The sequence below is a fragment of the Rutidosis leptorrhynchoides genome, chromosome 3 (genome assembly GCF_046630445.1).
Source record: "Rutidosis leptorrhynchoides isolate AG116_Rl617_1_P2 chromosome 3, CSIRO_AGI_Rlap_v1, whole genome shotgun sequence".
In the NCBI taxonomy this organism is placed as follows: Eukaryota; Viridiplantae; Streptophyta; class Magnoliopsida; order Asterales; family Asteraceae; genus Rutidosis; species Rutidosis leptorrhynchoides.
Genome location: NC_092335.1, coordinates 369,523,749 through 369,595,837, shown reverse-complemented (window position 1 = coordinate 369,595,837; position 72,089 = coordinate 369,523,749). Strand labels below are relative to the sequence as shown.

Here is a 72,089-nt window from a genome sequence, read left to right as displayed (position 1 = left end):
GTGCTAGAACAACACCGTTTATCGAAAATATATTTCATCTGTGGACGGTAGCGAACCGTCCGAGATGTGGGTTTGTCAAACCCATATGGCCATACAACATAAGTTCATGCCTACACTTACACACTGCAAGAGTAACTAATGATAATCGAATTGAGGATTTTGTTCTAAACTCGTATGTAGAATGTTTGTTTTCCTCTACTTGTGTTCACTTAGTTAAAAAGAAATGTTTATGTTTTCTCATCCCAAATGTAAGTTCAAAAGAGTAAAAGTGGGACTATGATCTCACCTTGAGTGCAAGAGTTAATAAAGTACTTCAACAAGTAAACGCGTGCAAAGACAAAGCTAGTGTTGACCTAAACATATAGGTTATATCAATAACGGTAAACACAAACGGTCAAAGATGTTCAATTAGTCCTATGGCTCGATACGACTCGATTATATATAGCATGTGAATCACATTGTCAAGTTTCATGCAAGATACAAGTAAAGAATCATGTTAGAAAGATTGCATAATCATTTGGTTAAGTTTGACAAAAAGTCAAACTTGGGTCGGGTCAAAGTCAACGAAAAAGTCAACACGTTCGGGTCGGGTCCCGAACTATTTTTATGTGCTAATTATTCATATATAAGCATGTTAGAACAAGTTGCATGTGAATTGGAGGTCCATAGCATGCCAAACATTTCACGTGAAATGAACAAGTGGGACAGAACCTGGACCAGGCAAATGCCGCGCCGCGGCCCAGGTTGTCGCGCCGTGCCAACAGGCGTGGCCTGGTACTTGGTCTTTTTCACTTGTTTAAGACTTAGCCAAAATTCAAACAAACGCAAAACACAAACCGTAAACACTTAAAATGCGTATCTTATATCGTTGGAAAGCTTTTTTGACAAGGAACACAACTAAATATGTTTCATCAAACAAAAACATCATTTGCAATAACCAATTTCTCGTCATGTGATCATTAATAGTCCATCTTCAAAGTTTCAAATTTACAAAATGCATTTTAAGTTTCGGGAATCCAATTCGCACATATGATATGCCGTTTTGAAGGTAATGAATCATACATTACAACCATACGCTTACAATTAAAATTTCATGGCATTCAAGCATCAAAAAGTCCATCTCAAGAACTATCAAACCCAAATCAAGAATCACAAAATCATTAATCATGTTTTTGAAGTTTTACAAATCAACCTACACATCAAAATGAAGCTAGTGATACTAGTAACACAATTAAAACATGAACTTAAACAATTTAACAACATTAACTCATCCAAAATCAAAGATTAAGCAAACCCATTTTCAAGTTCATGCTAGTTACTCCAAAACAACAATTCGAGCATACAAATCATATATTCATGTTAGACTTGAGTCATAGACACTAATTAACACTTTTATAATTCAAAAACATCAAGAACACAAAATCTAGTGATTTTAGAAAGTTACCTAAATGAGATGAAATTGGTATCAAGTTGTAGAGGATGAATAGAGGATTCCAAATATGTAATTTGTTTTGATGTTAGCCTCCAAAATCAAATTTAGAAGATGAATTAAGGATTGGGAAGTTGAGAGAAAATTGTGAAAGTGTTGAAGAAAAAGGAAAATGAAATGGAAAATGAAAGAAAGAGATGGGTGTTGACCACTTTGACCTAGTCAAAGGTTTGGTTTTTTGGCAAGTCTAGTCCCTCTAGTTTATAAGCGGGTGCGTGAATTAGCCGAACGAATATTTTGAATTACACGGGAGTGCTGGAGACGTTATAATCCCATAACGAAAATATTAAGGATGTTAGTTAACGGAGGATACGAATCCAGATACGGAGGACATTATTAAAATAAAAAGACGGGCGTTAAAATAATTTAACGGAAAAATGCGGGATGTTACATAATTTTCCTTTAGCTTCCCAGAAATTCCGTATGATTTATCACAATATACTTCTGTTGGCCAGACACAAGTATATTATCCTAAATCATACCTTCATTCTGAGTTGCTCGAAATGGAAAAATTTTACTTGTCTCATTCACTAACTTAGGTCCAATCAATCTCCTCAATAAGCATCGGTAATTAATTTTAACTACTTTATAATTAATCAATTACACCATCTGTCCAATCACAGTTATTTAAACATTGTCCATCAAATGTTTAACTATAATCTACCAACATCATTACACATCCAACAAGCATAGGAAATATCGGGTCAATAAAGTCCACTATCGGCATATCATTCATACTCGTGTCACTATCTAACAAATTTCTGTCGTCTAAAAATCCATTGCATAAAGATACCCGCACATCTCTATCCAAGTCACGGTTTTAAATCCCAAAAAGTCAACCTAAGGGTAACCATTACCCCACAAAGCACACAAAGGTCGCAACCAAATATACCACAACATAACCCAACGAAATAAACTTTACACTACGAACAAGATTTATCAATCTAAAACACACATATATGTATATTTACACAATCATACACATATATACAACTAAACAGTACGAGGATTTTGAAGCATACCTGTATTCACAGCATATTCAACATCTGCATCTACAACCATCTGATAAGCTCTTGCTGTTGTCGTAGGTGGATTCTTTCTTTTCTGCCCAACTGGAGAACCAGAAGATCCACCTACTGATCCCGACTGCGCTCTTAGCCCCGTCCCAGAACCTGATCCTCTTACATACGGACACTGAGCTGACCTATGCCATCTTCAACATACATCCTCTTGAAACGAACACATCCGAATCTCGTATCCCACGATACCACATCTCAAACATCTTTTGGTTGAATCTGAACAAGGACGACGATGAGATGATCTACAACTATAACACCAAGAATTCTGACTTGATGCTGACCCACTCTGTTCTGACCCACTCTTCTGTTTCAACTTAACAGACTTCTTTGACCTAAAGTCCGAATGACTCATTAAATGATCTTGCTATGGCATCTCATAACCTACTAATCTATTCCTTGCTGCTCTGACATCATCCTCTACCATCTTGGCCATAACAAATGCTTGCGATAACGTTGTCACCATCCTAACCATCGTTCTGTACTCTGGTAAAATTATATTAACAAAGTGTTGAATTCTGGACTGCTCATCTGGAACCCACTGTTGAACAAACCTTAATTTATCCATATACTGCTCAATCACCTCATCTATCATCATCTGAGGTGTCATTTTCATTGCCATAAATTCTATCTTAATTTGATTGAGGTCATAAGACGAACAATACTGCTCACAAACTTTACTATAAAAATGTTCCCAAGTAATCATGTTCACTTGCTCTTTTGGTATACTAGAAATAACCGTATCCCACCAAACCATTGCCCTATTCTTCAGCATACGACTAGCATAAATAACCTGCAATTCCGGTTCACACTGACAAGCCTCAAAAACTCTTTCTATCTCTCTTAACCAGTTAAGAGTCACTGTTGGGTTAGAACTTCCTGAATACTCTGGTGGATTGCAATTCAGGAACTGTTTGAATGTACATTTCTTTGGTTGTTGAAACATCGGCATCTGATACGAACCCCACATCTGATTTGGGAACTGTTGATTAAACTGAGGTGGCATCTGATACTGTTGAGGAAACTGATACTGAGGTGGTAACCATTGCGGTTGTTAAAAAGCACTTCCAGTTTGCTGATACATATTTGACTGCACCGGATACCCACTAAACATCTGATTCGGTACACTTCCACTTGGATTCACTATTACCTGACTTTGTTCTAATTCCCTTATTCGATCATGTGCTTCCTTTAACCGACTTTCCAAATCTAGAATTTGTTCCTGCGGATCCTCTTCTGACACATATCCATCTTCATCTGGGGCTCTGAATGTTCCGGGGGCTGACGGACCAGTTGCATTTCCTGTATTATCTACCATGTCTGCACTACCACAACATCTCACACCAACGCTTAGTGGAAAACATGTTAATACCTATCAACTAATGCACGTAATCCCTACATTCACTTAACCCGTCCCCTCAGATATGTTTGACACAACAGAAGGTTTGGGAACATGACATTCAACACAATGTACATGCAGCCAAACCTATGCTCTGATACCAAGTTTTAACACCCTAATTTTTTTTATTTTTTATTTTTAAATCACAGCGAAAGTCTTAATTCACATAAATACCCTTAGTTAATAACAAACATGATTATCACAAATCATTAGCTAGTTACTTATTACAAACCACCGGTGTTACGTTAAACAACTAGTTACATATTTATAAAAGTTAAGACATCAGAGTTCGTCTTGTCAAACATATCATCAACCCGACTCCCGTCCCTACCAGCACTAAGATTCAAAACCTGCAAGGGAGGAGGTGGGGGGGGGGGGGGGGGGGGGTTAGCACGAGGCTAAGTGAATGGAATCATCTAACAGATCTAGCATACAGTACCAACTTGTACAATTATAGCAACTACAACAATCAATAACAGGCAACCGACAACTAACAACTAACAACTATCAACTGACAACTATCAACTGAAAACTATGCTCCAACTAGAGACTCAGCGGCTTGTATGAGCACACGACCACTAGCTGATCAGTCTAGCATCTACCAAAAGTCATTCAGCACTATACTCAACAAACAGTAGCCAACTGGACACAACCACAACAAGGTTGACCTCTCTGAGCTGAACCTAACAGTAATAGGTTCCAACAGACAACTACAATTTGTGCACACAACTGTTAAGCAACTATCACTACGAACAATTGTCCCTACGACTAGCATGGCAACTCTACAGTGATCATTATTACAACATATCTAATAAGCATGGCAACTAAAACAGTATAACATAGTAGCACAACTTGCTACTCTATACTACACCCGAAAATAATCCCACTCACCGATTACCAGCAATAGAAGGCACTCAGAATTCTAATCTTACTGAGCCTTATCTTCATCCTTATCACCTGAGAATAGACATAACACAGTCAGTAATCATGTCTTGATAACAACCCGACAACAAGACAACAAGACAACAAGACAACAACACAATAATATTAAAACCAACACTTAATCACTTTACAACTGGTCTGTCAACTGTATGAGTAACACCATCACACGCACATTTGAGAACACTCAACCGTGCGGTTGACAACTCACTCGTACGTTTGGTGTATGACCAAACATCCAACAATGACTCATCTGATCCGTACGGTTCACTACACGAGTGACCAATGACTCGTACGAGTTACATCTCAACCGTACGTATCATCACAATCAAAACATAAGTTCCCATCACCACTTACTCACATGGTTCACCACACGGTTGACTACCTCAACCGTACGAGTGAAGGCTCACTCGTGCGAGTGATGAAGAACAGTAGCAGCAACTATTTATATGGGTTTCAACCCAAAAGCACAATATCAAACATCAATACATACACTAAATCAACACTTACAAACATGTAATCACAATATGATAAGTCTACATCATAATTTCAACCCATAACGACACTCAAAAGCGTGCAAAACAAGGCATACACACAAAAATCCCTTTTTATGATCAAAATAAATTTTGATCCAGCTTTTTAAAAGTTTACCATTTTAAAGTAATCTTCAATATGATTCCAACGATATTTGATTCATCAAAAACGGAGCTACGGTTTGAAATTTATGACCAAAACAAGTTTCCACAAATCTGACCCTGTGCTCACACGTGTGACTGAGGCCTCACTCGTGCGAGTGAGTCCTCACATGCGTGGTTGACCCTCAAAAGTGTGGTCACTCGTACGAGTAACCTATCAAAAGTGTGGGTGCTGATGAACACCTGCAGCTCGCTGTTTTCGCATTTTTTGACCCCAAAACATGATTTTTGCTCAATCTGATCATGAAACCACTTCAAAAACATCATATAACAACTATAGAACATATATCTAACATCAATTAAACAAAACAAACAAATTTCATGAAGATTCAATCATCAAAACTCACTTTTTATTCAAGAACACAAAAATCCAATTCTTAAGAAATCAAACAATGATTCAATCTTACAAACCTGGATAGATGATCACTAAGAAGTAATAATTCAATCTTTAAAGCTTCTTGATCCAATTCCACACTTGAATTAGATTAGGGTTTGAGAGTGATAAATTTTAGGTACGGGAGCAATTTGGAGAGTTCTAGAGAAAATGAACTCACTAGACTGATACATACACATAAATGGGTTGTAAACCCATACCCCACAATACACGAGTATTTATCAGTTATCTGATATCTTTTGTACTTCGTTAGGAGGCTCTAACGGAGTCCAAATTCAACAAACAAACATGTTCTGTGACCCTTGTCACAAACTGGTCTCAACTAAACAACCAAATAATTATAAACATGTAATTATTAAAATCACTAATTTCACCATACCCAAGGGTACAATGGTCATTTTATCTAGGCTCAAAACGCGGGTGTTACAAATCTACCCTCCTTAAAAGAGATTCCGTCCTCGGAATTGGGTCAACTATGGTCAACAAACCAAAAATTGTTACTCGAACCGCCAAAACACACGGTTAACTTTATCGATCTTATCCCCGATACCGAAAATATCCACCACAATTGCATAGGGAAATGAGATTCTTGACGTCAATACACTCCCGATACAAAATAACTTGTCACAATCTTCATCGATCACCGTCCGTTAATCCACTTAAGCCCACAACTTACATGATCAAGTCAAATAATCAGAGTCAAATTCATGTTTCTTTGCCATTCCGTATCATAAATTTCACGATCTGTCATCCAATTCACCTCTTTATACAGTCCACTTTTCCAAATTATCCAAAGCTTAGGCAATAGAATTAGTCATCATGCTAAAGTCTATACCTATGTCCACAAAATTGTCTTGTAAGTCAACAGAACTTCACAGGTTATTCGTCTCATATCCAGTCACATCACAATCCAATATAGCACAGGCCGCCTAATTTTCCTCCAGCTTCCCAGAAATTCCGTATGATTTATCACAATATACTTCTGTTGGCCAGTCACAAACATATTATCCTAAATCATACCTTCATTCTGAGTTGCTCGAAATGGAAAAATTTTACTTGTCTCATTCACTAACTTAGGTCCAATCAATCTCCTCAATAAGCATCGGTAATTAATTTTAACTACTTTATAATTAATCAATTACACCATCTGTCCAATCACAGTTGTTTAAACAATGTCCATGAAATGTTTAACTATAATCTACCAACATCATTATACATCCAAAAAGCATAGAAAATATCGGGTCAATATAGTCCACTATCGGCATATCATTCATACTCGTGTCACTATCTAACAAATTTCTGTCATCTAAAAATCCATTGCATAAAGTTACCTGCATATCTCTATCCAAGTCACGGTTTTCAATCCCAAAAAGTCAACCTAAGGGTCACCCTTACCCCACAAAACACACAAAGGTCGCAACCAAACATACCACAACATAACCCAACGAAATAAACTTTACACTACGAACAAGATTTATCAATCTAAAACACACATATATGTATATATACACAATCATACACATATATATAACTAAACAGTACAAAGATTTTGAAGCATACCTGTATTCACATCATATTCAACATCTGCATCTGCAACCATCTGATAAGCTCTTGATGTTGCCGTAGGTGGATTCTTTCTTTTCTGCCCAACTGGAGGACCAGAAGATCCACCTACTGATCCCCACTGTGCTCCTGGCCCCGCCCCAGAACCTGATCCTCTTACATACAGACACTGAGCTTACTTATGCCCCACTTGATGACATCTCCAACATACATCCTCTTGAAACGAACACATCTGAATCTCGTATCCCACGATACCACATCTTAAACATCTTTTGGTTGAATCTGAACAAGGACCACTATGAGATGATCTGCAACTATAACACCAAGATTTCTGACTTGATGCTGACCCACTCTATTCTGACCCACTCTTTTGTTTCAACTTAACAGACTTCTTTGACCTAGAGTCCGAATGACTCATCACCTAATCTTGCTGTGGCATCTCATAACCTACTATTCTATTCCTTACTGCTCTGACGTCATCCTCTACCATCTTGGCCATAACAAGCGCTTGCGATAACATCGTCGGCATCCTAACCATCGTTCTGTACTCTGGTAAAATTATATTAATAAAGTGTTGAATTCTGGACTGCTCATCTGGAACCCACTGTTGAACAAATCTTAATTTATCCATATACTGCTCAATCACCTCATCTATCATCATTTGAGGTGTCATTTTCATTGCCAGAAATTCTGTCTTAATTCGATTGAGGTCATAAGACGAACAATACTGCTCACAAACTTTACTATAAAAATGTTCCCAAGTAATCATGTTCACTTTCTCTTTTGGTATACTAGAAATAACCGTATCCCACCAAACCATTACCCTATTCTTCAGCATACGACTAGCATAAATAACCTACAATTCCGGTTCGCACTGACAAGCCTCAAAAACTCTTTCTATCTCTCTTAACCAGTTAAGAGTCACTGTTGGGTTAGAACTTCCTGAATACTCTGGTGGATTGCAATTCAGGAACTGTTTGAATGTACATTTCTTTGGTTGTTGAAACATCGGCGTCTGATACGAACCCCACATCTGATTTGGGAACTGTTGATTAAACTGAGGTGGCATCTGATACTGTTGAGGAAACTGATAATGAGGTGGTAACCATTGCGGTTGTTGGAAAGCACTTCCAGTTTGCTGATACATATTTGACTGCACCGGATACCCACTAAACATTTGATTCGGTACACTTCCACTTGGATTCACTATTACCTGACTTTGTTCTAATTCCCTTATTTGATCATGTGCTTCCTTTAACCGACTTTCTAAATCTAGAATTTGTTCCTGCGGATCCTCTTCTGACACATATCCATCTTCATCTGGGGCTCTGAATGTTCCGGGGGCTGACGGACCAGTTGCGTTTCCTGTATTATTTGCCATGTCTACACTACCACAACATCTCACACCAACGTTTATTGGAAAACAGGTTAATACCTATCAATTAACGCATGTAATCCCTACATTCACTTAACCCGTCCCCTCAGATATGTTTGACACAACACAAGGTTTGGGAACATGACATTCAACACAATGTACATGTGGCCAAACCAATGCTCTGATACCAAGTTTTAACACCCTAATTTTTTTTATTTTTTTTAAATCACAGTGGAAGTCTTAATTCACATAAATACCCTTAGTTAATTACAAACATGATTATCACAAATCATTAGCTAGTTACTTATTACAAACCACCGGTGTTACGTTAAACAACTAGTTACATATTTATAAAAGTTAAGACATCAGAGTTCGTCTTGTCAAACATATCGTCAACCTGACTCCCGTCCCTACCAGCACTAAGATCCAAAACCTGCAAGAGAGGAGGTGAGGGGGGTTAGCACGAGGCTAAGTGAATGGAATCATTTAACATATCTACCATACAGTACCAACTTGTACAACTACAGCAACTACAACAATCAATAACAGGCAACCGACAACTAACAACTAACAACTATCAACTGACAACTATCAACTAGCAACTATGCTCCAACTAGAGACTCGGCGGGTTGTACGAGCACACGACCACTAGCTGATCAGTCTAGCATCTACCGAACGTCCTTACTACTGAATCCCCAGTATAGTAAATCCACACGCAGGTGATGCGTCATTCATCACTATACTCAACAAACAGTAGCCAACTGGACCCAACCACAACAAGGTTGACCTCTTTGAGCTGAACCTAACAACAATAGGTTCCAACAGGCAACTACAATTTGTGCACACAACTGTTAAGCAACTATCACTACGAACAACTGTCCCTACGACTAGCATGGCAACTCTACAGTGATCATTATTACAACATATCTACTAAGCATAGCAACTAAAACAATATAACATAGTAGCACAACTTGCTACTCTATACTACACCCGGAGATAATCCCACTCACCGATTACCAGCAACAGAAGGCACTCAGAATTCTAATCTTATTGAGCCTTCTCTTCGTCCTTATCACCTGAGAATAGACATAGCACAGTCAGTAATCATGTCTTGATAACAACCTAACAACAAGACAATAACACAACAATACTAAAACCAACACTTCATCACTTTACAACTGGTCTGTCAACCGTACGAGTAACACCATCACACGCACGTTTGAGAACACTTAACCATGCGGTTGACAACTCACTCGTATGTTTGGTCTATGACCAAACATCCAACAATGACTCATCTGATCCGTACGGTTCACTGCACGAGTGACCAGTGACTCGTACAAGTCACATCTCAATCATACGTATCATCATAATCAAAACATAAGTTCCCATCACCACTCACTCGCACGGTTCACCACACGGTTGACTACCTCAACCGTATGAGTGAAGGCTCACTCGTGCGAGTGATGAAGAACAGTAGCAGCAACTATTTATATGGGTTTCAACCCAAAAGCACAACATCAAACATCAATACATACACTAAATCAACACCTACAAACATTTAATCACTATATGATAAGTCTACATCATAATTTCAACCCATAACGACACTCAAAAGCGTGCAAAACAAGGCATACACCCAAAAATCCCTTTTTATGATCAAAATAAAGTTTGATACAGCTTCTTAAAAGTTTTCCATTGGAAATTAATCTTCAATACGATTCCAACGATACTTGATTCATCAAAAACGGAGCTGCGGTTTGAAAGTTATGACCAAAACAAGTTTCCACAAATCTGACCCTGTGCTCACACGTGTGACTGAGGCCTCACTCGTGCGAGTGAGTCCTCACATGCGTGGTTGACCCTCAAAAGTGTGGTCACTTGTATGAGTCATCGGTCAAAAGTGTGGGTGCTGATGAACACCTACAGCTCGCTGTTTTCGCGTTTTTTGACCCCAAAACATGATTTTTGCTCAATCTGATCATGAAACCACTTCAAAAACATCATATAACAACTATAGAACATATATCTAACATTAATTAAGCATAACAAACACATTTCATGAAGATTCAAGTATCAAAACTCACTTTTTATTCAAGAACACAAAAACCCAATTCTTAAGAAATCAAACAATGATTCAATCTTACAAACCTGGATAGATGATCACTAAGAAGTAACAATTCAATCCTTAAAGCTTCTTGATTCAATTCCACACTTGAATTAGATTAGGGTTTGAGAGTGATAAATGTTAGGTACGGGTGCAATTTGGAGAGTTCTAGGGAAAATGAACTCACTAGACTGATACATACACATAAATGGGTTGTAAACCCATACCCCACAATGTAGAGACCCGTCCTAATCCATCCGGACGAAGTTCGTATCGATTATAAATGATTCACAATAGTTGATTACATCGCGAGGTACTTGACCTCTATATGATACATTTTACAAACATTGCATTCATTTTTGAAAAGACAATATTTCATTACATCGAAAGTTGATGGCATGCATACCATTTCATAATATATCTAACTATAATTGACTTAATATTAATCTTAATGAACTCAACGACTCGAATGCAACGTCTGTTGAAATATGTCATGAATGACTTCAAGTAATATCCCTAAAATGAGCAAATGCACAGCGGAAGATTTCTTTCGTACCTGAGAATAAACATGCTTTAAAGTGTCAACCAAAAGGTTGGTGAGTTCATTAGTTTAACATAAATAATCATTTCCATCATTTTAATAGACCACAAGATTTTCATTTCTCATAAATATACGTCCCATGCATAGAGACAAAATATCATTCATATGGATTGAACACCTGGTAACCGACATTCACAATATGCATATTAGAATATCCCCATCATTCCGGGATCCTCCTTCGGACATGATATAAATTTTAAAGTACTAAAGCATTCGGTACTTTGAATGGGGCTTGTTGGTCCCGATAGATCTATCTTTAGGATTCGCGTCAATTAGGGTGTCTGTTCCCTAATTCTTAGATTACCAGACTTAATAAAAAGGGGCATATTCAATTTTGATAATTCAACCATAGAATGTAGTTTTACGTACTTGTGTCTATTTTGTAAAACATTTATAAATGTTGCGCATGTATTCTCAGCCCAAAAATATAAAGGGTAAAAAGGCAAATGAAACTCACCTAATGTATTTTGTAGTAAAAATACATATGACTATATTGAACAATGCAGGGTTGCCCTCGGATTCACGAACCTATATCATTTGTATATATATTAATACACGTAATCGAATAAATTTATATCTATTATTATTAATGATATAATTTTTATATTAATAAATTATATGTTAACTTATATATTTAAATAAATAAGAATTTTAATATAGTTAAGTTTTATATTATATATCTTTTTATCTAAGAAATCTTTTATTTACATAATATAGTTATAGTAATACTAGAATAGTATAATGATAAAAATAATAATTTTCTTAATAATAATATTGATAGTATTAATAACAGTTTTCATAAAAAATATATATATTCAAAGCAATGATACTTTTTAGTAATGATTATATTAATTTTTAATAATAACAGTACTCGTTAATGATAATCATTTTAATGAAAGTGATACTATTAATAATAATATTTACGTCAATATTAATACTAATAATTATAAAAAGTGATACTAATACTAATATTATACTTATATTCTTTAGCATCAAAACATATCAATTACTATCTTTTTCATAATAACACAAGTATGTATAATACTTAATAATCATGATACTAGTAATGATAATAATAATATTAATAAATATATTAATAATAATAATATGAATAATAATGTTAATTTTAATAATTAAATAGAAAAAATGATAAGAATGATAGTGTTACTAGAGATTTCAATAACTATATAATAATACTTTTAATATTTATGATAAAGATAACAACAATGATAATTAATGATAATATATAAACAATAACAATAATCTTAGTTATAATACTTGTTCTAATATTAATAGTAATAACAATTAGAATAATAATAATAATGATAACAATAATATTAATAATAATGATAATAATAATAATCCAATTAAGAAAAATTGAAAACTACCTCCAATAAAAAGCAATGCCACAGCCGGGTCTCGAACCCGAGACCTCTCGCTACCCAACACCACCTCTTATCCAATGCTCCAGTTATGTTTTTCTTATTTATACCCAGTATATGTTTTATTTAACCCATGATTTTCGTGATCCATCTTCTTCCTCATGTATTCACACGATCCAACCAACAACCAAACTCAACTAGCCAATTCGTGATTTTACATAGGACTTGTAACAATCAAAAATAAATAAAATGGGTTCTTAAATATGTAAAAAAATAAAAATAAAAGAACACAAGTTGCTGCTGTGCTGCGTTCGTGAATAAAGAAAAAAAAATTTCAATTTGATTTCGAGAACGTTTTATCCCAAACTTACAACACGAAATAGATTGTAATCAACTCCTAAAAGCTATTAGAATCGTTAATTACACTTGAAACATCATAACAAACTCGAATTTCTTGATAATCAAATCGGTTGACTTTTTACTCAAGAACTTTGACTCATAAATTCGAGCTCGATATGACGAATTGGTACCTGAGATTTTGGAGAAAGTGTGAACGAACAATTCCTAAGGTAACTGCATTTAAGGATTTGGATAATTTGTTCGATTTGAATTTTTGGCAAAAAAATGGAAACACAGAGGGACCTTCGGTTTCTAAAAAAAAATTATATTTTTCTGCTAAGAGATAAAAAGGATTTATAATTGATATGTGATAATGATAGCGATACATTCAATAATTCTCCCATAGTAGAAGCTGATAGATCAATATATACAGAGAGGTATGTCGACAGAAGGATGAACCAGGTACAAAAAAAATATTATAAAAAAAATAGAAAGGAGAAGGAATCTCTAACTGCTTTTGGATTTTATCAATGGATTACGTTCGATTGAGGAACATAAACAAAAATTTAAACAGTTTGAAAAAGATTGCAAAAGATTTGGATTCTTTAAATCACGCGTATGATGACTCTATTATAAATAATTTTTTTTTATTATATTTATATTAATACTAATACAAATACAAATAATAATAATAATAATACAAGTAATAAATCACAATATTAAGAATTTTAATGGAATAAATAATAATAAGGTTATTATTGAATATAACTATAATAATACTACTTTTAATATTATAAATTATAATAATACAAATTTATGACAATATAATAGAAGTAATAATATTATTACCAATGTCAATTACTATAAAATGTATAATAATATTATTAAAAACAATAGTACTAATTATAATAACACTATATTAATTTATATATACCCACTTTCATATCTATATATTATCTATGGATAATAATAATATATCTAACTCTGATTTTTAATAATAAAAACATTAATATTATTAATGGTATTAATAATATTATTAATTATAATAATATTAATTTTATTGATAATAATAGTATTAACAATAACAATACAACCACTTACACTTATCAAATTCCATATATATATATATATATATATATATATATATATATATATATATATATATATATATATATATATATATATATATATATATATATACTTATGATAATATTAATGATACAAATATTAATATCAATATTAATGTTGATAATAATATTAATGATAGTAATGATCATAATTTTAGTATAACATTATACTTTAACTTATAAATACATATAATACACTACCTTATATTTCATATTTATATATATATATATATATATATATATATATATATATATATATATATATATATATATATATATACACATACATATTTATTACAAATCAATTGTTCGTGAATCGTCGAGAATAGTCAAAGGTCAAATGCATTCATAAAAAAAATAATTCCAACATTTTGAGACTTGACTTGATAGACTTTGCTTATCGTGTCGGGATCATTAAAAGATTAGGTTTAAATTTGATCGGAAATTTCCGGGTCGTCACACACAACACACGGGTATTTATCAATTATCTGATATCTTTCGTACTTCGTTAGGAGACCCTAACGGAGTCCAGATTCAACAAACGAACATGTTCTGTGACCCTTGTCACAAACTAATCTCAACTAAACAACCAAATAATTATAAACATATAATTATTGAAATTACTAATTACACCATACCCAAGGGTACAATGGTCATTTCATCTAGGCCCAAAACGCGGGTGTTACAAAAACAGCCTCCCATTCTCCACCCTGTTCCACACCAAACAACTGCACAAAACCCCCACTGCAGCCGCTAGTTTTCCTGCTTTCCTGCTGCCTTTTTCGAGCCACAACAGACTGCTAATTGTAGCTGTTAATCGACCACCAACAGCCCTTGTTTCCTTCTGCTTTCAACATCAAAACAGCCCCACAAAGTGATCTTGTTGCTGCTTGTTCCTGATGTTATTGTGCAACGAAAACAGTCCCAAAAACCCTTGGTTTGGATCATTTTTTTACTGCTGTAAAATCAGTTCTGTTTTGTGTCTCCATCACCACCTTGTTCTTGATCTTTATCCTATTAAGGTATCCGTAATCCCTAGTCAATTATACTATTAAATTGGTTTAGTTAATATAATTATTGGTGTTTATGAAGCATGAATAATTATGGTGGTAAAAGTAAAAAGATTCAGGTTAAAAGTTTATAAGTTAAATATTATGAATTATGAATATTAAGTATGAATGATGATCATGAAACTAGATAAATAAATAGCTAAAAGTATTATGAATAAGATGTATGAATAATTAGGATGATGTGAATTAGTTATGTATGTTGAATATGATTAATTATTATGATAAAAGATTATGTTGTATGATTAATCATGAAGTATTATGTTAATGGTAGAAGTTTATGTTTAGTAAATAAATAAGTTATGATTATGATTAAAGGGATTGGTTAGTGATATATGAAAGAGGATTAGTAAATAATAACGATAATAATACACGTGCATGCATGAATGCATGCGTACGTATGTACATGTATATATTGTAAATATATTCGTGTGTATATACGTGTATATATATACATGCGTGTATATGTATGTGTATATGTGTATGTATATGTACGTGTGTGTGTGTGTATGTATGAGCATGTGTATATGTATCGTGTATATATTATAGATAACTATTAAAGTTGATAACTAGTTGTATGTATATATATGTACCACCTTTACACTTATGTATATGTAACACATATATGATAACTACATATAATATAGATATAAACATATACATATAATACAATAATAAGATATATATATATATATATATATATATATATATATATATATATATTATAGTTATGAACTTGTATGTGATAAAGAGTATATGTATATGTAACATGTAAGTATAAGTATATATATATATATATATATATATATATATATATATATATATATATATATATATATATATATATATATATATATATATATATATGTGTGTGTGTGTGTGTTACAACCCGACTTCATTAATCCAAAAACACCCTAAATTTTTTTTCTGGGACAGTACATCTGGACGGCGTCCAAGATTCTGGACGGCGTCGAGTAACAAAGGCTTGGACGGCGTCCAACCTTTTGGGACGGCGTCCCAATGAACTACCAAGTTCTGATCTCGGGTATCAATTTACACGAGCAGAAATCCCGGTTCCCGATACTTTTAAACGAAAACCTTTTCACAACATATTATAATAAGTAAAACTAAAGGATCTCCATCATCAAAACAAGTTTTACAACACAGGGCCCAAAATGTCCCGTTTTTACGAATTTCGTTCAAAATACAAGTTTCGACCATAAGAGTTTAATTTCCAAACGACACCTAGAGCATGGTGTTTGGGGTTAAGCTACCCAAATCTTGGCCGAACTTCCAAAAGCTAACCCAAAAGCATCCCCTATCAAAATAAGCAGGAGACCACTAATCCAACCGAATACCTTTGCCTTAGTCCGCGCTGGAGCCTAAAAAGGTAAACAACGAGAGGGTAAGCTAAAGCTTAGTGAGTGCAATAGTTATACATATACATATATAATATACCTACTTGTATACACTTACACACACACACACACACCGCATATTCGATAGTATTAACAATTAGCATACAAACTCCAAGTATAAGCTAATCACCTTCAATTACCACGACTAGCATGAATCAATATCATATACTCCATGACAATATAATATGCTACTTTACAAAGTCAACATAAACATAAACAACTATATGGTTAACCATTTTCGCGCCATGGTGCTACCGGCTCTGTGGTTCACACCATACGCAATGCTATGATGCTACCTGCTCCGTGGTTCACGTCACTACGCATTTGAGTCATACTCTTTTATAGTGCTACCGGCTCCGTGGTTCATACTTCGGTGCTACCGGCTCCGTGGTTCACACCTAATTTTATAGTGCTACCGGCTCTATGGTTCACACTTCGATGCTACCGGCTCCGTGGTTCACCTCTCATTTTATAGTACTACCGGCTCTGTGATTCACACTTTACGACTCATGCTATAGTGCTACCGGCTCCGTGGTTCACACTACAACACACGTACCATGATGCTACCGGCGCCGTTGTTCACATCATAATACACTCACACATACTATGGTACTACCGGCTCCGTGGTTCATACCATAGCATACAAATAAATACACTATATACATACATGCATAATTACTCCACTCACCTTAACGCCGTCGGTGAATGTTAAACCAAGCTCGCAACCTTCAACGTAACGCACCTATTACATTATGTATACAATTAATTAATCACACAATCAAGTTGGTCAACCAACTCACTCAACATCCTAGAGTCATTTTGACCCATGGTGCAATTCCGACCCATTTGCACACTTAACCCTAATATTGGGTCAACTTCGCCAAAAACCTTAACTCTAGCCATTTATGGTCTTAATACACATATAATCACAATGTTATCGCATTTTCACCCTAACAAGACAACTTAGGTCATCAAAGACCCGTTTTACCCATTCGAGGTTTCCACACCCATTCGGGTCACCACAAACCCAAATAACACCCACTTACATAACATCTAGGTGTGCTAGTAGTTAACTAACCAATTTAAGACTCATAAACACATTTAGCATTTCAAAACCCTAGGTTAGTCATCTTTGATTCCTCATGACCCAAACTTACCCAAAAACCCCCAAATCACTAACAATTGGTTTTGTGTTCATCACTAGCCCAAACCCTAACCCTTAAATAATTTAAACTAAGGAATTCAAGATTAGGACTTACCACCACAATCAAAACGTAGTTAGTGAGGAGATGAACAACTTTAATGCTCGAGCTCTAACCCGAAACAAGCTTCTTCCTCTTCGATTTGAGCTTTCTCACACAAGAATCACAATCTCTCTCTAGAATTTAAGTGGAAGAGGATAAGGTAGATGGAATGGAGTAAATGAGGCTCCCCAACTGATCTAGGGCCTTAATTTCGTTCCTAATGTGAAATTACCACTTTGCCCTCTTTAAATATCTAAAATAGACAGCTGGCCCGCCAGAACATTTGGACGGCGTCCAAACTGTCTGGACGGCGTCCAATCCTTCACACTGGGATGGCGTCCCACCCATCTGGACGGCGTCCCAACCACTTGAGAAACAGGATCTTACAACTCTCCCCCACTTGAACCGGATTGCGACCTTGCAATCCAAGCCGCATGACAAGCAGGAAGATACACCAAAACAAACTCTTCGGATTCCCACGTAAACTCAGAACCCTTACTACGATGCCATTGGACTTTAAAAGTCCTCACTTCATTGTTACGCAACATTTTAACTTTTTCATCAAGAATTGTCATTGGTTCCTCAACATACTCTAATTTGTTGTTTAAGGAAATCTCTTCCAACAGTACCCATGCCGTGTCATCCGCAAGACACTTACGGAGATGAGAAACATGAAATATATTATGGATCCCCGCAAGCTCTTCGGGTAACTCCAAATGATACGCAACTTCACCAAGTCGAGCTAAAATTTTAAATGGCCCAATAAATTGAGGAGCTAACTTTCCCCGTTTTCAAAATCGAATGACACATTTCCATGGCAAAACTTTAAGCATCACCATGTCACCTTCTTGAAACTCAATCGGTCACCTTCGTTTGTCAGCATACGCTTTTTGTCGATCTTGAGCCTTTTTCAAATTAGCCCGAATCATATCAATCTTGCTATTCATCTCTAACACCAAATCGGTTATCCCGATTTCTTTTTATCCCACTTCACCCCAACAAATTGGAGTTCGACACCTTCGCCCATAGAGCATCTCATAAGGTGGCATCCCGATACTAGTATGATAACTATTGTTGTACGAGAATTCCACCAAAGGTAAGTGCTCATCCCAACTACCACCGAAATCAATAATACACACCCGTAACATATCCTCTAATGTTTGATTCGTACATTCGGTTTTCCCATCTGTTTGAGGATGATACCCCGTGCTCAATTTCAATTGTGTACCCATATCTTCGTGAAACTTTTCCCAAAACCGAGATGTAAAACGAGTATCTCGATCTGAAATAATAGATATATGAACCCCGTGTCTCGATATCACTTCCTTGATAAACAACTTAGCCAAGGTCTCCGAGGATATCGCTTCCCGAATGGGAAGAAACAAGGCACTTTTCGTCAATCGATCAACTATCACCCAAATCGAATCAAATTAGGTTCTCGCCGTTTTAGGTAACTTTGTGATGAAATCCATGGTAATGTGCTCCCATTTCCACTTCGGGATTTCTAGCGGTTGTAACTTACCATACAGTTTTTGGTGTTCGGCTTTAACATGCAAACACGTGACACATTGCTCAACATATTTAACAACATCACGTTTCATGCCTGGCCACCAATACTCCTTCCTTAAATCAAGATACATTTTCGTCACACCCGGATGAATGGAATACCTTGACTTATGTGCTTCGTCAAGTAGTACTCGCCGATAATTACCCATTTTAGGCACCCACACTCGTCTTTGAAAGGATAACAAACCATGCAGACCTAAGGTAATAGACTCCGTTTGTCCCATGATTCGTTCCTCATGCTTATTGCTAACAAAAGCTTCAATTTGAGTCTCGCCAAGCTTTACAAGAAAATCGTTAGTAATAATCATGCATAACGATCCTACTCGTATCGCCGGATGTTGACTCTTCCGACTTAACGCGTCCGCGACCACATTCGCCTTGCCCGGATGATAAAGTATTTCACAATCATAATCTTTTACCACATCTATCCTCCTACGTTGAAGATAATTCAAATCTCGTTGATCGAAAAGATGTTTTAAACTCTTGTGATCCGAATAAATCGTATACTTGACACCATACAAGTGATGACGCCAAATTTTCAACGCATGTACCACCGCCGCCAACTCAAGATCATGAGTCAGATATATCGTTTCGTGTTCCTTTAATTGCCGAGAGGCATAAGCGATGACTTTGCCCCTTTGCATTAGAACACACCCGAGCCCGTTTAAAGAAGCATCACAATAGACCGTCATGTCTTCCACACCTTCCGACAATACTAATACCGGAGCTTGACACAACTTCTCTTTTAACAATTGAAAAGCAGTTTCTTGCTCGTTCTCCCAATTAAATCTCGCGTTCTTTCTCCTCAACCTAGTCAGTGGAAAAGCAATCTTGGAAAAGTCTTGGATAAATCGACGATAATAACCGGCCAATCCGAGAAAACTTCTGATTTTCGTAGGCGTAGTCAGTCGTCCCCAACTCTTCATCATTTCTATCTTCCTCGGATCTACTTGAATACCGTGTTTGTTCATAATATGACCAAGGAATTAAACTTCCCTTAGCCAAAATTCACATTTGGAGAATTTAGCGTACAACTTCTCCTTCCGCAACGTCTTTAACACACCCCGCAAATGATGTTCTTGTTCCTTCATACTCTTCGAATAGACAAGTATGTCATCGATGAACTCAATTATCGACTTGTCCAACATAGGTTGGCACACTCGGTTCATAAGATCCATGAATGCCGCCGGTGCATTCATAAGACCAAAAGGCATTACTACGAATTCAAAATGCCCGTAACGAGTTTGAAAAGCCGTTTTCTCAATATCTTCCTTACGGACCCGTATTTGGTGATAGCCGGACCGTAGGTCGATTTTAGAGAAATACGTTGCACCTTGGAGTTGTTCAAACAAATCGTCAATCCAAGGTAATGGATAACGTTTCTTTATAGTAACTTTGTTCAACTCTCGATAATCGATGCACATCCGCATACTACCATCCTTCTTCTTTACGAATAAAACCGGAGCGCCCCATGGCGAAGCACTCGGTCGAATGAAACCCTTCTCAAGAAACTCTTGGGTTTGATTTAACAACTCTTGCATTTCCATCGGCGCTAAACGATAAGGAGTTTTAGCAATGGGAGTAGCTCCCGGAAACAACTCAATGCGAAATTCAACTTGTCTTTCTGCCGAAACACCCGGTAACTCGTCCGGAAAAACGTCTTCGAATTCACTAACCACCGGAATTTCACGAATGGGTGGTGGCTCATCACGAGTATCAACAACATGGGCAAGAAAAGCCATGCCACCACTAACAAGGAAACGACGTGCCCCTGCAAAGGTGCATATCGGCACAAGTCTTCTTCGCTTATCACCATGAATAATTAACTCTCCCCCACTTGGGGTCTTCACACGAATAAATTTTTCATGGCATGCAATATCGGCTCTATTATGATCGAGCCAATCCATACCAACAACGATATCAAAATTACCCAAAGTCATCGGGATGAGATCAATTTTAAAGTTTTCGGCACCAAACACAACATTACAATTTTTACACACATCAACCACTAGCACCGTCTTGCCATCCGCTATTTCAACTTCTACCGTACGACTTAACTTAGCTAATGGTTTATCAAGTTTAGGCACGAATTTTGGTGACACAAACGACAAGTTAGCACCACTATCGAAAAGTATCCTTGCTGGATTAGAATTAACCATGAAAGTACCTGAGACAACTTCGTTAGATTGCTTGGCTTCGTCATTGGTCATCAAATAATTGCGACCCCTAGCCGTACCCGCCGCCTTCTCCAAGTTCTTAACATATTCACCCCGCAAATCGGGGCATTCTGGCCTTCGGTGCCCTTCTTTACCACAATTGTAACAAGTGAGCTTTGGTTTTGATGATGCATTTGTACAATCACGAGCCATGTGTCCTTGTCGTCCACAATTATAACATTTGGGTCCAAAGCCCCCGGACGCACCCTTCTTCACACTACCAACACTCTCACTAGCACCCTTACTCTTTTTGTTAGATTGACTAGTAGCTTCAAACTTCCTTTTGTCGAAAGTGAAGCCACTCTTTCTCAACACTAGCGCCTCAAAACCTTTGGCCATATCGAACAATTCATCAAAAGTCTTCACCACGGTTACACTAATCTTCTCTTGATAATTTTCATTCAAGATTCGATAGAAGTCCTCCTTCAACATTTTATCTTTCCCGACATACTCCAGGCAAAATTGGGTCTTGGACAAAAACACGGATTTGAGAGTGTTCAAATCCATCGACCCTTGCCTTAAAGAACGCAACTCGTCCTTAAGCCTTGTAAGATAGGCCGAAGTTCGGTATTCTTTGAAAAACTCTATCTTGAATTCATCCCACGTGAATTCCATGCATTGCTCTTCACCATAAATTTGGATTTTTGCGTCCCATCACAACTTGGCATTGCCCCTCAACATACTACACCAGTACCTTGTCTTCTTATCAAGAGGGCATTCGCAAGTACGGAAAGTCCCCTCCATATCGGAGATCCAACGGGCACTTTTAAGAGGGTCTCATTCACCTTCAAAGGTGGGAGGTTGAGAATCCTTGAAATTTTTGTAGAAAAAGTCCCGTCTTCCCACATTATCTTCGTGAAGAACGGCCTTAACTTGTTCCTTTACTACATTGACTAGTTGCTCGTCAATTGTATCTAGAAACATCTTCTTAACATCCTCGAGGAATTTCGCCTTTTGACGTTTAAAGATGGCCTCAACCTTGGCCGTGAACTCGGCGTCCTCACTTGTACCCCCAATATCATTTTCGGGTCCATTTCTCGTCTTCATTCTATAAAACGGTATAGATTAAACAATGAAACGAAAGGACATAACACATATGTATATATGTATACCACACTACCCCATCTTGCTCAACAATCGTCGTACATTGCTTGTTTGACATGATTTGAACCCGTTACAATGGTAGCTAATCATTGTTACGCGAGCACGCCTCATTAACTTGCTAGTACAACGTCTATCTCGCTTGATGATTGCTAACACAACACAAAACAATTAGCGCAAGGTTAGATCACGTAAACCTAAGCACTAACAATTCCCGATCCGACCCAAAGTCCTACAAGTTCCGCATAAAGCGCACACACAATAAAGTCTAAGTCTAGGCACCTATCTCAAGTCGCCTAAATCCCTTAGACCATGCTCTGATACCACTTGTAACAACCCTACTTCATTAATCCAAAAACACCCTAAAAAAATTTCTGGGACAGTACATCTGGACGGCGTCCAAGATTCTAGACGGCGTCCAGTAACAAAGGCTTGGACGGTGTCCAACCTTTTGGGACGGCGTCCCAATGAACTACCAGGTTCTGATCTCGGGTTCCAATTTACACGAGCGAAAATCCCACTTCCCGATACTTTTAAACGAAAACCTTTTCACAACATATTATAATAAGTAAAACTAAAGGATCTCCTTCATAAAAATAAGTTTTACAACACCGGGCCCAAAATGTCCCTTTTTACAAATTTCGTTCAAAATACAAGTTTCGACCATAAGGGTTTAATTTCCAAACGACACCTAGAGCATGGTGTTTAGGGTTAAACTACTCAAATCTTGGCCGAACTTCCAAAAGCTAACCCAAAAGCATCCCCTATCAAAATAAGCGGGAGACCACTAATCCAACCGAATACCTTTGCCTTTGTCCGCGCCGGAGCCTAAAAAGGTAAACAACGAGAGGGTAAGCTAAAGCTTAGTGAGTGCAATAGTTATACATATACATATATAATATGCCTACTTGCATACACTTACACACACACCGCATATTCGCTAGTATTAACAATTAGCATACAAACTCCAAGTATAAGCTAATCACCTCCAATTACCACGACTAGCATGAATCAATATCATATACTCCATGACAATATAATATGCTACTTTACAACGTCAACATAAACATAAAAAACTATATGGTTAACCATTTTCGCATCATGGTGCTACCGGCTCCGTGGTTTACACCATACGCAATGTTATGACGCTACCTACTCCGTGGTTCACGTCATTACGTATTTGAGTCATACTCTTTTATAGTGCTACCGGCTCCGTGGTTCACACTTCGGTGCTACCAGCTCCGTGGTTCACACCTAATTTTATAGTGCTAATGGCTACGTGGTTCACACTTCGATGCTACCGGCTCCGTGGTTCACATCTCATTTAATAATGCTACCGGCTCCGTGGTTCACACTTTACGGCTCGTGCTATAGTGCTACCGGCTCCGTGGTTCACACTACAACACATGTACCATGATGCTACCGGCTCCGTGGTTCACCTCATAATACACTCACACATACTATGGTACTACCGGCTCCGTGGTTCATACCATAGCATACAAATAAATACACTATATACATACATGCATAATTACTCCAATCACCTTAACGCCGTCGGTGAATGTTAAACCAAGCTCGCAACCTTCAATGTAACGCACCTATTACATTATGTATACAATTAATTAATCACACAATAAAGTTGGTCAACCAACTCACTCAACATCCTAGAGTCATTTTGACCCATGGTGCAATTTCGACCCATTTGTAGACTTAACCCTAATATTGGGTCAACTTCGCCAAAAACCCTAACTCTAGCCATTTATGGTCTTAATACACATATAATCACAATGTTATCGCATTTTCACCCTAACAAGACAACTTAGGTCATCAAAGACCCGTTTTACCCATTCGAGATTTTCACACCCGCTCGGGTCACCACATACCCAAATAACACCCACTTACATAACATCTAGGTGTGCTAGTAGTTAACTAACCAATTTAAGACTCATAAACACATTTAGCATTTCAAAACCCTAGGTTAGTCATCTTTGAGTCCTCATGACCCAAACTTACCCAAAAATCCCCAAATCACTAACAATTGGTTTTGTGTTCATCACTAGCCCAAACCCTAACCCTTAAACAATTTAAACTAAGGAAATCAAGATTAGGACTTACCACCACAATCAAAACGTAGCTAGTGAGGAGATGAACAACTTTAATGCTCGAGCTCTAACCCGAAACAAGCTTCTTCCTCTTCGATTTGAGCTTTCTCACACAAGAATCACACACTCTCTCTCTTGAATTTAAGTGGAAGAGGATAAGGTAGATGGAATGGAGTAAATGAGGCTCCCCAACTGATCTAGGGCCTTAAATTCGTTCCCAATATGAAATTACCACTTTGCCCTCTTTAAATATCTAAAATAGACAGCTGGCCAGCCAGAACATTTGGACGGCGTCCAAACTGTCTGGACGGCGTCCCAACCACCTGGGAAACAGGATCTTACAATGTATATATATTACATATATATATATATATATATATATATATATATATATATATATATATATATATATACATATATATATATATATATATATATATATATATATATATATATATATATATATATATATATATATATATATATATATATATATATATATATATATATATATATATATATATATATATATATATATAACACATGTAATGATAAGATTACATAATGGTTGATTAATTAAAGAATAATAATATTATTACACCTTAATTAAGCCGGTAAGTTTAACTTGTAAACTTATCTATATGGTAACACCTTAATTACACTAAGTTATATTATCACATATATAATTATTAAGTACAGTAATAATTTGTTATGTGTATACACCTGTAACGTGAAGGTTATAATTAAAAGATAACATGCACATTATACAAACCTCACCGCTACTTACGGCCTTGGGTGGTCCTTGTTTCCTTATAGGAACCGCTTGTGGATCTCGAATGCCAAGACTTAGATTCTGGTCAAGAATCCTGGGCGCCCGGTAACAACAGTGAAAGGACCCGTTCATATACATTATAAACGATTCTCAATAGTTGATTACATTGCGAGGTATTTGACCTCTATATGATACGTTTTACAAACATTGCATTCGTTTTTAAAAAATAAACTTTCTTTACCTCAAAAATTGACAAGCATGCATACCATTTCATAATATCCACTATCCAACTATAATTGACTTAATTATAATCTTGATGAACTCAATGACTCGAATGCAACGTCTTTCGAAATATATGCCATGAAAGACTCCAAGTAATATCTTTAAAATGAGCATATGCACAGCGGAAGATTTCTTTAATACCTGAGAATAAACATGCTTTAAAGTGTCAACCAAAAGGTTGGTGAATTCATTAGTTTTTTTATAATTAATCATTTTCAATAATATAATAGACCACAAGATACTCATAATTAGAAAACAATCTGTGCAGGTCTATTCCTGCTGTAAAATCATTCATCTGAAGAACACCGGAACCTTTCAAACAACTCACCAACGGTAGCGAATGCGTAGTGCAATGACAAAATCATCTCACCGTGGTAGTTAATACAATATAATTCTTACAACGGGGGCTAATGCGTACGCAATGAAAAATCATCCCTCCGAGGGTAGCTGAAACGGGGGCTAATGCGTACGTAATATAAAATCATCCCTCCGTTACCAACTACAAAGTCGACTATAATACAATGCAATACATCAGGGGCTAGTGCGTGCGTGCAATGCAAAATCATCCCACCGATGGTAGTTAAAACGGGAGCTAATGCGTACGTAATGCAAAATCATCTCTCCGTTAACTACTAAATCGAACCTCTGAATCTAAATAATTCTATCATAGAATGTAGTTTTGAATATTTGTGTCTATTTCGTCAATCATTTATAAAAGTAGTTCATGTATTCTCAGTTCAAAAATATATCTCAAAAGCATTTAGGAAACAGTTATAAAAACAGCGCATGTATTCTCAGTCCCAAAAATGTAAAGAGTAAAAAGGAATCAAATGAACTCACAATACTGTATTTTTTAGTAAAAATACATATGACGATAATGAACAATGCAAGGTTGGCCTTGGATTCACGAACCTAAATTAAGAATATAAATTTATATGTTGGTCAATATTTGTCTTAACAAATTAGGTCAAGTCATAGTGTACCACAATCCTAATGCTCGAGACTAATATGCAAAAGTCAACAAAAGTCAATTTGACTCAAAATGTTTTCCAAAATTTTTACATGATTATTATATAGTTTAAATATCGTCGTTTTATATTTTTAAAAGATCTATTAGAGTAACTAATATAATTCATTTATTAATAAATAAAATTTTATATAAAAATATACTTTTATATATCTTAAGTAATAAAATTTATAAAGTTCATTTAACATCATAAAAATAATATGATAGGTTTTATTAATGTAATTATATTACGTAGTAAAATATTTTTGTATCGTATATTTATTTGATAAAATAATATCGATAATAACAATAGTACGTAAAAAGAAATTGTATTATTTTGTAATAATAATCATTATTATTCTATTAATAATAATAACAATATTTATGTTTACTAAAAATGATATTATGATAAAATAATAATTGTTATTAATAATAATAATGAAATTTTATATTAACAATGATATTCCTATTAAAAATAATAATTTTTGTAAAATGATAGTTTCAATAACAAAAATTATGAAAACAATATTTTTATCTAAATTAATACCTTTCAATATTTTAATTTCATCATGTTACTCATACTCATTATTTCCTAATCAATTCGTTTAATAGTTTTTAATCGTCTGTTATATCGCGTTCATATTAATGATAATAATAGTATTCATAATAATTAGGTGTCACTAATATTAGTTCTTAATTATAATAATACTAATGATAATAAATATTATAATAATATTAATGATAATACTAACTATAACTTTAACGATAATAACGATAGTAATAATAATAAAAATAATAATGTTTAATGATAATACCTTTTACTGATAATGATAATAATAATAATAATAATAACAATAACAATAATAATAATAATAATTAGATAAAAACCAGAACGACGATAATAACGACGATAATAATAATAATCATTTTTAATAATAATACAAAAATTCAATTGACTATAACTTCTAATCCGTTCATCGAAACCATTCGAGTTCTAAATGAAAAGTTCTTAATTTTTCGCTAGCTTTCCAACGACATGCATATCTTATACCTTATCTCAACCGCATATGTAACTAATTCAGGATTCAACATAACCTATCTAATGGCAATATCAAAAGTACAAGCATGCATAATCCTATATACTCAAGCACTAGTCAGGGATACACTATTAATATATAAAAGTTAATTTATGAGTACTCACGTATCAATATTGAGATTCAATATTGCAGGAAAGGTACGTAGATGCAACGGAGATAATAAACACTAGATTGACCTCACGAGCATACCCATGAACCATACCCATCACCTCCATAGCTATAACCCATAATTTTCTTAGCCCTATCCTACTCGAAAAACCCGTCTTGAAATAATTCGCTCATGACCTCGTCGTAGTATTTTATGTATATTACTAATAATAATTACTAATAATCATAATAATATTAAGATTACAATTTATAATCATAATCCTAATATTAATTAATAATAATAATATAAATAATAATAATAATAATAATAATAATAATAATGGTTTATGGAGTACTTGAGATAGATAGATAAGAGATTGAATGAAAAATGAATTCAAAACCGAGCTCGTTCGGCTTTTAAAGCAATGTTACCTCACCTAACCCCTCATGCGATCGCATGAGAATGTGAGGGTGGCCTCATGCGATCGCATGAGCCACATATTCAACTTATGCTCGTTACTTTTTACATGCCGACACAATATTATGATTTTTATATATATTATTTAATATATAATATATTTAATCTTTAGAATTAATTAAATATTATATTATATTCTCGTGCCTAGTTGATTTGTAATTTTTGCACCGATGAATAGTACGTTGACGCTCGACTTACGTGCCAGTTCCGGTTTTTCGAACGTCCGTTCGTACGCTTAGAAAACCAGCCTTTTACGTTACTCGACGTGTACCCTTATTACTAATTTGACTTACTCGTCAATAAATTACCTTATAAAAAATGTAACTTATAAAATTGAGCGTTGTCATCATTTGCTTATATAAATTAGTGACTCATTGTTTATCAAAATATATTATTTTAAATCAGGACGTTTTATGACTAAGTTAAAATATATATATATTTTTATTTAAAATTGTAAATTTGTACTTAATAAATATGTTTGAAATATTTAACTAATGATATAATATTTAGTCTTTCAAAATCAAATATATTTCAAAGTTCATTTTATATAATTTAACTCGTTTTTAAATAATAGTAGTTATTTTATCAAGTAATGTTTTTAATATAAAAACTAACTAGTTGATTATAAAGGGACACGAGTTAATCATAGTAAAGTACATTTTTGAAATTCAAACGGAAATGATTACTAACTTTTGACTAACTCTCATTAATGACACTTTTGTAAATCACTTATGCCAAATATTCCGGATACCGTTAAAAAGGAAAGGTTTTCTAAATCAAAGTGGACCTCTCAATAGAGACACGCAAATCATATCACAATGAATCTTGATAATCCACCCATTTGATGTTATCTTAATATCTCGTCGATAACTATATTAAACTCATACGAAACAATACGCTCATGTAAAGTATTATTCATTTAATACTTTGTTAATATTCTTAAATTATAATATATATACACATATACATATATAATCATATTCATTTAATGGTTCATGAATCGTCGAGAACAGTCGAAGGGTAATCGGTCATATGAACATAATTCAAAGTTTTTGAGATTTCAACATTACAAACTTTGCTTATCGTGTCGAAAACATATAAAGATCAAGTTTAAATTTGTTCGGAAATTTCTGAGTCGTCACAAACAGATCATCAGAGTGACTTATCTGATAGCAACGAGGTTTGGGCAAAGTTGTACAACGTCTTTGTGAAGGATTATAACCCGAACTTTCCTAAAATAGAAACTTACTATAAGTGGAAGCTTTCCATAAATAGTAGGTTTCCGAAAATAGAAACTTTTGAGAAATAGGAACTTTTTCTCGAAAACCGTCACTGTTAATATAGTTGCTATATTAATAAACAAACTTTATGTTTGTTAGACATTAACTGATCAAACGTTATACCTCTAGGTTGAGATCTTCGATTACATACTCCGTTCATACTTCTTGCGTGGAATAACTTACTTGCTACTAAGGTGAACTTCATAGCCCTCTTTTTGCTATTTCTTAAATGTTTTATAAACTTTGGGGTGAGACACATGCTTACTTTTAAACTGTTTTACGATTAGACACAAGTACTCAAACTTGATTAGTTCAAACTGTGCTATGACATGCTTTGTTTCATGCTAAATCCCTGCCATGATATCGTAAATTGCTACTTTGAAACGCAAACTTAGTTATTGTGAGTAGGCCTACTGAGAGTGACATCTCTACCCATTGGCGTGATCGTCAAGGGGTACATAATAATGATTTCAACGACACTGACAGTTCAAGGTGTCATAGGGTAACTTTGTTTACTCTCGATATCATATACCTCACCACTACTAACGAACTGATAAAACTTTATAACTAAATCTTGTGGTCTGAAACTTTATTGATTATATAAACCTATGATGTTCACTCAACCATTGTGTTGACATTTTAAGCATGTTTGTCTCAGGTGAAGATTAGCTTATGTGCTGCCCTACGATGCTTAGCTAGTTGATGCATTGGAGTCCACATATTTAGAACTTATCATTTGTTATTTATAAATTTCATTATGTAAAACATTATTACGTTTCCGTTGCAAATCAAATTTTGTTTTATTAAAACGTCTCATTTAGAGTTGTTCTCGCTTTACATACTTGTGTTGTGATATTGAAATGTCATACTTACCCCCGGCCCTATTTGAGGGTATGACAATTTTGCTCAATTGTTCCAACGCACGAAATAGCGAGGAACGTGAATACGGACCTGTCACCCGGATCTTAAAGAAAATCTCCCTGAAACGAAACCATCGAACCAACCCCTGATTCCATAACCTTTTGCTAATTAACCACCATCATAAAGCAAGTGTGCGCACTGTTACATCATAACTTAACAAGATCGTCACCCGAATCTTGGTGTGATCAACTTCTCCGGATACATATACATATCCTAAGTTCATCCCAACCAAGTGAATCACTTGGTCTCGATATAGTTTGCAAAACCCTAGATCTGTCGTTTCATAACCCTGATACTTACCGAATTACCATCCTATCGTAGACTTGCTTTCAATCTGCTGGTGTGCCCGGTCTTCTAGCCTTAATCTCTGATACCACTTGTTAACAATTGAGTGAGTAGACCTTAACAAGAACGCGTGATTTTATAGGAATCACACAATCCACATACAAAAAATGTAATAGATAAACCATATAAAACGATAAAGATAAAGTACAACGGCACACATAGATTTAACGTGGTTATATCCCAACTCCAAACACCGAGAAGTGTTTAGTCCACGGGCGACAGGGTTGTATTGATAACGTTAAACGATAAAAGGAAACAACTTGTCATGCAAGATAGATGATCGCGGTCGCAAACCAATCATCGTGGTCGCGATCCAGCCTATTCCAGAATCTTCATTCACTGACTAAGTGTCGCGGTCGCAATTCATCTATCTCGATTGCAATGTACCTATCACGGTCTCAATGCATCGATTGCAGTCACCACGCGACATTCCATCAGCATCCTTCAGTTTTTGTTTCGTTTAACTCGACTTCGCACTTCCCAAGATTCATTAATTAAGTTCTATTATATCTGTTATTATGTTTACTCAAATCTCGTATTTCTTATTACAACCTAATTCCAAATGCCACACCTAAAAGCAGTTAATTTATTAAACTGTTAGCTAACGTGTACAGGGGAGAAAATAATATAGGAGCAGGGGTGGCAGCCATCCCCCGTGGATTTGCAATTTTTAGTGCAAAAAGTTTTGAAATTTTTGATTTTTTCTCGAGTGAATTTTTTTTTTCCCCACAACCTCCATATTTTGCTCTAAACCTTCATATTTTGCTCAAACATCTTCAAATTTTGCTCCAAAAACCTCTAAATTTTGTCCAAAAATCTTCATATTTTGCCAAAAAAAGTTGATACTCATTTATAATTTTTTTTTACCCCCAATAAAAAATTTCTGTGTATCGATCATTATGTGGTAGCACAATATATTGAACCAAACTTTTAAATGAATGCTCGTATATAATTCATGATGACGTGACCCCGCTCCTTACGTACACTACCTAAACACGTGGTACATCAGCATTAAAGTTTCTATCACAATATTGACTATACATTGACTTACTTTTTACTGTAGATGGTTTTCATGTGTTTCGATTGTGATGTGTTTTGTTGTCAGTTAAGTTAGGCGGTTCCGGTGGAGGTACTCTTTCTTCGATTTAATTTAACGGTGGAGGTACTCTTTCTAAGATAGGCTTGCTAGGTGGTTGTCTTTTGATTTTTCTAGTTGCGAAGCCTCTCGGTTTGTATTTTCCTGTTTTCTTGGACTACTTTCTCTTTTGATGAAAAGTTTCTTTTTTTATATAGTTTGACTTATTTCGCAAAAATTAATAATCTCTAGTAATGCTAGCAAACTATATATATCGACGGCTTTATTATTCTTAGTATACTTTGTCACTTTTTATTAATCTTATATTCTTTTATATATATATCAACAACAACAACAATACCTAATCCCACGAGTGTAGGGTATGGGGGAGGTAGAGTGTAGACAATCATTCCTCGAACCCTAGATTAGAGGGAAGTCACTACTTCACTCGCGGGTATAGAACCCGCGCCTAGATAAGATCGTCCCACCCTCTACTCGAGAGCCAAGAGATTGCTTCTTAAAGGACCTCCGGTCAGGAAAGCTCATTAAAACGGGAAAGTGCGGGCATACGTACCTGTAAGCGTTATGCGCGTCTAGGAAGATGAAACCATACGAAGAAGCCAAAAAAGAAAACACATATAGCAGTAATGCACAACAGTATGACAGATCGCATGAATAATATAATGCGCAGTAATAAGTAATTTCAAAAAAAAAAAAAAAAAAAGTCACACTACCCCCCTTCTCTCTCTCTCTCTCTCTCTCTCTCTCTCTCTCTCTCTCTCTCTCTCTCTCTCTCTCTCTCTCACCCCACACACATACATACACCTATAATTATATAACTATATATGCTCCCACCCACACATAAACATGTAAAAATACGTATACCTAAACATGTATACATATAGATACAGACATACATATACACTTAGATACATACATACATAAACAAAAACAAACATATACATGGGACCTTATATATATATCCTAAATAAAAACACATAGATACCGAGATGCAATAAATAGCTATACAGAAAAAACAGAAACCATGTAAAGGGATATATATATAATAAGTAGTGTAGCTATATATTAAATAGTTATAGTTAATATATGGTTGTAAAATAAACAATAAACTACCCAAAAAAAAATAAAAATAAAAAAAAAAAAACTCTAGTGCCTATAATAGTTCTAATATGCCTAAAAAAGAGTCCTACTCAATTATACTAATTCTACTCCTCCACGGGCTCCTATCAGAAGTCATGTCCTCCGTCAGTAGAAGCTCTTTCAGGTCAAGCTTCAATCTATCCTCCAACCTACGTCTGGGTCTACCCCTTCTCCTTACGCCCCAACAACGAGGGTCTCAACTCTCCTAACTGGGGCTAAAAGTGGGCGCCTCATAACATGCCCAAACCATCTAAGTCTTCCTTCCCTCAGCTTGTTGGTTATATTCTCAACTTCCAAGTTCTCCCTAAAGACTCCATTTGGTATCATATCTAGCATGGTCTTGCCACACGTCCACCTAAGCATCCTCATTTCTGCCACCTACATCCTCCTCTCTTGGGCTTTCGTCATTGGCCAACACTCTGATCCGTACAGCATGGCTGGTCTGATTGCCACCTTGTAGAATTTCCCTTTCAAATTGAGGGGTATCTTCTTGTCGCACAACACCCCTTTTGTTGCCCTCCACTTCAACCATCCTGCTCGTATACGATGCGCCACATCCTCATCTATCCTTCCCAATTTATGAAGCATCGAGCCTAAATATCTAAAGGACTCTTGTGGAGGTAAAGTCTGATCCCCAATTCGGACATCCACTATATCCTCTTGTTCCTCTTTGCTCGTCTTGAAATCGCATCAAAGGTACTCCGATTTAAGTCTACTAATCCGTAGGCCATTCGATTCTAGGGTTATCCTACATTGCTCTAGCCTTCTGTTAAGCTCATCCTGGAAATCCGAAACTAATACAATATCGTCGGCGAAAATTAGGCACCATGGGATGTCATCTTGTATCCTCTGAGTTAGTTCGTCTAGGATCAAAGCGAAAAGATATGGGCTAAGGGCCGATCCCTGATGTAAGCCTACCTCTACCGGGAAAAACTCTGTGTTTCCTACCGTCGTACGTACACGAGTTTTCACCCCCTCGTACATATCTCTAATCGTTCTTATATATCTACTTGGGACACCCCTAACATTAAGAGTCTTCCAAATCAGCTCGCGCGGGACACAGTCATAAGCCTTTTCCAAGTCTAAGAACGCCATGTGTAGGTTCTTTTGTTTTTCCCTATACTTCTCCATAAGGCTTCTAACGATGTGAATTGCCTCCATGGACGAGCGTCCCGGCATGAAACCGAATTGGTTCTCTGAAACCTTTGTCTCGCGTCGGAGCCTCGTCTCAATCACTCTCTCCCAAAGTTTCATAGTATGACTAAGTAACTTAATGCCTCTGTAATTACTACATATTTGCGCATCTCCCTTGTTCTTGTAAATGGGAATAACCTCACTGAGTCTCCATTCCATAGGCATCTTTGCACTTCTAAACGTCGTGTTGAAAAGGTTTGTCAGCCATCTAATCCCATCGTCTCCTAGGCACCTCCACGCCTCGATCGGTATTTGGTCTGGTCCTATTGCTTTGTTTCTCCCCACCTTTCGTAAGGCCGTTCTCACTTCCTCGTGGTTAATCCTCACGAACCTCGTCGTTGAGTTCCCCGTTCCGCTCAAGTCTATCCCTACCGAAAAGGGATGAAAAATACTCTTCCCATCTTTTCCTAATGAGGTCTTCTCTCACTATACTTTGACCTGCTTCATCCTTGATATATTTGACGTTAACTAAGTCCCTGCCTCTTCGCTCCCTAGCTTTAGCTATTCTATATATGTCATTGGCTCCCTCATTGGAGTCTAGTTTCCTATATAAATCTTCATAAGCTTTGTCTTTTGCAATTGCTACGGCCTTCTTTGCTTCTCTTTTAGCTTCTTTATATCTTTCTTCTACCCTAGTCCTCTCTGCAGACGTCCCTTCTCCAAAAGTAATGAGCTCCCTAAACCTCATCTGCTTTAACGCGACTTTCGTTTGGACATCATCACTAAGCCACCACGATTCTCTACTACTCTTGTGGGCTCTCGATGTCCCTAATGTCACCCCTAAAGCTTCTTTTGCCACCTCTCTGATAGTAGATGCCATGCGGTTCCATATATGGTCTACGTCAGTAGGAGCTACGTTATCCCCTTCTACACTCAATCTATCAGCAACAGTCACTCTAAAAGTCTCCGCCTTCGCACCATGTAGGTTCTTCCAAAGGATTCTATGTTGCACAACCCTGGCCCTCCTGCCAACTCTTCCCCGGGTGACTATGTCCATGACCAACAATCTATGCTGGGAGGAGCACGTCAAGGCTGGAAGGGCCTTACAGTCCTTACATGTCCTAAGTTCCCCTTTACGAAGGAGCAAAAAGTCAATCTGGGTGCAACGACCCCCGCTATGAAAAGTGGCTAACTGAGAATCCCTCTTCTTGAAGAAAGAGTTTGCTATAACCAACTCGTGGACAATGGCAAACTCAAGAATTGAGCTCCCTTCTTCGTTTCTAGGACCAAATCCAAAGCCCCCATGGGCTCCCTCGTAACCTTCTGCCTCCGCTCCTATGTGTCCATTCAGATCACCCCCTATAATCAATCGATGATCCGCTGGGCACCCCCTCACTACCTCATCTAACAATTCCCAAAAACTCTTCTTTGCCGCCTCACTTAAACCCGCATGAGGTGCGTATGCGATAATGACCGTGAAAGTCTCCTCCTTAATAATAAGACTAACCGACATAATCCTATCGCTAAACCTACCCACGTCAACAACGTTATCCTTATGTAGTTTTCCCAAAAAGATACCTACCCCGTTCCGTGCTATCCTAGAACCCGAGTACCACAACCTATAGTCCTTAATATCTACCGCCCCTTCACCCTTCCATCTAGTCTCTTGAACACACACTATGTCCACATTACTCTTAAGAAAGGTATCAACGAGCTCAATCCTCTTGCCCGTCAATGTTCCTATATTCCAACTACCCACTCTAATCTTACCAAGGGTGGCTACCCTACTAACGCTTCTAACCCCTCTAGTCCTACCCACCCCTAAAGTAGGAGGACATGACCTCAAGTAACCATAAGTAAGTGTAAGGTCTATATTTAACCTATACACCAAAACAAGCTAAAAAGGAATATGTAAAAGTAGTATATATTTGTTATTTAAAATATTTTAAATTGAAAATGAAATAAATAAATAAATAAATAAATAAATAAATAAATAAATAAATAAATAAATAAGAACACTGATAATGTGAATATGAGGTATGTATATATACGTAAAAGACAAGCAGCACACAGAATCAGTTAACCAACACAAATAAAGGGAGTGGTAAGAGGTAACCAGCCGGAAAAGTTAATTTTCGGTAGCAGCCGGCGGCAATTGACGGGAAATGGTGAGGCCGGCGAGTGCAAAAGTGGTTGTTTCTTGTGAGGAAAAACGTTCCTGAGCCCGATCCGTAGAAGATGGTATCCCACTTGCCGAAAATTGCAGAAAAACTAGTTTATTCGCCGAAAAAACGCACCTCTTCCGGTTACTCCTGGTGGCGCGTGGGAGCTCCGACGACGGCGATACCAGTTTGGTTAGGTTCGTTAGCTAATTTCCAGTTATATATATATATATATATATATATATATATATATATATATATATATATATATATATATATATATATATATATATATATATATATATATATATATATATATATATATATATGAGGAATATTCATTTGAATCCATAAATTAAATTGAGATCTAAGGGACCAATGAGAACGCGACATGTGGCGCGAAAATCACATGTAATTGAAAAAAAAAATTCAGAAATTTTTTTTTCCAAAATTTTTTTTTTTTAAAAAAAATTTCGAAATTTTTTTTACAAATTTTTTTTTTTCGAATTTTTCTTTACAATCACATGTGATTTACCTGCACAATCACATGTGATTGGATTTGAAATGCATAATCACATGTGATTGACATGCAGAATCACATGTAATTGTAAAAAAAAAATCGAAAAAAAAAATTCGAAAAAAAAAATTCGAAAAAAAATTCGAATTTTTTTTTTAAATTTTTTGTTTTTTTTCAATCACATGTGATTTTCGCGCCACATGTCGTGCTCTCATTGGTCCCTTGAATTTCAAGCAAATTAATGGATGTAAGTGATTACAACTCATATATATAGGGGCAGAATCAATGAGGAAGTAACCAATCGGGGGGAAGCAAATTTTTTTTTTGTTTTTTTAAATTTTTTTTTTCGGCATTAAGATCACACAAAATATGAACATTTAGAAGAGACATTTCGTGATGAATGTTATTATTTAGGCGGGAAAACGATCGACAAAAATAACATTCAAGATAATATTGTTCGTGAAGAATATGAACGTTTTTTTTCTTCATGTTTTGTGAAGTAAAATTTAGCCCGATTTAGAGTTTAGGGTTTAGGGTTTGGTGTTTTGGGTTTATTCCATAAACCCAAAACACCAAACCCTAAACCCTAATCCCTAAACCCTAAACTCTAAACCGTTCGTGTTAAAAACTCAATCTAAATCCTAAATCTAAACCCTAAATCTAAACCCTAAACCGTAAATTTCTAAACCCTAATATCTAAACCCTATAAACCCTAATATCTAAACCCTAATATCTAAACCCCAATAGCTAAAAACCTCAAAATACGCTCGAAAAACACGATAATTGTTATATATTACTTCTTCGAGCGTTTTCCCGCCAAAATAAAAACATTTATCACAAAGTGTCTCTACTAATTGTTCATATTTTCATCTCATCTATAATGTTCGTTAACAAAGTTTTTTCAAAAAACGAAAAAAAAAGTTTTGCTTCCCCTCGCTTCCGCCCGAATGGTTACTTCCCTCTTGATCCTACCACTATATATATATATATATATATATATATATAGGGAGAGGATCCAGTGAGAACTTTTTTAGTGTGAGAATTCTAGGAACTCCAAATACACTCAAAATACACTAAAATTCGAGCAAAAAAGGACACGGACGAACAAAAAAAAGGAAATTCGAGCAAAAATAAAAAACACGGACGAACAAAAAATCATAGTCGAGCAAATATATTTTGTTTTTTTTATTATTTTCAAAAACGTAGAACACATTTTTGTTTGACTATCATGTGTTCTACATTTTTTTATTCGACTATCAAAAATGTAGAACACATTTTTGTTCGAATATCACAATTTTTGTTCGACCGCCCTTTTTTTGTTCGAATTAAAAAAATGTAGAACACATTTTTGTTCGACTACTGCTGTGTTCTACATTTTTTTGTTCGACTATCAAAATGTAGAACACATTTTTGTTAGAATATCACAATTTTTGTTCGATTTTTTTTTGTTCGGCCAACATTTTTTTTGTTCGACTTTCTTGTTTTTTGCTCGACTATCTCCTTTTTTGCTCGCCCGCCACTTTTTTTGCTCGAATTTCCCCTTTTTTGTTCGAATTTCAGTGTATTTCTGAGTTCTCAGGGTTCTCACACCAAAAAAGCTCTCATTTGATCCATCTACTATATTCCCTCTACTATATATATATATATATATATATATATATATATATATATATATATATATATATATATATATATATATATATATATTAATATCAATATCAATATCATTTAGCGTAAGTCAACAACCATTCTTATATTCATAATATCAATTACCGTAAGTCAACGGTCATTCTTATTGGACCATTGTGGCGGTGGTATTACTTAAAACATTTTGGATTGATCATGCATAGATTTTTCATAAGGTATTCTATCCATAAGTTACTAATAATGTGGGGTTTAAGGATTTTAGTATTTAGCTCTCTGTTCCGGCTACTGTGAATAACCCAGATTGATATGATGATATCGATGGAGTGGCTAAATGGTTAAGTCCGCCATTGATGACGTTCGTCGATCAATGGGCCGAAAAGGTTGTAGGTAACTGTCAACATGGACTAACCTGTTAACCTTGAAGATGAATGATGAAGATGTTGATGATTACGTAACCCGTGATGACAAAGTATGTTCTACGTAATCGTGTTGTGTGTTCATGGGGTTGGTTTTTTGGGGTTTTGTATTAATAGATAAACCCTACATTATAATATCACCTAATATTATCACGATCCTTTCCATAACTAACTTCCCCGAATCTCGAATATAGTTATGGAAAAGATAATGTACTTTATCAACAAGAAATTTACAACCGACATGCGAATAGGCGCACGCGCTACCCGCATGCTGCAGACCAAATGACACGCGAGGATGAATCCGCATTGAATGCGTATTGACTTTATAAGACTTAATGCTAATTAGCGCATTTATATGCGTGAAATCCGCGCATGCGGATATGCGCATGATTAAGTCCCCGGGAGGGGATGTTATACGCAAAAAAAGCGCATGTAACGACCCCAAAATGTAGCACGAGAAAACACACGTTTCTTTATTTTTTTTAAAGGCAGTTTGTGACCAGACACATATGCGCGGCGCGCATGTGTCCGAGTTACGCGCTTTATAACACAAAACAGGATCAGCAATTTTTAAGGTAAACGCCGAATTTTCCAACAAAGCAATTTCTATACCTGTACCTACTTCACGACGAAGAATGTCAACGTACAACAAAAGTATATAAGTTTACAAAACGGTTTCAACAACCCATACAACCAAACGGTGTAATTTCGACCGAAATATACATTTACACGAGTTAGGACTCTATAACCTAACCCGATACCAAGAGCATAATCCCGGGGACTACCAAATCCTCAATCCGCGTCCAAATATCTAAAAGCTAATCCTCCAAGCTTAAGCAATGTCTATCAACCCTAGTCTAGCAACTAGGTAACTCCGCATCAACGATACCTATAAAAAGGTAAACAACGAGAGGGATAAGTATAAAGCTTAATGAATGCAATAATTATGCATATACATATATAATCTACTTGCTTGCAAACACTTACACAAATACCACATACATGCTAGCAATCTAATTAGCATACCATCGCAAAGTATAAAGCTAAAAGTCTCCAATTACGCAAGCTAGCACGATCAATAGCATATAACCAATACAATATAATATGCTAAACTACAAAACATAACCATGGTTAACCAATATTACAAGGGAATGGTGCTCGAGAAACACCATCGGTGTTCACAACAACCATTAGTGTACAACGACATATATCACTAACCCCCGAGTGGTATCGTACACGCGAACTTTAAACCCACCCGTCACGTGAAATGTAGTATCGTACACATGAACTTTAAACCCACACTTCACGCCCACGCACACTTGATGATATGGTATCGAACACACGAACTTTAAACCCATACCACATGCCAATATGATGTGGTATCGAACACGCGAACGTTAACCCACATCGCAATTCACACAAGTAAATACACCATACACATATAATTATTCCACTCACCTTTGAATGCCCACACAAGTCATGTATAACATGATCTCCGTCCTCAAATCCGAGCAAGTAACCACCTATATCACACATAGGTACAATATACACATAAATAGACATTTTCTAAAAGAGAACCCGACATAAACATCCCTTAGCAGTGGGATCACACTTTGCTCGCCAAAACCCGCCCATTTAATACCTAATGGACACAAACCAATTACCACTTCGGGTGGTAATTCAAACCCACTCTACAAAGTACAATTTAACCTAAATTATACTTGACACCAATTAGACCAACCTAGGTCCCGACACTAAATTACTACTTAGGTAGTGATCATTCCAAACCGTTATTTACACCAAAATCGCAATATGTACAATATTGACCCATATTGTGTTTGACCACGTTTGACTTGTTAAAACATCACTTTGAATCAAAATCACCTCTCATGTGCGATTACTTCCAAAAACGCCATTTAACACTTAACACAAGTGTTTAAACATCCATTGACCAAAACTAGTGTCATCATCAAATTTGACCCAATTCAATTTACCCATTTTGACACAAGTCACAAAAACGCCCATAATCACTAATGGCTAGTGATTATATTTCAAAAACACCAATTAACACCTAAACCAAGTATTTACACACTTGATTCACTAAATATTGACTCAAAACATAGTTTGACACTAAATCAAAGTCAACGCCCATTTTGACTAGCAAATATGTTCTTAAGAACATCAAAACCGCCATTACACTTACAAACTAGTGACTAACACCCAAATCCATGATAAATACTTTCAAATTCATCATCAAACCATAAACCCACAATAATCTAGTTTACTTACACAATACATATAACAAAACGCCCAATTACATGAGAAATGGGGTTTATATCCCCAATTAGCACTAACCCTAACCCCAAATCAAAATCAAAGTAATTAAAATCGAATCTAGGGTTTACCTCAACTCCAAAACCGAGCTAGTAGCTAGAAACATCAAGGAGAACCAAGACTCGCTTCCCATTTGGGCAAAAATCACCATCTTGATCAATAACTAAAGTTTCCTCTTTCTAGAAACTCTTCTCTCTCTCTAAGGTTTGGTTGGTGGAAAAGAAGATAAGAATGAGTTTGAGATCAGTTTTGTGGTTTCAAACCCGACCTCGAAGTTAAAAGACCAAAACACCCTCTTAAAAACCTTAAAATAATGAAGGCTTGCTCCCAGCTACTTTTGCGCGCCGCGCATATAAACGCGCACCACGCACTATAACTGAAAAGGAAGACAACACAGTTTTCAAATGTAAATTCTGATTCTGATGCAAATTCTAAAAAATGCATAAGTGTTAGGTTGACTTTTAGTGACAGTTTCTGATGCACACATTTACTGACACTTTCGAGAACACTTTCAACTGCATAAAATCCAGGGTCTTACAACTCTTCCCCACTTAAACTGGATCACGTCCCCGTGATCCTCATCATTTACCAAGAGGTAAGTGCTTCAATGCCTTCACCCTTACATACAATGGGAACCACATCCCACGATCTTACGAAACACAACCAAACCTGATGTCCATAACATCTTCCGTTAAATTAAAAATCTCACCACACGCTAATAATCACTAGCATGCATTACTGTAACAAGCGGTATCTCATACACTAAAAGTCCAAAATGCCCACTTAGGAAATACGGAAAACGCCATATATTCCTTCAATTTCTCTCGGCTAAAACTCGCAACAAGGTACATTCATAACTATATCACCTAACACGCTCTACTAGCTCCACTACGCAGTGAACCAAGTCTTGAATTAATCCAAATTGAGAAGGATCCATGCCGCGATAGTACTCCGTACTTCAACGACTCATTTACGCACCACTCAACCGGTCGCACATCCGCTTATGCGTAAGCATTGATCTTCCACAACTACCACCGGTAGATTAAAATTTGACAAGTCGTTACCAAAGGGCAAAACCGACATGCTCTTCCAATGAGCACTTCTTATGGTGGCACTCCAATACTTAGCACAAGGATATTGTTGTAATGGGATCCCACTGATGGCAATAAGCCATACCAACACCGGTCAATCGAGAATGTTCCCTAATTCGAGAACCAACTTCTCCCGTCAACACAACGGGATTATTCCTTCAATGAAAAAATTTCGGTATCACCAAATAATCACACTAGTAACACAAACTTCCCATCAATCAATCCGCACACGACCATCTGTCCATGAATTAATCTAGGATGACAATAATACACCACGAGCTAGACTATACATCAACACTCGATACAGGGTTTCTCCTCTAAACCCCACAACACAACCACACAAAATGGCTTCCTAGTACTAGCATGGAAACTATTCATATACTAGAATCCCGTCAACAGCGAATTATCATCATAACAAATTCGCAATCCGCCACACGACCCACAAAATATCCACCAACGCAGGGTGAATCCTCTTGCCTAGACCGCCCGTTAAGGATGGCCTCGACATTTCAATGCAACCAACGAACACACCCTCACAAGCAAACAACATCCACATGTCTCGTTGTGAGACAATCAGAACCGGCGCTCCCCGCTTCACAATCATCCATAAAGTGGAATAATCCACTGAAAATTTCCACGATCACGTTTCTCGACAGGGAAAATACAGTATTCACCACAATATCGAACTTGTACTCGCTCGACAGTACTATCCAAGTTTCACACCAGCCCAAATTTACATCATGAGAGCACTCGCAACAACAGTTTCATTCTCTCACTTCCGTGATCTCCAACTTCACACTTGGTCTCATACTTTAATGACCCATCATATACATTATAAACGATTCACAATAGTTGATTTCATTGTGAGGTACTTGACCTCTATATGATACATTTTACAAATATTGCATTCGTTTTTAAAAGACAAACTTTCATTACATCGAAAGTTGACGGCATGCATACCATTTCATAATATATCCAACTATAATTGACTTAGTAATAATCTTGATGAACTCGACGACGCGAATGCAAAGTCTTTTGAAATATGTCATGAATGACTCCAAGTAATATCTCTAATATGAGCAAATGCACAGCGGAAGATTTCTTTCATACCTGAGAATAAACATGCTTTCAAGTGTCAACCAAAAGGTTGGTGAGTTCATTAGTTTATCATAATCATTCATTTTCATCATTTTAATAGACCACAAGATTTTAGATATTTAATTATACACGTAACCCGAGTACATAATAACACCCATAACCCGCGAATTAAAATTCATTCATATCGTGAACACCTGGTAACCGACATTAACAAATGCATCTAGAATATCCCCAATATACAGGTACACTCATCTGTATATAAAAATTGAAGTCCTAAAGCATCCATAACCTGGATGGGGTTCGTTAGGCCCATAGATCTATCTTCAGGATTCGCGTCAATTTAGGGGTCTGTTCCCAAATTCTTAGGCTACCAAGCTAAAAGGGTGATATCCGGTATAATAATTTAACCATAAAATGTAGTTTCAAGTACTTGTGTCTATTTCGTAAAACAGTTATAAAAGCAGCGCATGTATTCTCAGTCCCAAAAATATATATAAAAATGAGTAATGAAACTCACTATCCAATATTTTGTAGTAAAAATATTCATACGACGAAACTGAACAATGCAGGGTTGGCCTTGGATTCACGAACCTATATCAATTGTATATTTATTAATACATGTAATCGTAATCGAGCAAGTTTATATATATTATTATTATTAATATACTTGTTATATTTTATGTTATATAGATATAGATAGTTTGGTATATTTAATTTATATATCTTTTATAAATATTATTTATCATTCTTTAATATGTTAATAATAAAATGTATATTAGGGTTTATATAAGATAACAATATATATTTATGTATTAATTGGTACATTATATATATATATATATATATATATATATATATATATATATATATATATATATATATATATATATATATATATATATATATATATATATATATATATATATATATAGTGATAAAAATATAGTGATGTTAAAATATAGTTTAGTTAATATCATTTTTATAATAAAAATATAGTGATATGTAATATTAATATTATTGTAGTGTATCTTTATATAAAAATATTTACTTGTAAAAATACTAAAAATGATAAGAGTGGTAGTCATAATATTGATAGTAATATTATTAATAATAATATTAATTTTAATAATGATAATCTTAATAAAGATATTAACTTTAATAATAATATTAATTTTAGTAAGAATAATAGTTTTAATAAAAGTGACATATTCCCTTAATAATAATAATAATAATAATAATAATAATAATAATAATAATAATAATAATAATAATAATAATAATAATAATAATAATAATAATAATAATAATAATAATAATAATAATAATAATAGCAGTGTTAATAATAATAATCAGATTTATCATAAACATCATATTTAGTTTCTAAACCTATATCCATAGTTCCTATAACTTAAAATTTTTATCCATATTCATAATTTTTGCCATATCAACTTTTATTATAAATTTTATAATATAAATGTTATTAATATGCTCATAATCGTGTTAAGAATAATAACAATACTAATAATGATAATGTTAGTAATGATAATACTAATAGTTTTTAAATAATAATACTAGTACTAATGGTAACACTAATAATAATGATAATAATCTTATTAATCACATTACTACGAATGATTATACTAATATTAATAATAATATTAATAATATTTATGATACTTATAACTATGATACTAATAATAATAATTTTAAAACTAATAATAACAATAACAATGACAATAATAATAATAATAATAACAATAATAATAATAATAATAATAATAATAATAATAATAATAATAATAATAATAATAATAATAATAATAATAATAATAATAATAATAATAATAATGAAACTATAATAAAAAGGGCTACCTTAATTGAAATGAGTTCCAAAAAAAATAGTCCATGCCGGGACTCGAACCCGTGACCACCTGCTCACCCGTACACCCCTTAAACCATTCCGCTATGTTTGTTTTCCTGAATTAATAACCATCCTATAACTATATATCTAGTATATCTTCTGTACTACTTCTTCTTCCTCAATCATCAATCGGTTAAACTAATATCCTATCATAAGAGCGAATTAAGACTTGTAGTATGATGTATAAACGAAATAGAAAATGACTTGTGTGATAATTGTTTAATTAACAGAAAACAAAAAAAATATATATATAACAGAATCATAACATAACAGCCGGCTCCTTAATGAACTAAAAATCACTTTCGAAAATCTAGGCTGTTTTAGCTAACACATATAACATGAAAAACATTGTAAAAGACTCCTAGAAACTATCTGGATCCTCAATTGAACCAATAACATCAAAACCAATTCGAATTTATTGATGAACAAAAAGGTTGACTTTTTGAATTTAATGTTTGACTCCAAAATTTAGGATTGATATAACGATTTGATACTTTGCAGAAAGATTGAGTAATATATTCCTAACAAAACCTCATTTACAAAAGTTTTAAAAAAATAAGAACAATACAGAGGTAGCGAGCTGTAAAAAAAAAAAATAATTCTGTTGGTGATAGAAAGTTGGATGATTTCCTTTTGAACACAAGCTAATCGATTCCTTTTATGAATTGAAATCTGTCGACATTATATTCGGGCCATAGAGAAGAAAACAAAATAAATAAAAAGCAGATAGCAAGGTTTAACAGATTTGTACAAAGTCTGATTCTGATATTTAACAATTTAGGAAGGAAACAAAAAAAATATAAAAGGTTGATGTTGAGGTTCACGACTTTTGCATCATCCTTTGGGTTTTAATTTTAGTATTAATAATTATTAAGTATATTAATCAAAATCCTAATAATAATGATAATTAATAATCATAATAATGAATAATAATGATAATAATAATAAAAATATAATATTTATAGTAATAACATCAAAATAATACAAAAAAAAAAATAATACTAATAATGATAATATTTAATAATGATAAAAATGATAATAATTAATGATAATAATCATAATACTGTACTAATAATTTATATCATTAATAATAATATTATTATTAGCAATATAACAATTTATATAACAAGTTTCATATTAGTATGTTATATTTATAATACTAATTTTTGATATTAATATTGAAAGTAAAATTACTATAACAATCATTTTAACTTATAATTTAAATTTAATATATTAATATTATAATTTATTAATTATGTCCTATTTACTAATCATATAATGTATATTATATAATAACATATATTGAATATTGAATATTTATAAATTTAATATATATTACTATATACATATATTAATAATTATATATAAAATTCATATATATTTATATATAGATTCATTTTAAATTTACACTTAATTATTTTGTATCCCATTTTACATATTTAATTCTAATGCTTAAATTATATTTTTATAATTTCAAACTATTATAAATACTTACATTTATATATATATATATATATATATATATATATATATATATACATATTTATCTACAAACAATTGTTCGTGAATTGTCGGAAATAGTCAAAGGTCAAATGATTCCATGAAATAGTTCAAAACATTTTGAGATTCAACTAAAGTGACTTTGCTTATCGTATTGAAATCATATAAAGATTAAGTTTAAATTTGGTCGGAAATTTCCGGGTCGTCACAGATACCGCACTTTGGTACTACACGACCACCTTACATAAGAATACTTACTCCTCATTCAATCCCATCATCACAACTCCACAAGTAACATTTGTGACGACCCGAGAATTTTTGACTAAATTTAAACTTAATCTTTATATGATTTCGATACGATAAGCAAAGTATGTAATGTTGAGTCAAGAAAATTTTGAAACGATGTTCATATATTCAGTTAACCTTTGACCACTCCCGACGATTCACGAACAATTGTTGTAAATAAATAAAATATATATTAAAATGAATGTAAGTATTGGAAATAATAAAATGCTATTGAATCATTAGAATCAAATATGTAAAGTATGATACAAAATACTTAAGTTGTTATTAAAATAAATCTATATATATGGTTTCTATAACTATTATGATATGTATATTAAACTAAAATTTATAAATAATAAATATTTAATAAAAGTTATTATATATTCTATAACTAATAAATATTACATAATCAATAAACTGTAATATTAAAGTATTAGATGTAATTACAAGTTTAATTATAGTTGTATTATTATTACATAAATTATTATTATTAGTATCATCAAAGATTATAGTATAAAATTTGTTACATGTAATTTGTTATATTATTATTGGTATTATTATGATTATTGTTATCATTATCGTTATTATCAATATTATCATATTATTATTATATTTATTCTTAAAAAAATATTATTATTATTATTAAACTAACACTAATATTAAAATTTTAAATATTTTTTTATATCATTATTATTATTAACAAGTATTATTATTATTATCATTATGATTACTAAAGTAAGTAGTATTAATATTATCAGTATTATTATTAATATTACTATAAATATTGTTATTAATAATTAATATTATCAGTATTATTATCATTTATTATTATTATTTTTATTATTAATAGCATTATTATTAATATATCTATATTTATAACGTGTTCTGTGATATAACCAATTTCCTATCACAATCTCACTATTCTGGATTTTGTTTCCTACCTCTAAAAATCGAATCTCATCTCAGATATAACCAAATGCTGTTATAAATTGATATCAAACTTTTTAATATCTTTATTTTTATTTTTTTGTTCTTGTCAGCTTGATTGAATGGTTTATATCGATCACCATTGCTATCAGACAGCATTGAATCAATAACACCTACTACATCATATATTAATCACTATATAATTCGTTCCTTACAAAATTAAACTGGAAAATAAATTTTTTTTTTTTAAAAACCCAGGCCCCGTCCCCTGTTATTGTTCCATTTAATCTATACCTCAAATTCGGATATAATTTCAAAAAGTAAAAATGCAGTCTTGTTAAGATTCATTTACTAAATCTCTCTGCAAAATCTCAGGATTTAATTCGTGTTATCGCGTGAAAGGACCCGTTCATATACATTATAAACAATTCACAATAGTTGATTACATCGCGAGGTATTTGACCTCTATATGATACATTTTACAAACATTGCATTTGTTTTTAAAAGATAAAATTTCTTTACATCAAAAATTGACAGGCATGCATACCATTTCATAATATCTACTATCCAATTATAAATTAACTTAATAATAATCTTTGATGAACTCAATGACTCGAATGCAATGTCTTTCAAAATATGCCATGAATGACTCAAAGTAATATCCTTAAAATGAGTTAATGCACAGCGGAAGATTTCTTTCATACCTGAGAATAAACATTCTTTAAAGTGTCAACCAAAAGGTTGGAGAGTTCATTAGTTTAACATAATCATTCATTTTCATCAATTTAATAGACCACAAGATTTTTATTTTTCATTTCTCTTAAATAAACGTCCCATGCATAGAGACAAAAATCATTCATATGGATTGAACACTTGGTAAGCGACATTAACAAGATGCATATAAGAATATCCCCTATCATTCCGGGACATCCATCGGACATGATAAAACAACATCGAAGTACTAAAGCATCCACTACAACGGATGGGGTTTGTTAGGCCCAATAGATCTATCTTTAGGATTCGCATCAATTAGTAGACTGGTTTACTAATTCTTAGGCTACCAAGCAAAAGGGGCATATCCGGCTTCGATCATTCAACCATATAATGTAGTTTCAAGTGAAATGTCCCGTTCTTATTGATTAAAAACGTTCCATATTAATTGATTTCGTTGCGAGGTTTTGACCTCTATATGAGACGTTTTTCAAAGACTGCATTCATTTTAAAACAAACCATAACCTTTATTTCATCAATAAAGGTTTAAAAAGCTTTACGTAGATTATCAAATAATGATAATCTAAAATATCCTGTTTACACACGACCATTACATAATGGTTTACAATACAAATATGTTACAACAAAATAAGTTTCTTGAATGCAGTTTTTACACAATATCATACAAGCATGGACTCCAAATCTCGTCCTTATTTAAGTATGTGATAGCGGAAGCTCTTAATAATCACCTGAGAATAAACATGCTTAAAACGTCAACAAAAATGTTGGTGAGTTATAGGTTTAACCTATATATATCAAATCATAATAATAGACCACAAGATTTCATATTTCAATACACATCCCATACATAGAGATAAAAATCATTCATATGGTGAACACCTGGTAACCGACATTAACAAGATGCATATATAAGAATATCCCCATCATTCCAGGGCACCCTTCGGATATGATATAAATTTCGAAGTACTAAAGCATCCGGTACTTTGGATGGGGTTTGTTAGGCCCAATAGATCTATCTTTAGGATTCGCGTCAATTAGGGTGTCTGTTCCCTAATTCTTAGATTACCAGACTTAATAAAAAGGGGCATATTCGATTTCGATAATTCAACCATAGAATGTAGTTTCACGTACTTGTGTCTATTTTGTAAATCATTTATAAAACCTGCATGTATTCTCATCCCAAAAATATTAGATTTTAAAAGTGGGACTATAACTCACTTTCACAGATTTTTACTTCGTCGGGAAGTAAGACTTGGCCACTGGTTGATTCACGAACCTATAACAATATATACATATATATCAAAGTATGTTCAAAATATATTTACAACACTTTTAATATATTTTGATGTTTTAAGTTTATTAAGTCAGCTGTCCTCGTTAGTAACCTACAACTAGTTGTCCATAGTTAGATGTACAGAAATAAATCGATAAATATTATCTTGAATCAATCCACGACCCAGTGTATACGTATCTTAGTATTGATCACAACTCAAACTATATATATTTTGGAATCAACCTCAACCCTGTATAGCTAACTCCAATATTCACATATAGAGTGTCTATGGTTGTTCCGAAATATATATAGATGTGTCGACATGATAGGTCGAAACATTGTATACGTGTCTATGGTATCTCAAGATTACATAATATACAATACAAGTTGATTAAGTTATGGTTGGAATAGATTTGTTACCAATTTTCACGTAGCTAAAATGAGAAAAATTATCCAATCTTGTTTTACCCATAACTTCTTCATTTTAAATCCGTTTTGAGTGAATCAAATTGTTATGGTTTCATATTGAACTTATGAATCTAAACAGAAAAAGTATAGGTTTATAGTCAGAAAAATAAGTTACAAGTCGTTTTTGTAAAGGTAGTCATTTCAGTCGAAAGAACGACGTCTAGATGACTATTTTAGAAAACATACTTCCACTTTGAGTTTAACCATAATTTTTGGATATAGTTTCATGTTCATAATAAAAATCATTTTCTCAGAATAACAACTTTTAAATCAAAGTTTATCAAAGTTTTTAATTAACTAACCCAAAACAGCCCGCGGTGTTACTACGACGGCGTAAATCCGGTTTTACGGTGTTTTTCGTGTTTCCAGGTTTTAAATCATTAAGTTAGCATATTATATAGATAAAGAACATGTGTTTAGTTGATTTTAAAAGTCCAGTTAGAATGATTAACTTTTGTTTGCGAACAAGTTTAGAATTAACTAAACTATGTTCTAGTGATTACAAGTTTAAACCTTCGAATAAGATAGCTTTATATGTATGAATCGAATGATGTTATGAACATAATTACTACCTTAAGTTCCTTGGATAAACCTACTTGAATATAGAAAAATGGATCTAGCTTCAACGGATCCTTGGATGGCTCGAAGTTCTTGAAGCAGAATCATGACACGAAAACAAATTCAAGTAAGATCATCACTTGAAATAAGATTGTTATAGTTATAGAAATTGAACCAAAGTTTGAATATGATTATTACCTTGTATTAGAATGATAACCTACTGTAAGAAATAAAGATTTCTTGAGGTTGGATGATCACCTTACAAGATTGGAAGTGAGCTAGCAAACTTGAAAGTATTCTTGATTTTATGTAACTAGAACTTGTAGAATTTATGAAGAACACTTAGAACTTGAAGATAGAACTTGAGAGAGATCAATTAGATGAAGAAAATTGAAGAATGAAAGTGTTTGTAGGTGTTTTTGGTCGTTGGTGTATGGATTAGATATAAAGGATATGTAATTTTGTTTTCATGTAAATAAGTCATGAATGATTACTCATATTTTTGTAATTTTATGAGATATTTCATGCTATTTGCCAAATGATGGTTCCCACATGTGTTAGGTGACTCACATGGGCTGCTAAGAGCTGATCATTGGAGTGTATATACCAATAGTACATACATCTAAAAGCTGTGTATTGTACGAGTACGAATACGGGTGCATACGAGTAGAATTGTTGATGAAACTGAACGAGGATGTAATTGTAAGCATTTTTGTTAAGTAGAAGTATTTTGATAAGTGTATTGAAGTCTTTCAAAAGTGTATAAATACATATTAAAACACTACATGTATATACATTTTAACTGAGTCGTTAAGTCATCGTTAGTCGTTACATGTAAGTGTTGTTTTGAAACCTTTAGGTTAACGATCTTGTTAAATGTTGTTAACCCAATGTTTATAATATCAAATGAGATTTTAAATTATTATATTATCATGATATTATCATGTATGAATATCTCTTAATATGATATATATACATTAAATGTCTTTACAACGATGATCGTTACATATATGTCTCGTTTAAAAATCATTAAGTTAGTAGTCTTGTTTTTACATATGTAGTTCATTGTTAATATACTTAATGATATGTTTACTTATCATAGTATCATGTTAACTATATATATATATCCATATATATGTCATCATATAGTTTTTACAAGTTTTAACGTTTGTGAATCACCGGTCAACTTGGGTGGTCAATTGTCTATATGAAACATATTTCAATTAATCAAGTCTTAACAAGTTTGATTGCTTAACATGTTGGAAACATTTAATCATGTAAATATCAATCTCAATTAATATATATAAACATGGAAAAGTTCGGGTCACTACAGTACCTACCCGTTAAATAAAGTTCGTCCCGAAATTTTAAGCTGTTGAAGGTGTTGACGAATCTTCTGGAAATAGATGCGGGTATTTCTTCTTCATCTGATCTTCACGCTCCCAGGTTAACTCGGGTCCTCTACGAGCATTCCATCAAACCTTAACAATTGGTATCTTGTTTTGCTTAAGTCTTTTAACCTCACGATCCATTATTTCGACGGGTTCTTTGATGAATTGGAGTTTTTCGTTGATTTGGATTTCATCTAACGGAATAGTGAGATCTTCTTTAGCAAAACATTTCTTCAAATTCGAGATGTGGAAAGTGTTATGTACAGCCGCGAGTTGTTGAGGTAACTCAAGTCGGTAAGCTACTGGTCCGACACGATCAATAATCTTGAATGGTCCAATATACCTTGGATTTAATTTCCCTCGTTTACCAAATCGAACAACGCCTTTCCAAGGTGTAACTTTAAGCATGACCATCTCTCCAATTTCAAATTCTATATCTTTTCTTTTAATGTCAGCGTAGCTCTTTTGTCGACTTTGGGCGGTTTTCAACCGTTGTTGAATTTGGTTGATCTTCTCGGTAGTTTCTTGTATAATCTCCGGACCCGTAATCTGTCTATCCCCCACTTCACTCCAACAAATCGGAGACCTGCACTTTCTACCATAAAGTGCTTCAAATGGCGCCATCTCAATGCTTGAATGGTAGCTGTTGTTGTAGGAAAATTCTGCTAACGGTAGATGTCGATCCCAACTGTTTCCGAAATCAATAACACATACTCGTAGCATGTCTTCAAGCGTTTGTATCGTCCTTTCGCTCTGCCCATCAGTTTGTGGATGATAGGCAGTACTCATGTCTAGACGAGTTCCTAATGCTTGCTGTAATGTCTGCCAGAATCTTGAAATGAATCTGCCATCCCTATCAGAGATAATAGAGATTGGTATTCCATGTCTGGAGACGACTTCCTTTAAATACAGTCGTGCTAACTTCTCCATCTTGTCATCTTCTCTTATTGGCAGGAAGTGTGCTAATTTGGTGAGACGATCAACTATTACCCAAATAGTATCAAAACCACTTGCAGTCCTTGGCAATTTAGTAATGAAATCCATGGTAATGTTTTCCCATTTCCATTCCGGGATTTCAGGTTGTTGAAGTTTCTGATGCTTAGCTTTGACCTTAGAACACGTCAAACATTCTCCTACGTATTTAGCAACATCGGCTTTCATACATGGCCACCAAAAATGTTTCTTGAGATCCTTGTACATCTTCCCCGTTCCAGGATGTATTGAGTATCTGGTTTTATGAGCTTCTCTAAGTACCATTTCTCTCATATCTCCAAATTTTGGTACCCAAATCCTTTCAGCCCTATACCGGGTTCCGTCTTCCCGAATATTAAGACGCTTCTCCGATCCTTTGGGTATTTCATCCTTTAAATTTCCCTCTTTTAAAACTCCTTGTTGCGCATCCTTTATTTGAGTAGTAAGGTTATTATGAATCATTATATTCATAGATTTTACTCGAATGGGTTCTCTGTCCTTCCTGCTCAAGGCATCGGCTACCACATTTGCCTTCCCCGGGTGGTAACGAATCTCAAAGTCGTAATCATTCAACAATTCAATCCACCTACGCTGCCTCATATTCTGTTGTTTCTGATTAAATATGTGTTGAAGACTTTTGTGGTCGGTATGTATAATACTTTTGACCCCATATAAGTAGTGCCTCCAAGTCTTTAATGCAAAAACAACCGCGCCTAATTCCAAATCATGCGTCGTATAATTTTGTTCGTGAATCTTCAATTGTCTAGACGCATAAGCAATCACCTTCGTTCGTTGCATTAATACATAACCGAGACCTTGCTTTGATGCGTCACAATAAATCACAAAATCATCATTCCCTTCAGGCAATGACAATATAGGTGCCGTAGTTAGCTTTTTCTTCAATAACTGAAACGCTTTCTCTTGTTCATCATTCCATTCAAATTTCTTCCCTTTATGCGTTAATGCAGTCAAGGGTTTTGCTATTCTGGAAAAGTCTTGGATGAACCTTCTGTAGTAACCAGCTAGTCCTAAAAACTGGCGTATGTGTTTCGGAGTTTTCGGGGTTTCCCACTTTTCAACAGTTTCTATCTTTGCCGGATCCACCTTAATACCTTCTTTGTTCACTATGTGACCGAGGAATTGAACTTCTTTCAACCAAAATGCACACTTTGAAAACTTAGCGTTCAATTCTTCCTTCCTCAATACTTCTAACACCTTTCTCAAATGTTCACCGTGTTCTTAGTCATTCTTTGAGTAAATAAGTATGTCATCAATGAAAACAATGACAAACTTCTCAAGGTATGGTCCACACACTCGGTTCATAAGGTCCATGTACACAGCTGGTGCATTAGTTAAACCAAACGGCATGACCATAAACTCGTAATGACCGTAACGTGTTCTGAAAGCAGTCTTTGGAATATCATCTTCTTTCACCCGCATTTGATGATACCCGGAACGTAAGTCAATCTTTGAATAAACAGACGAGCCTTGTAGTTGATCAAATAAGTCATCGATTCTCGGTAGTGGGTAGCGGTTCTTGATGGTAAGTTTGTTCAACTCTCGGTAGTCGATACACAACCTGAATGTACCATCCTTCTTCTTGACAAACAAAACAGGAGCTCCCCACGGTGATGTGCTTGGTCGAATGAAACCACGCTCTAAAAGTTCTTGTAATTGGCTTTGCAGTTCTTTCATCTCACTGGGTGCGAGTCTGTAAGGAGCACGAGCTATTGGTGCAGCTCCTGGTACAAGATCTATTTGAAATTCAACGGATCGATGTGGGGGTAATCCCGGTAATTCTTTCGAAAATACATCGGGAAATTCTTTTGAAATGGGAACATCATTGATGCTCTTTTCTTCAGTTTGTACTTTCTCGACGTGTGCTAGAACAGCATAGCAACCTTTTCTTATTAGTTTTTGTGCCTTCAAATTACTAATAAGATGTAGCTTCGTGTTGCCCTTTTCTCCGTACACCATTAAGGGTTTTCCTTTTTCTCGTATAATGCGAATTGCATTTTTGTAACAAACGATCTCTGCTTTCACTTCTTTCAACCAGTCCATACCGATTATCACATCAAAACTCCCTAACTCTACTGGTATCAAATCAATCTTAAATGTTTCGCTAACCAGTTTAATTTCTCGATTCCGACATATATTATCTGCTGAAATTAATTTACCATTTGCTAATTCGAGTAAAAATTTACTATCCAAAGGCGTCAATGGACAACTTAATTTAGCACAAAAATCTCTACTCATATAGCTTCTATCCGCACCCGAATCAAATAAAACGTAAGCAGATTTATTGTCAATAAGAAACGTACCCGTAACAAGCTCCGGGTCTTCCTGTGCCTCTGCCGCATTAATATTGAAAACTCTTCCGCGACCTTGTCCATTCGTGTTCTCCTGGTTCGGGCAATTTCTAATAATGTGGCCCGGTTTTCCACATTTATAACAAACTACATTGGCATAACTTGCTCCGACACTACTTGCTCCGCCATTACTCGTTCCAACACCATTTGTTCCTTTCGTTCTATTAACCCCTGGTCCGTAGACCTCACACTTCGCCGCGCTATGACCATTTCTTTTACACTTGTTGCAAAATTTGGTGCAGAACCCCGAGTGATACTTTTCACACCTTTGGCATAGCTGCTTCTGATTGTTGTTGTTGTTGTTGCGGTTATTATTGTTGTTGGGATGATTGTTGTAGTTGCTGCTGTTGTTGTTGTTGTTGTTGTTGTTGTTGTTGTTGTTGTTGTTGTTGTTGTTGTTGTTATTGTTGTTGTTGTTGTTGTTGTTGTTGTTGTTGGGCCGTTTGTTGTAGTTGCGATTGTTGGGATAATTGTTGCGATTATTGTTGTAATTGCTGTTGTTGTTGTATTGATGATTCTTATCACCGTTTTCCTCCCACTTTCTTTTGACTTGCTTCACATTGGCCTCTTCAGCAGTCTGTTCTTTAATTCTTTCTTCAATCTGGTTCACTAGTTTGTGAGCCATTCTACATGCCTGTTGTATGGAGGCGGGCTCGTGTGAACTTATATCTTCTTGGATTCTTTCCGGTAATCCTTTCACAAACACGTCGATCTTCTCTTCCTCATCTTCGAATGCTCCCGGACACAATAGGCACAATTATGTGAATCGTCTTTCATACGTGGTAATATCAAATCCTTGGGTTCGTAACCCTCTAAGTTCTGTCTTGAGCTTATTGACCTCGGTTCTGGGACGGTACTTCTCGTTCATCAAGTGCTTGAATGCTGACCACGGTAGTGCGTACGCATCGTCTTGTCCCACTTGCTCTAGATAGGTATTTCACCATGTTAACGCAAAACCTGTGAAGGTATGCGTAGCGTACTTCACTTTGTCCTCTTCAGTACACTTACTTATGGCAAACAGCGATTCGACCTTCTCGGTCAACCGTTTCAATCCAATCGGTCCATCGGTTCCATCAAATTCCAAAGGTTTGCAGGCAGTGAATTCTTTGTAGGTGCATCCTACACGATTTCCTGTACTGCTAGATCCAAGGTTATTGTTGGTATGTAGCGCAGCCTGTACTGCGGCTATGTTTGAAGCTAGAAAAGTACGAAATTCCTCTTCATTCATATTCACGGTGTGTCGAGTAGTCGGTGCCATTTTCTTCAAAATAGTCAAATGGAACAAGTTAATCATACAGAATATTAAGAGTAGTTAATAGTATTTCGTAGCATAATATGAACTCATTTATAAAAGATTTTTCTTCATATTAGCGTTTTATAAGTTTAAATTTGGGTAGTACCTACCCGTTAAGTTCATACTTAGTAGCTAATATACAATTCAACTACTACAATTCTATATGAAAAACTGATTATAATAATATTTCGCGTTCAAACTTTTACACAATATTTTACAAACTTACAATACCGCTTATTTTACATATAGCATGAAATATAGCACACAATAAATTTGATACAAGATGGTTTTGAAGATAATTCTAGCTAGTACACAAGTCGTTCAGCAAATGCAATAAAGACACGTAATTCATACGTCCAGAAACAAGTCATGCATTCTGGTTTTACTAGGATAACTTCCCATCCTTGGTCTTGTGGAACATAACCGTTATGGTCTTTGATAAGACAGCGTGTTGTAACGTCGTCAAAGGGACGAGGGTTACGTAATGTCCAACAGTCCCGTAACAATCTAAAAACCTCATTTCTTACCCCAATTACCGACTCCGTCACTTGTGGGAACGTTTTGTTTAATAGTTGTAGCCCGATGTTCTTGTTCTCACTTTGGTGAGAAGCGAACATTACTAATCCGTAAGCATAACATGCTTCTTTATGTTGCATGTTAGCCGCTTTTTCTAAATCACGAAGTCCAATATTCGGATATATTGAGTCAAAATAATTTCTTAACCCATTGCGTAAAATAGCATTTGGGTTCCCCGCAATATATGCGTCAAAGTAAACACATCGTAACTTATGGATTTCCCAATGTGATATCCCCCATCTTTCGAACGAAAGCCTTTTATAAACCAAGGCATTCTTGGAACGTTCTTCGAATGTCTTACAAACTGATCTCGCCTTAAATAGTTGTGCCGAAGAATTCTGACCGACTCTAGACAAGATTTCATCAATCATGTCTCCGGGTAGGTCTCTTAAAATATTGGGTTGTCTATCCATTTTGTGTTTTTATACTGTAAAATAGACAAGAGTTAGATTCATAAAAAAAATACTTATTAATACAAGCAATTTTTTACATATATCTTAAAGCATAAGCACACTATATTACATATATTACACCACACGAATACAACTATCTTATTCCGACTCGCTTGTTTCTTCTTCTTCGGTTTTGGTTCGTTTTTCCAAGTTTCTAGGGATATATGATGTTCCCCTAATACGAGCCGTCGTTTTCCACATTGGTTTAGAAAAACCTGGTGGTTTAGAGGTTCCCGAGTCATTGTTACAACTTAAGGACTTCGGGGGTTGACGATACATATAAAGTTCATCGGGGTTGGAATTAGATTTCTCTATTTTTATGCCCTTTCCCTTATTATTTTATTTTGCCTTTTTAAATTCAGTTGGGGTAATTTCTATAACATCATCGGAATTCTCGCCGGAATCCGATTCATCGGATAATTGGTAATCCTCCCAATATTTTGCTTCCTTGGCGGAAACACCATTGACCATAATTAACCTTGGTCGGTTGGTTGAGGATTTTCTTTTACTTAACCGTTTTATTATTTCCCCCACCGGTTCTATTTCTTCATCCGGTTTCGATTCTTCTTCCGGTTCCGATTCTTCTTCCGGTTCCGACTCTTCTTCCGGTTCCTCTTCGGGAACTTGTGAATCAGTCCACGAATCATTCCAATTTACATTTGACTCTTCATTATTATTAGGTGAGTCAATGGGACTTGTTCTAGAGGTAGACATCTATCACATAATATCAAACGCGTTAAGAGATTAATATATCACATAATATTCACATGTTAAAAATATATAGTTTCCAACAAAATTTGTTAAGCAATCATTTTTCAAGTAAACACGGTCGAAGTCCAAACTCACTAATGCATCCTAACAAACTCGATAAGACACACTAATACAAAATTCTAGTTCTCTAAGACCAACGCTCGGATACCAACTGAAATGTCCCGTTCTTATTGATTAAAAACGTTCCATATTAATTGATTTCGTTGCGAGGTTTTGACCTCTATATGAGACGTTTTTCAAAGACTGCATTCATTTTAAAACAAACCATAACCTTTATTTCATCAATAAAGGTTTAAAAAGCTTTACGTAGATTATCAAATAATGATAATCTAAAATATCCTGTTTACACACAACCATTACATAATGGTTTACAATACAAATATGTTACAACAAAATAAGTTTCTTGAATGCAGTTTTTACACAATATCATACAAGCATGGACTCCAAATCTCGTCCTTTTTTAAGTATGCGATAGCGGAAGCTCTTAATAATCACCTGAGAATAAACATGCTTAAAACGTCAACAAAAATGTTGATGAGTTATAGGTTTAACCTATATATATCAAATCATAATAATAGACCACAAGATTTCATATTTCAATATACATCCCATACATAGAGATAAAAATCATTCATATGGTGAACACCTGGTAATCGACATTAACAAGATGCATATATAAGAATATCCCCATCATTCCAGGACACCCTTCGGATATGATATAAATTTCGAAGTATTAAAGCATCCGGTACTTTGGATGGGGTTTGTTAGGCCCAATAGATCTATCTTTAGGATTCGCGTCAATTAGGGTGTCTGTTCCCTAATTCTTAGATTACCAGACTTAATAAAAAGGGGCATATTCGATTTCGATAATTCAACCATAGAATGTAGTTTCACGTACTTGTGTCTATTTTGTAAATCATTTATAAAACCTGCATGTATTCTCATCCCAAAAATATTAGATTTTAAAAGTGGGACTATAACTCACTTTCACAGATTTTTACTTCGTCGGGAAGTAAGACTTGGCCACTGGTTGATTCACGAACCTATAACAATATATACATATATATCAAAGTATGTTCAAAATATATTTACAACACTTTTAATATATTTTGATGTTTTAAGTTTATTAAGTCAGCTGTCCTCGTTAGTAACCTACAACTAGTTGTCCACAGTTAGATGTACAGAAATAAATCGATAAATATTATCTTGAATCAATCCACGACCCAGTGTATACGTATCTCAGTATTGATCACAACTTAAACTATATATATTTTGGAATCAACCTCAACCCTGTATAGCTAACTCCAACATTCACATATAGAGTGTCTATGGTTGTTCTGAAATATATATAGATGTGTCGACATGATAGGTCGAAACATTGTATACGTGTCTATGGTATCTCAAGATTACATAATATACAATACAAGTTGATAAGTTATGGTTGGAATAGATTTGTTACCAATTTTCACGTAGCTAAAATGAGAAAAATTATCCAATCTTGTTTTACTCATAACTTCTTCATTTTAAATCCGTTTTGAGTGAATCAAATTGCTATGGTTTCATATTGAACTCTATTTTATGAATCTAAAAAGAAAAAGTATAGGTTTATACTCGGAAAAATAAGTTACAAGTCGTTTTTGTAAAGGTAGTCATTTCAGTCGAAAGAACGACGTCTAGATGACTATTTTAGAAAACATACTTCCACTTTGAGTTTAACCATAATTTTTGGATATAGTTTCATGTTCATAATAAAAATCATTTTCTCAGAATAACAACTTTTATATCAAAGTTTATCAAAGTTTTTAATTAACTAACCCAAAACAGCCCGCGGTGTTACTACGACGGCGTAAATCCGGTTTTACGGTGTTTTTCGTGTTTCCAGGTTTTAAATCATTAAGTTAGCATATCATATAGATATAGAACATGTGTTTAGTTGATTTTAAAAGTCAAGTTAGAATGATTAACTTTTGTTTGCGAACAAGTTTAGAATTAACTAAACTATGTTCTAGTGATTACAAGTTTAAACCTTCGAATAAGATAGCTTTATATGTATGAATCAAATGATGTTATGAACATCATTACTACCTTAAGTTACTTGGATAAACCTACTAGAAAATAGAAAAATAGATCTAGCTTCAACGGATCCTTGGATGGCTCGAAGTTCTTGAAGCAGAATCATGACACGAAAACAAATTCAAGTAAGATCATCACTTGAAATAAGATTGTTATAGTTATAGAAATTGAACCAAAGTTTGAATATGATTATTACCTTGTATTAGAATGATAACCTACTGTAAGAAACAAAGATTTCTTGAGGTTGGATGATCACCTTACAAGATTGGAAGTGAGCTAGCAAACTTGAAAGTATTCTTGATTTTATGTAACTAGAACTTGTAGAATTTATGAAGAACACTTAGAACTTGAAGATAGAACTTGAGAGAGATCAATTAGATGAAGAAAATTGAAGAATGAAAGTGTTTGTAGGTGTTTTTGGTCGTTGGTGTATGGATTAGATATAAAGGATATGTAATTTTGTTTTCATGTAAATAAGTCATGAATGATTACTCATATTTTTGTAATTTTATGAGATATTTCATGCTAGTTGCCAAATGATGGTTCCCACATGTGTTAGGTGACTCACATGGGCTGCTAAGAGCTGATCATTGGAGTGTATATACCAATAGTACATACATCTAAAAGCTGTGTATTGTACGAGTACGAATACGGGTGCATACGAGTAGAATTGTTGATGAAACTGAACGAGGATGTAATTGTAAGCATTTTTGTTAAGTAGAAGTATTTTGATAAGTGTATTGAAGTCTTTCAAAAGTGTATAAATACATATTAAAACACTACATGTATATACATTTTAACTGAGTCGTTAAGTCATCGTTAGTCGTTACATGTAAGTGTTGTTTTGAAACCTTTAGGTTAACGATCTTGTTAAATGTTGTTAACCCAATGTTTATAATATCAAATGAGATTTTAAATTATTATATTATCATGATATTATCATGTATTAATATCTCTTAATATGATATATATACATTAAATGTCTTTACAACGATGATCGTTACATATATGTCTCGTTTAAAAATCATTAAGTTAGTAGTCTTGTTTTTACATATGTAGTTCATTGTTAATATACTTAATGATATGTTTACTTATCATAGTATCATGTTAACTATATATATATCCATATATATGTCATCATATAGTTTTTACAAGTTTTAACGTTTGTGAATCACCGGTCAACTTGGGTGGTCAATTGTCTATATGAAACATATTTCAATTAATCAAGTCTTAACAAGTTTGATTGCTTAACATGTTGGAAACATTTAATCATGTAAATATCAATCTCAATTAATATATATAAACATGGAAAAGTTCGGGTCACTACATCAAGTACTTGTGTCTATTTCATAAAACAGTTATAAAAACAGCGCATGTATTCTCAGTCCCAAAAATATATATTGCAAAAGCATTTAAAAAGGGAGCCAATGAAACTCACCTATTGTATTTCGTAGTAAAAATACATATAACGTCATTAAACAAGTGCAAGGTTGGCCTCGGATTCACGAACCTAAATTAATTATATATATTTATATGTTGGTCAATATTTGTCTAACAATTAGGTCAGATCATAGTGTACCACAATCCTAATGCCCGAGACTAATATGCAAAAGTCAACAAAAGTCAATTTGACTCAAAATGCTTTCCAAAATTTATACTTGATTATAATATATTTTAAATATCGGCGTTTATATTTTTAAACATTTTTAAAAGATTTATTAGAGTAAATAATATAATTCATTTATCAATAAATAAAATTTTATATTAAAATTTATATAATAAAATATACTTTTATATATATTAAGTAATAAAATTTATAGAGTTCATTTAATATCATAAAGATAATATGATAGGTATTATTAAAGTAATTTATTACACGTAGTAAAATATGTTTGTATCACATATTTATTTGATAAAATAATATCTATAATAATAGTAAGTAAAAGTTGTATTATTTTGTAATAATAATCATAAAAATATCAATATTTATAATTACTAAGATGACATTATGATAAAACAATAATTCTAATTATGATAACTTTAATATTTACGATACTTTTTAATATTATTTTTTAAAATAATAATTCTATTTAAAATGATAATAATAATGATATTTTATAGCAACAATGACATTTCTATTAAAATGATAATTTTTGTTAAAATGATAGTTTTAATACTAACGATACTTTTAATAATAATAGTAATAATAAAAAAAATAATAAGAACGATAATTTTATCTAAATCAATATCTTATAATATTTTAATTTCATCATGATACTCTTACTCATTATTTCCTAATCATTTCGTTTAATAGTTTTTAATCGTCTTTTATATCGTATGCATAATAATGATAATAATAGTAATCAAAATAATTAGGTGTTACTAATATTAGTTTTAATTACAATAATACTAATAATGATAATTACTATGACATTGTTAACGATAATACTAATAATTATTTTAATGATAATATAATAATAATAATAACAATAACAATAACCATTTTTAAATAATGATATATATATTAATAATGATAATAATAATAATGATAATAATAATAATAATAATAATAATAATAATAATAATAATTAGATAATAATAATAATACTAATTATAACTTTAACGATAATAACGATAGTAATAATAATAAAAATAACAATTTTTAATGATAAATCCTTTTAATGATAAAGATAATAATAATAATAATAATAATAATAATAATAATAATAATAATAATAATAAGTTAAAACTATAACGACGATAATAATAATCATTTTTAATAATAATACAAAAATTCAATTGACTATAACTTCTAATCCGTTCATCGAAACCATTCAATATCTAAATGAAAAGTTCTTAATTTTTCGTTAACTTTCCAACGACTTGCATATCTTATACCTTATTTCAATTGCATAGGTAACTAATTCAAGATTCAACATAACCTATCTAAGAGCAATATCAAAAGTACAAGCACGCATAATCCTATATACTCAAGCACTAGTCAGGGATACACTATTAGTATGTAAAAATTAAATTATAAGTGCTTACGTATCAATATTGAGATTCAATATTGCAGGAAAGGTACGTAGATGCAACGGAGATGATAAACACTAGATTGATCTCACGAGCATACCCATGATCCATACCCATAACCTCCATAGCTATATCCCATAATTTCCTTAACCCTATCCTACTCATAAAACTTGTTTTGAAATTAACTTGCGCATGACCTCGTCGTAATATTTTATGTATAGATAATAATAGTAATAATAGTAATAATAATAATAATAATAATAATAATATGATTAATAATAATTATATTAATCTTAATAATAATAATCTAAATAGTAATATAAATAATAATACAGATATGTGGAGTAATATGTGTGTTGGGAGGTATTACCCGAGTAGAAAGAAATCGAATATATATATACTCGATTATGCCTAGTTGTTTGATAGTAATATATTATGATAATTTAATAATATAATATTATAATATTATAATATTATAATAAATAAAACGTGTGATAAAGATAATAAAAGAAAATTCTGTTGCCTCATTTTTCAACATGTACGTGACACTTTTTTTTAAATAATATTTAATATATAATATATTTAATCTTTAGAATTAATTAAATATTATATTATATTTACGTGCAGAGTAAAAATGTAATTTTTACTAAAATGACTCGTACGTTGTCACTCGACTCATGTACCACTTTCGGTTTTTTGAGCGCACTTTCGTACGTCTAGAACACTAGCCTTTTTCGTTACGCGACGTGTACCCTTATTAATAATTTGACTTAATCATTAATAAATTACCTTAAAAAAATGTAACTTATAAAATTGAGCGTTGTGGTCATTTGCTTCTATAAATCAGTGTGACGACCCGAAAATTTCCGACCAAATTTAAACTTTAATCTTTATATTATTCCGACATGATAAGCAAAGTTTTTTTAAGTTAAATCTCAAGAATTTTAAACTGTGTTCATACATTCATTATAACCTCGACCAAATTCCGACGATTCACGAATCGTTATATATAAATAGATATGTATATGTATATATATATATATTATAACTTGAGAATATTAATAAAGTATTAAACGTATAATACTTTACACGAACGTATTTGTTTCAATATGATTTTAAAAAAATATATATATTAAATGATTGAATTATCAGAAACATTGAATTATGATTACAAGTCTCTGTTGAGAGGTCCACTATGATTTGAGAAAATCTATTCCTCTTAACGATATTCAGAATAATTTGTAAAGCTATTTATAAATAAAAACAAAAAGTATCATTTACGAAAGTTAGACAAAAGTTAGTGGAGAATTGGTTTCCATAATATTCTATTAATCTATTTTCAAACGTACAAAGACGTTTTCTGTTTAAAAAGAACTTTATTATTAAAACGTATATAACTTTTATAAATATCTAGAATCACTTTTGACAACTCATTACTTAACCAGTATAATAAATATAACGATATTTATATTTTATTTCATTAAATATATATAACAATTTAAATTAATATTATATATATTTATACGCGTATTATACATACATAGTTTTTATACTTTTACTATACTTTAACTTTACCTTTACTTTACTTTTACTTTACTTTAACTTTAATAATTAACTTTAATAATTCATACTTTAATAATTCACTTTAATAATTCATACTTTAATAATTCACTTTAATAATTCATACTTTAATAATTAACTTTAATAATTCTTACTTTAATAATTCATACTTTAATAATTCACTTTAATAATTCACTTTAATAATTCATACTTTAATAATTCACTTTAATAATTATACTTTAATAATTCACTTTAATAATTTATACTTTAATAATTCACTTTAATAATTCAAAAATCTATTATAAATAGAATTCAATAGGTTTCATTATTTCATAGAAACTTGAAAATATATTTCTCTAAACTCTCTCAATCGATATATATATATATATATATATATATATATATATATATATATATATATATATATATATATATATATATTTGCTCTGTATTATTTCAAAATATTATTAGTATACATAAAATATTACGACGGAGTACTGTCCGAGTGATTTCACAATAGTTTTCTTTGAATGAGTCGAAGCTAAGAAAATTATGGGTTATAGCTATGGAGGTGATGGGTATGGTTCATGGGTATGCTCGTGAGGTCAATCTAGTGTTTATCATCTCCGTTGCGTCTACGTACTTTCCTGCAATATTGAATCTCAATATTGATACGTTCGTGAATCCGAGGCCAACCTTGCACTTGTTAAATGACGTTATACGTATTTTTACTACGAAATACAGTATTGTGAGTTTCATTTGCTCCCTTTTATATATATTTTTGGGACTGAGAATACATGCACTGTTTTTATAAATGTTTTACGAAATAGGCACAAGTACTAAAACTAATTCTACGTGGGTTTAAACCAGAAATATACCCTTAGCTTGGTAACATTAAACTACTTGTCTATGTACGGTAGGTGCGAATCCTAAAGATAGATCTATTGGGCCTGACAAACCCCATCCTGACAATGGGATGCTTTAGTACTTCGAGGTTATTTTAAACACACCTGATCTGGTGTACTTCAGAGAGTAAAACATGAATGTTAAGGCTTGTTACCGGGTGCCTACAACTTATAGGATACTTTTATACACTTGCGAGTGTACATATATTTATAAACGGAAATCTTGTGGTCTATTAATATATTGAAATGATTGTTATGATAAACCTATGAACTCACCAACCTTTTGGTTGACACTTTAAAGCATGTTTATTCTCAGGTATTAAAGAAATCTTCCGCTGTGCATTAGCTCATTTTAAGGATATTACTTGGAGTCATTCATGGCATATTTTGAAAGACGTTGCATTCGAGTCATTGAGTTCATCAAGATTATTATTAAGCCAATTATAGTTGGATGTATTATGAAATGGTGTACATGCCGTCAACTTTCGTTGTAAAGAAAGTTTGTCTTTTAAAAACGAATTCAATGTTTGTAAAACGTATCATATAGAGGTCAAATACCTCGTGATGTAATCAACTATTGTGAATCGTTTATAATGTATATGAACGGGTCCTTTCAGTTGGTATCAGAGCGGTGGTCTTAGCGAACCAGGTCTACATTAGTGTGTCTAACTGATAGTCGTTAGGACGCATTAGTGAGTCTGGACTTCGACCGTGTCTGCATTTCAAAAGTTTTGCTCATCATTCTTGTCGAAAATTACCTGCTTATCATTCTTAGTCTAGACACATCTTATTGCATTGATTGCATGAATAGTGTATAGACAAAATTCATATCTTAGCGTATCTGCTAATTCATATCTTAGCGTATCTGTTACTGTAAACTTTGCCTGACATATTCCGTAAATTCCTCCGTAATCTACGAAACCTTTTGCTCTATATAATTAGAATACCACCCGATAGCCGGAAAATCATTTCATATCGAAAAATTCTTTATTCAATCGTACGAAATGAAATTCGTCATTAGTTCAAGTCCCTCGGATTCCGAAATGGAATCCCACTCAAGTTCCGAAAGCAGTGTGACCGGAATGGATCAACCAATTAGTCATCATCTATTCTGGATGAATTGAGGATGGGTTCGTAGCCTCCTTAATCATTGGAGACAAGAAGAAGGTGATCCCTTCCATCCACCACATTGCCCTCTTGGCGAAGAACCTGAAGCACTTATCGGCGAACCTATCCGAAACACCATTTTCTCTCTTATTTCTAGAGTATCTCGTCACGATTACATACTACACCAAATTCTAGATTTTATTTATCCGCTCGTCCGAACCGACAATCACCCCGGTGTAATAGAAGAAGTGAACGAGCTTCGCGCTCGGGTAGTGGCTTTGGAGAATATGGTGCAAAGGTTAAAAACACCAGCAGCAGCACCAACAGCATAAACAGTACCACCATCAGCAACACCAACAGTACCATCACCACCAACAACAACAACATCCACATCCCACACCGCAACATCACAATCTGTATCTCAAACATCAACGTCATACCCCCTGTAAATATCCAGGAATATCAACAACAACAAACGATGAAGTATTAATTCATAAACTTCATTGAAGAGATATCTCTGCGGTAGTTATGTAATCTCCAAAATCTTAGAGATTATTTAATTCTGATTGTAAATCGGATGAGTGAACGGAGATGGTAGAGTAGAAACTTTGATAGAAAATGGTGTACGATTTACAAGCTAGATTTGTTTTACCAACAGCATCAACAGGACCGTAGCATCATCAACACAGTCAGTGCCGTCAGTATCGTCAGAATCAACAGCACCTGTAACATCACAAACTCTGTCAGTTCAAGAATCATTGTGGACATCATTACGAATCAACAACAAATATATTGTATCAACGAGTTATGAAGTATTAACTCATTTCCAATCGAAAGATTTATATGTATATTTTATATGTATAAATTTTTAAACCATAATAAATCTTCCCGTACTAAGCTATTATGTGTGAATCTTAACTACTCAGTTAATTCATATTACAAATATGCAATGATGTACGTCCTTCGTTCGCAACTTAACCATCGTTAATTACAATCTCTGTCTCAATTCAATAAAAATCCAATTCATAATAAATCAAGTGTATTATTCGAATATATGTTTGATTTTACACTTTCATCATCGATGTACTCGAAACTTTTCAAATAACATCATTCGTACCTTGCGAAGTTCACAAGAATTTCACGAAAACCAACAAATAACAAAGTAATGATTCATAATTTCAATATTATTGAAGAAATACTTATGCAATTTATAAAGTTTTAGGGATTACTCAATTCTAGTTCCAACCATAAAACAAATGAGTTTAATTTAATATTAACTCATTAAATCTATATTACATCTAAAGAAAATATACACATATATTTTCATAAAGACTGTAATAAACTTCTTTTGTACAAAATATTAATTGTGAAAATTTTTTTAACGGGTAGGTAATACCCGAGAGATATATAAATTCACAATTAATATATTACATTTTTTGAAGCTGATTCAGCAATCATCAACTATACTCCCTACTTTCACAACAATATCCATTCTTTCATATAAATCAAAACAATCATACTCATTCAAATTCAATTACATATTCTGATTTTGAAATCGCATAATTCAATTCGAAATATAACCAGTATCATCACTCTTAGATTCCTATATCTTTCAAAGCTATACTTTGACTTCAAAACTGTGTTAGAACATCATATGTATTAACGATTACAATATGTGCTCAAACCCTTCGAAATTCCTGAAGACACTTCAACTAAGGAACAATCGAGATGATGATCCAACCACATGTTACCCACAGTTATACACCTGAAAAACTCTCAAAACCCAAGTCATAGTTCGACACGTATCCGTGTTAGACCCTTTGGCATTTACTAGCTAAAATAACTTTTCAATTCCGTTTCAAAATAGACAGTTTTGTCACATCTCCAGCAAGTCAACTTCGACTTCTCAATCAAAACAGTCTTATTATAACCTCAATAGATACGTTGCCCTTTCGCCAACGTTACCGGAGAATCGTTTATATTCACCACATTAGCAATAAACTTACCAACAACTTCACTGATCTTTGACTTTCAAAAAAAAAAAAATCAATATAATTATCGAAACCCTATCATATACTCATTCGTACCTTATAACAAGAATTGCCATACCAATTATTGAGAATCAGCAATCAGTATTTTGAAACCGCGCAACATGTCTACATCAACAATTACATATACGCACAATGTCTACCTCCAAGACTTACATTCTTTGAATGAGAAATTTCTGAAAAACACCCTAAACTGCGAACCAGTTCTCGAAATTTTGAAAAATGTTGATGAAGCAGCAAAAACTGTAAACGACCTTAACAGTAAAAAGTTGGATGATAAAGGATAGTATATTGGCAAAGCTCAGAAAAAGAGAAGCTTTGGAACTGGAAAACGGATTGAGCAAAGTATGAAGGAGGCTGTGGACAAATCACAAAGGCTGAACCTGCCTTCAAAGAATCCAAATGATTCAGTACTTGCTGAAGTCATTAACGAATATCTTGCTCCTGACTCTAAACCACTGCGGACAATATCCTTCATCATCCTCTGATATTAGACATTCTAAGATATCATCGTATCTTTCATTATAAATATCATCCATACTTCTGAAGATATTTTTATAATTATTCTTATCTGAAATCATTTACCTCTTCGCGCTATCTGTATTATATCATAAAAGAAACTATTTTAGTTTCTGAATTCTGAAACATTCGAGTTTAAAATAGGAATATTCTTGAAGAAGTGTTGGGAGCTGAAGCATGAGTTAGTATAATATAATGACACTTGATCAACGTGATTATATTACAGTAATTCATGCTGAGTTTCAAAATGGAACATGATGATTCACAGATCATAACGTCATCATGTGCTATGTTACACGACTCTTGTATTCTCTTTGATATCTAAATATCAAGAAAATATTTCTTGATGATTCGGCCTTTTTCGAGGTATTCTGGTAATTTGACAAGTCAAGATCGTGTCATTACAATTTCCTTCCTAGAACATTAACAATGTTCATTCCGAAATTTATATCTGCGAATTCTGGACCATTACAAGCGGTGCTTAATCGCAAGAAGAAGAAACGAAAGGACAAAGCTCCGAACTAGAAATGGGAGTATAAATCATAGCAAATAGAAGAGAGCATTAACTGTGGATGACAATGATTATAGAAGAAGCAAGGACTTTGAAATATAAGGGAAGATATAAAATCCAACAACAACCCAGAAATCACAAACCGTATATATCAATGCATATAGCAATATAAAGACACGAGAGAACTAAAAACACTATAAAACCAAGAGTATAGTAGAAGTAAATAGATTTTTCCGGAGGCAGATGAAAAAGAAGAGCGACAGATATGAAAGTGAGGAGTATATCAAGAATCAGCACTGGATGATGCATATTGACAAATACTTTAAAATATGAGTTGAGAAGGTGTGAGTTGTAAGAAAACAAATGAGGTGGAATTATAGTGAAATATCCGACAGAGAAATCAAAATGGATTATCGCATTAATTCGAAGAGGATCATAATTTCCTTAATCGCCGAATAATTAAATCCAATATAGATTACAAAGATTTTCTTTTCGAAGATCAATCGTGATGACGTCAAAAGATACGACGAATCACTATTATCTTATTTCATTCATTTACGATAACTTCACTCACACGCTTCGAGTAATCGAATTATTTTATCCATTCTTCTTGAACATGATAAAACTCTATAATCGTTATAATAACATTCTCATTGTTAGTCATGACGACCTCTATCAAATTTCGGGGACGAAATTTCTTTAACGGGTAGGTACTGTGACGACCCGGAAATTTCCGACCAAATT

The 72,089-nt window shown here is 33.7% G+C and overlaps 1 protein-coding gene across 1 annotated transcript; it reads right to left on the bottom strand.

Moving 5' to 3' along the window:
* Positions 1-35,211: 35,211 nt before the first annotated feature.
* On the bottom strand, positions 35,212-41,493 carry LOC139901272 (uncharacterized). Its single transcript, XM_071883999.1, has 2 exons — positions 41,462-41,493; positions 35,212-36,715 (listed from the first exon to the last, which is right to left on the bottom strand). Exons 1-2 carry the CDS (start codon positions 41,491-41,493, stop codon positions 35,212-35,214), a joined length of 1,536 nt encoding a protein of 511 aa, XP_071740100.1.
* Positions 41,494-72,089: the final 30,596 nt, after the last annotated feature.

Bases quoted from the DNA above. Each gene is read 5' to 3' on its own strand.
- LOC139901272 (XM_071883999.1), bottom strand. From the start codon at position 41,493: ATGGCGTTTTTGGAAGTAATCGCACATGAGAG. The intron at 36,716-41,461 runs GTGATTTTGATT...TTTGGTGTATAG, and splicing joins GAAGTAATCGCACATGAGAG to GTTAAATATAGACCTTACAC.